The sequence below is a fragment of the Chanodichthys erythropterus genome, chromosome 10 (assembly GCF_024489055.1).
Source record: "Chanodichthys erythropterus isolate Z2021 chromosome 10, ASM2448905v1, whole genome shotgun sequence".
NCBI classification, from domain to species: Eukaryota; Metazoa; Chordata; class Actinopteri; order Cypriniformes; family Xenocyprididae; genus Chanodichthys; species Chanodichthys erythropterus.
The window spans coordinates 25,809,808-25,881,896 of NC_090230.1; the positions used below are offsets into that span (position 1 = coordinate 25,809,808).

Genomic DNA, 72,089 nt, shown 5'->3' on the forward strand with positions numbered 1-72,089 from the left:
GAGCATATACTTCAATGAGTGCTAGACATTACTTCCACTGTTAGACCGCAATCAGACATCACTGGTGTATTAGAGGTAAAAAATGATATAAATACTGTTTGGTTTCTCGCACAAACCGATCTTTTCGTGTCTTAGGACATAAATGTGCCGTCACAAGCCACAGGGTTTCATTTGAATTTGTCTATGTATATGTTTTGACTCTTATGAATTGTTTCCATTGACACCCATTATACAGCTGACAGACGGCAACGGTTGGAGTTAAAAATCATCATTTGTGTTCGACTGAAGAAAAGTCACCTACATCTTGGATGCGCTGGGGGTAAGCAGATAAACACCACATTTTCATTTTGGGGTGAATTATCCCTTTAACAGGCTAATAACATTTAATCTCCAGAATAATATTTTGTGTCACTTGAAATTTTATTTTTAGATATCAGGTGTATAACCAGTTTTAAGTTCTAGGTATTTGAGAGTTAAATCTTAGTTTCCTGATCAGTATGTAACTGATTTCTTGCAGATGTTCAGAAGATGCCCATTTGGAAAACTGCTGAGTTTGTCAAGGTACCTGAGGTTTAAATTAGAGTACGACCATCATTGTAAGTACATGAGCTTTGATAGAGTAGGAGCTTAATAAAGTATGTATCTGTACAGAGAATGAGAGTTCGGCAGAAATTAAAAAACGGAAAGGAAAAGGACAAGACGGAAAGGACAAAAGGTTTGCTGGTCAGATGCTGAAGTTACAGCTGTAATTGATCATTTTAAGGCACATATGACCAAAGGAAAATTGTGGACAAAACACAAGAGATTTTGTAAGAAATCAAGGAATTAGCTTGAAAAAAAAAGCACAAAATAAGTGATGTTGCATTGTGTCTCATTTGATGCTGTTGTATAAGGATTATTATTTTAGTTGTTGGTTATGTTAGTTTCATTCTAGAGCATGAATATACTAAGACTTCACTCTGTAAATCTCTAAAGTTTAACTGTTCTTTAAAGCAGTAGTTTGTCACAAAAACATGACAATTTAATATTCAACATTATTATTGATCTGACTGCATTGACACTATTGTATGAGAACTGAACTGAGCTGGACGATGACATGACTGTTGTCTCCAGAGCTGCTGCTGCTGCTGTATAGATGAAGTGAACTAAATTAATAACTGATGAGTTTTACAACGTAATTGAATCAACACTGAACTGACTCTGGCTGAACAATGACACAATACTCTTCTGCTGTACAGCCCAAACAATCTTTGTTGAACAATGTTCCTGTTATGAGGGCTGCTTTGAAACAATATGTAGTTTAAAAAGCGCTTTATAAATAAAGGTGACTTGACTTGACTCAACAATTCTGTTCACATTTTTTTCAAAGTTTTGAATGGTTGCCATTTCAATATGTCAAAACATTAATATTGCTGTATGCTTTCTGATTACACAGATTACACAGTTGTCCATGTGTTATTGACCTAGTTTTTTAGTTGTGGATTTCATTTTCCCCTTAAAATGCCATTCCATGATGGTATTACATGGTTAAAACCGGAAAAACTCAATGTTTATGTTGTTATTTTAAGTCATAATTAAAGTACTTCTAATACACACTGGTCCCTGTAATGTTGGAGTGTGTCAGGTGTGTATTGTGTTTAAGATCAGGTACTCATTAATCACCTCAGTCTTGCTAATACACCATATCGTCAGGTTTGTGTGTTGTGTGTGGTCATGTACCATTAAACACACTGGTCCCTGTAATGTTGGAGTGTGTCAGGTGTGTATTGTATTGAGGAACCGGTACTCATTAATCACCTCAGTCTTGCTAATACACCTTATCGTCAGGTTTGTGTGTTGTGTGTGGTCATGTACCATTAAACACACTGGTCCCTGTAATGTTGGAGTGTGTCAGGTGTGTATTGTATTGAGGAACCGGTACTCATTAATCACCTCAGTCTTGCTAATACACCATATCGTCAGGTTTGTGTGTTGTGTGTGGTCATGTACCATTAAACACACTGGTCCCTGTAATGTTGGAGTGTGTCAGTTGTGTATTGTGTTTAAGATCAGGTACTCATTAATCACCTCAGTCTTGCTAATACACCATATCGTCAGGTTTGTGTGTGTGTGTGGTCATGTACCTGTAAAACACACTAGTCCTTGTAATCCAGAGAAATGACATGTTTTGTGTATTGTACAATAGGTGTCCTCATAAATCAGGTTGTACCCAAAAATCACAATTATGTCATAGGCGGGAACATTTTTGGATGGGCGGGAATGTCCTTGTATACCACTGATATGTCATGTTGTCATATTTTCCGTTCTGTTGTGTGTAAAGAAACTTTAAAGCCAGATGTGTGATCTGCAGATCAAAACAAAATTTTTGATAGTTTTATCATCACTGTAGGGCATCGGGAAAGGTGTGTCCCCCTAAACCACAATCCTACTGGTTTGAGCATCAAAGTCCTCGTAAACCACAAAAACCAGTATGTGTGTGTGTGTGTGTGTGTGTGTGTGTGTGGGTGTGGTGGGGGGAGGCGTTGTCCTTTTGCTACTTCTTTGAGATCTTCTTTCCAGATTAAAGTTTTATTACTTTATTGCAGGACGCTTTATCTCAGTTTTTGTTTAGCAGGAAAATCAGGCCTTACACCTCTATCTGCATGACGCTCATTACTACATGATACTGAATTTGACGGCATTCATAGGCGCTGATTACGTGTGTGAATTTTGTTATAAAGGTTACACAAATCGTAGAGATCATCATTGTAACTACGTATGTAACATGTGTCATGACCCCGAATGTCACAGATTCCCTAAAAAACCGGTGCACTGTCCCGATTGCCTGCGTTTCTGTAACTCCGCTTACTGCTACGAAATGCATAAAAAATCTACCCCAGATGGAGGTAATCCTCCGTGCGATGTTATAAAAAATTGCAAACTATGCAACAGGCGATACACTGTTGCTAGAAAACCGCACGAATGTGCCCCTCATCGATGTGTACATTGTCACGAAGTTCTTCAACCTCTCGGTGTACATAACTGTTTCATACAGCCTCTTACACCCAAGCAACCCTCCACAAATTACATTTTCTACGATTTCGAAACTCGTTATGAAAATGGGAAACACGTCGCCAATTTTGTTTGTGCAATCACTTTTAACGGAAAGAGATTTGTAGCCGACGGCGTCGACTGCATCGCGAAGCTAATCACCCGATTCAGGCAACCCAGATATAAAGGGTACTGTTTCATTGCCCATTACGCGTCTAGATTCTTCTCCTTTCTAATTCTGGAGTATTTTTGCAAAGCGTGTCTTAAGCTCGACGTCATAATGCAGGGATGTAAATTAATCTTCATGTATGATGACGCTTTTGACCAGCGGTATATTGACAGCTATGCATTTATCCCAATGGCCCTCTCAAAGATGCCTTCTGCGTTAAACCTGAGCACCGTAGAAAAAGGCTACCTCCCACATCTTTTCAACAGAGTCGAAAATGAGAGTTATGTCGGCCCCTACCCTGACAAGAAGTACTACAACTACGATAACATGTCCGATAAGGATCAGGCAAAGTTTGACGCGTGGTACGGCACAACTACTGATAAAGTGTTTAACTTTAAGAACGAGTTGTACGATTACGGCGTGAATGACGTCGTTTTGCTGCGCGAAGGGTGTATGAAATACCGCGAGGCATTCATAGAGTGCACCAAGCTCGATCCATTCGGATTCACGACGTTAGCAAGCTGTAGTATGGGAGTCTTCAAAACACACTATCTCGAAAAAGATACGCTGGCTCTGACGCATAACAATGCATACGTTCAACAGAGTAAGACGTACTCGAGCGCATCGATCGAATGGTTAGAGTTTGTAAAAAAAACTCGAAACGTCGACATTCATCATGCTTTAAACCACGGCGAAGTGTCGGTCGGTCGTTATTTTTTAGACGGCTACTTTGAGCAAAATGGGACTAGGCATGGGTTGGAATACAACGGATGTTTTTACCATGGACATTCGTGTCGCTTTGAACCTCATCAGAGACACCCCCTGTCGGGTGTAACCTATGGGGTTCTCAGGAGCCAGTTTGACGACAAGGTTGAAATTCTGCAGAACGCATACGGTTTACAGATGGAAGTGATCTGGGAATGTGAATGGGACAGGATGAAAAAGACTGACCCTGCTGTGATGGAATTTATGAGCACTTATTCCGCCCCAGAGAGGTTGAAGCCGCGAGAGGCGTTGTTCGGCGGACGTACGAACGCATATAAACTCTACCACAAAACGCGTGAAACTGAGAAAATAAGTTACTTGGATTTTACCAGTTTATACCCGTTTTGTCAGGCTAGAAAAAGCTATCCGATCGGTCATCCTCAAATCATTTTCAAAGATTTTGAACCTATCGAAAATTATTACGGTTTAATAAAAGCTACCGTCTACCCTCCGCGCAAATTATTGCATCCTGTTCTCCCTTACAGATGCAACGGTAAACTGATGTTCCCGTTATGTCGCACATGCGCTTGCGATCAAAACCAAACAACAAACTGCAACCACAACAACGAGGAGAGGGCGCTCGAGGGGTGTTGGGTCAGTATCGAACTTTTAAAAGCCATCGAGAAGGGGTACGTCGTCGCGAAAATAGACGAGGTATGGCACTTTCCGCAACAATCAGACACATTGTTTAGCGAATACGTAAAGACGTTTTTGCGGTTGAAACAACAAGCATCGGGGTACCCGTCAAACGTTGTCACAGACAGTGACAAAGAGACTTACATTCAGAGTTATTTTGAAAAAGAGGGGATACAACTTGATCCTGAACATATCAATCATAACCCCGCACAGAGGTCCATCAACAAATTACTGTTAAACAGCCTTTGGGGGAGGTTCTCGATGAGGGAGGGGCTACCTCAAACCACGCTCGTGAACGATCCCGAACTTTTCACCAGAATAGTTTTTGGCGAAACCGAGACCATGACATATTTCACTTTTGTCTCGGACGACGTAGCGCTTTTCCAACATCGTCCTAAAAAGGGAGACGTTGTTGAGACTCGTGACATTAATGTATTTGTAGGTGCGTTTACAACCGCGCACGCTCGGTTGGAATTGTACCAACTCATGGACAAACTAGGCAACCGTCTCTTGTACTCCGACACAGACAGTGTCATTTTTGTGTCTAGGGACGGTGACTGGGAGCCACCTCTGGGTGATTATTTGGGGGAGCTGACAAATGAGATAGATGACGGTGATTATATCACAGAGTTTTGCTCCAACGGCCCAAAATCTTACGGTTATCGCACGGCCAAAGGTAAAGTGTGCATGAAAGCTAAGGGTATAACGTTGAACGCTAAAAATTCCCAAGCCATCTGTCTGGATAGCCTTCTGGTTGACGGTTATGTGACTTTGTCTGATGATACGCAATACATCCTGGCTCATACTGAAAACATTGTGAGGAATAAAAAGACGCTCACTTTGCATAACAAGTCAGTCATTAAAAGGTTTAAGGTGGTGTATAATAAGCGCAGACTTCTGTCCGACTTCACCACCCTTCCTTATGGCTACTGAACCTACGATGCACAGAGGGTCCCGGGATGTTTCTGATTTTGATTTCAGACTTCAGTTCCCATTCAGTTGTGTGATAAGTGGTCCTTCAAATTCAGGGAAGAGTTATTTTGTAAAAAAACTGTTGGAAAATGGCATGAATTTGATTTCTAAAAAAATTGAAAACATTGTTTTTTTGTATGATTGCTGGCAACCATTGTACGATGAATTACTTAAATTGTATGACATTAAATTTGTGGAAGGAATTCCCCCGTGTCTGGATGATGATGATTTACTACCTGTCAGTAAAACCAACCTACTCATTTTGGATGATTTGATGGGAGTGGCCTGCGGGAACAAGTCTGTCGAAAAGGCCTTTACGCAATTTGTGCACCACCGCAATCTCAGCGTTATATACATCACTCAAAACTTATTTGTCCAAGGTAAATCCAGCAGGACCATTAGCTTAAACACAAATTACTTAATTCTGTTTAAAAACCCGCGGGATGCCAATCAAGTGGCTGTGCTAGGACGGCAGATGTACCCCGGAAACGCAAAATACTTCATGGAGTGTTATCAAGATGCTACGAGTCAACCTTTCGGCTATCTAATGATAGACTATAAAGCAAAAACTCCTGAACAATTTTGCCTCAGAACGGGGTTGCTTTCCAACCACCAAGTGGTTTATCTCCAGAAAAAACGAAGGACGTGACAGTCGCTATGTCGGCCAGACTTTGTAAACATCTCCCGCTATTAAAATTGCTACTCTAACACTTGACGGGTGCTCCATTAAACCTTCGTCCTCAGTTAGGAACCTGGGTGTGCTCTTTGATACCAATCTTTCATTTGAAAGTCATGTTTCTAGTATCTGTAAAACCGCCTTCTTCCATCTAAAAAATATATCTAAATTACGACATATGCTCTCAATGACAAATGCGGAACAATTGGTTCATGCATTCATGACCTCAAGACTAGATTATTGTAACGCTCTACTGGGTGGTTGTTCTGCTCGGCTTTTAAACAAACTACAGTTGGTTCAAAATGTGGCAGCTAGAGTTCTTACTAGAACCAGAAAGTATGACCATATTAGCCCAGTTTTGTCAACATTACATTGGCTCCCTATTAAACATCGTATAGATTTTAAAATCTTGCTACTTACTTATAAAGCTCTAAATGGTTTAGCTCCCCAGTACCTAAGTGAGCTCTTAATGCATTATAGTCCTTCACGTTTATTGCGATCTCAGAATTTAGGCCAGTTGATAATACCCAGAATATCAAAATCAACTGAAAGCGGCAGATCCTTTTCCTATTTAGCACCTAAACTCTGGAACAATCTTCCTAGCATTGTTCGGGAAGCAGACACACTCTGTCAGTTTAAATCTAGACTAAAAACACATCTCTTTGCTCTTGCATACACATAACACATTATCAATACATTAACATTTTTCAAATCCGTTAAAGGATTGTTACGCTGCAATAATTAGGTCGGCCGGAACCGAGAACATTTCCTATAACACTAGATATACCTGTACATCAGAACAAGAATGGCATCTACGCTAATATCTGTCTCTCTGCTTATCCTGAGGTTTGCCGGGTGCTGGATCCAGGCCGTATCCAGGTCAGATGGAGAACCTGCGTCTGGACCTGACTACAACGTAGCCCAGGATCCCCGTATCCGCTTACATATATTTATATATAATCGATTTTTAATCTCTATATCTATCTCCATATACATTTACATATATATATCTTCCAAGGGGTTTTTTCCCTCCTAGGACTTTTTTCCCAGTGCTAGCACGCTGGGTTTTTCTCCTAGGGGGTTTTTTTCCACCCCTGGAAGTCAGCCGACATTGGCTTAATGTAGCACCATCTTGTATATGTTACATATTACCACGCTTGTTTGTACAGTTTTAACCACTTCCCTTTTTTTCTGTGCTTCTAATATGTAAAGCTGCTTTGAAACAATTACCAATTGTAAAAGCGCTATATAAATAAATTTGACTTGACTTGACTTGACATAAATCGACGCCTAAACAACGCCGTCTTATTTTACAATCGGCATCCGACGAACTCATTTTAACATTGTGCGAAGTCGCTCTTAACATACTCTATGGCACGATTCCTATCAACCGTCAGCAGTACGAAAAACTGAAGAGGAGGAAATCGGAAATTAAATTTGTTACCAATAAAAAAATTGGTATATCTGCCAAGAAGCGCATTTTCAACCAGACTGGCGGTTTTCTTTTACCTCTCCTGAGTGTCGCAGTGCCCTTTATTTCAAGCTTAATAGTGTCTAGACAGGGCTGACGATGGAATACGCCGAGAAGATGTATTTAGTGCCCCAACACCAACTGGAAAAACTGAGAAATGAAAATGTTCGTGAGAATATTCAACAGACCGTTGAGAACGATCTGGATACAACCATAAGAAGTATTCTACAGAGGTCTGATTTGAATCAATACGAAAAAGCCAAACTCTATACAAACACCCTGAGCAGGTTTTTGGCACTCGTTAAACAAGGCAATCGTGAGAGTAGCGTTTTAACCCTTTCACTACCTCATTCCGAGCCCACCCATAAAGACGACCGTGGTCCTTGCGACGATGGCCACAACGGCAATGTGGAAGATGTCGCGACCGAAGTTCTGAAGAATGTACCATCAAGGAGCGCGAAAAATACGCGCTACATATTAGACAAAATGTCTAAAGCTAAAGAGATCAGCGATTGGAACGAGTCGGGGGAGTTTGTGTTCAAGGGTAAAGTTATACCGGGGTCACACATGTTTGATTTGATAAAAAATATCACTGCTCCGCACAAGGTACGGGATGCCCAAAGACCCGTAGGATGGACCAAGTTTCTACAAGCATTTGGGGAATTAAACATTCCATTTTCTACAGTGCCGAATCATCATGTTAGACAAACGATTAATTCTTTAAAGAGTAAACCACGCACCGACGGCACTGAGTATGGCCCCCAAGCTAAAAAGCCAAAAAAGAAAAAATTCCCCCACTCATCGTCTCCGCGATCAGAGGATTCATCGTTTAAGTCGCATTCTTTCGATCGTGGACAGTGGTTAGAATTTTAAGGTTTCTTTATTTTGTTAATATTGGAATAACTAAATGCACTGTTCATGTACCGGATGTTTGCATGTAAAATAAAAGACAAGAGAAAGATCCCCGTTTAAGTGTTTTTATTCGTTTATATACTAAACAATCACATTGTTAATTTGATCAATCAACCACAGTCCGTAGAAGTATTACAAGATTGTACACATTGAATACACAGACTTAATTTTTCATTACAAACATTCGGCTTTAATCTTTTCACAAAGAGCCTGACCATTTTATCATTTTTAATATAATCGTCGCTGTAGAGCCTCAGCACATTGTCATAGTCGACACCTCTGGCCATGTGGTACAGAAAAAACACACAGTGCTGTCCGCACGCATCCGATGTAAAATCTTGGACTCGTCTGGCTGAATATATGGTGGTAGCGGAGTTGGTTGTTAGAAATGTTTTGATGGTGGGTGGAAAGAGATCACTGTCCGGAGGGTTGCCATAACTATCGAAAAAACAACTAGGTCCGTCCTCATCCAAATAAAAAGCGGTCCAGTGTTCCCCCGGCATGTGGGCCGGATCCGTATTAATTATCGTCATTGCAGGTAAGTTCGTTATCGGTACCGTAGGGAGTTGATCACATGGTAGAACACCGATAAAATGTGGTTTGCACATGATTTTTTCCATGACGGCGGTGAGTTGTACCGTGTTCATTTCAATAGTAATCGACCAGAACCTGTCTGCGGTTAGAGAGCTCCACGATGCTGTCAAAAACCGCGTAAACTATTAAATTAATAGTGCGCGGCAGTGGGTTTTTGAAACGGGCTTCGAGTCTGATGTTACCCGACTTGACGAGGGAGATGTGCTGACCGCAGTCTTCATCAGGTGTGAGGTTAAAGGCGTAAAGCGCGTATCCGTTCAGAAAATCATCGCGGTCGATAGATAACGGTTGGTTTTTAAGATTTCTACCCGTTGCCATAGCCAGCTGGTAAAATTCACGTACCGCCAGCCCCGCTGCAAAATCGGGTTGCAGCGGCTTTGCAGGGAATTGCTGTCCGTCGACGTAGACTGCCAGGTACTCCAAGTCATAATGTTTAAATGCAAAGGGGTTTTTCCCATAGTTTCCAGTGAATGAATCGTTATCAACCATAGCCAGAACTAAAGATTTTGGCAGTGTTCCTAAAAACAAATTTTCTTGATTTGAAACACGGCTGCCGGCCGGTATGGAGAAATTTTTTAGGCATACCCTGTCTATAGGGTACTTGGCCGTGGCCCCGAGTAAGGCCTGCGCGTGTCCTAGTCTAACGGATGGTGATACGGACACTTTCTTGACAAACAGTGACGCAGTCATGATTTTTAATTTGTAAGCGGGGTCACCAGTTTTCATCAGACAGAATTCATCCTTGCCTCTGATCATTTTAATGTCAACGCCGTTCAGCATTAATTTTTCTTGAAAGAAAATGTCGCTGTGAATCGGCGCAAGTAGCTCGACAGTCTTGCTTTCGCTTGTGTATCGAGCTCTTTTTGTCAAGCCGGCGTTAGCGCCCGCGGGATCCGCCACGTCCATCTGACCGGCTGTATCTTTGTAAAACAGCCCCGCGGAGAAGAGTGATTCCAGCGCATCTTTACCGCAATTAATGAGGCTCTCGATTATGGCCCGGTATGGATAGGTACTCGAACTCTGAGATATCAGCCGATCACCAAGACTGACGTCGACTTGCGAAAATATAGTTGCTCCGGGGTAATTTATTAGACCGACCTTTGCGTCGTCCGCTAGGTCGCTGCCATCAGGGGCTGTGATTTTAAGCCGTAGATACACCAAGGTGTTATTTAGGGCCAAATAATCCTCGCCGGTTCCGGCGATAAAAAACTCCAACGGAGCAGAGTCCGATATAGCCGATAATGGAGGAACTTCTAAATAGCTGTTTTTCTCAATAACAGTTTGCGTTAGCGGGACCGTGAATAGGTCCAATTCAGACTTGATGCACTCGCCTGACATGCGGTGTAGTAAGGCCATGTTAGAAAATGGTTCGCTTAACTGATACGTTACGCTTCACAGACTTCTTACGCTTTCTACTACCGACTGCTAACTTCTTGAAGGAACGGGCTGTTTTCTTCTTTTTTGTCACGGTACGACCACGCCTCCTTATACCCGGAGGTTTAGATAGACTCTTTCGTGCCATTACCATCAAGCCTGATCCACCTTGCGGTTTAGAGTCGTCGTTATTTGATCTCGACAGAGCGTTCGAGACTACGTCTGTCACTATATTTTTGGCGGCCGATTTTAGGTGAGGTTTGGCAATGCTGAACCCTCTTTTGAGAAATGGTATGGCCATCCTAAACAAACCTCTGAACAATCCACCAAGACCGGCCCCATACATAACTCCGCCCCCGGCGTATCCTGGCAGACCTCCGCCGGCCTGATTTCGGTAATAATTGACATATTCCGCAGCGTTCGTCTCACGGGGTTATAATAATTCATTTTAAAGAATAGAATGTTTCGACGGTTTAAAGTGAAGTTTTACAACAACTTTTCCATAAGAAAATGGTATTTCGCAGTTATGATCGTCCTTCAATTCCACGACAATGTCCGTGATGAGCTCCTTGTTGACCGGTACGTAATGAGGTTTGTCGTATCTAACACTAACCGTTTCCTTGTTTTCACCCGATATATGTACGCATCTCAAAAGGGGGACGTGCGAATCCCCGACGGCCTGATATTGGATAATGTCTGTGTAAACGTAGATCGTATAGAGACCCGCGTTAATATCAGCCTGATAAGGGGCGTATGTATTAACACTCGTTGTAAAATCAGCTTCAGCATGGTAGTCCTCACGTCCGAGAGGATCATCCGGCTTCACCCCTAAAATAGTGGCGAGTTTTCCATAGAACCCTACCGCTATGTTACGTATTGCCACTAGATACACCTTGTTTCTCAATTCATCATAACGCAGTTCTCCGTTCTTTGCAAGAACCTTATTTACCTCAAGGATTACATCGTAAATGGTCGCGTAGTATCCACCATTTATTTTTAATTCCTTTCTTACAGTAGCCCCCGATATCTTTCTAATCTTTTTCTTTTCCCCCGGTTTATCTCCTTCCTTTGCCGTCGGGAGTGGGGCCTTGTAAAGCGTGAAACCCCCATCCTTATCACTTAAGGTGTACCAACTTTTAGGATATTCAATTTCAGCAAGCGCAACATCCCATTTTCCTTTCAAGTTGATGGTTGTAGATAGCCTCGTTCTGTAACTAGATATACGGTTTTCAGGATAGACGTCCAAAGATGCATTGCACGGCAACGTAACATAGAAACCTTGATCTTCCATGATAGTAGCCTTTACATGAATGAACCGATCCGTAATGAGTTTACACGTTTTAAGGCTTTTGCAAATCCACCAGAGTTTTTTTGTCAATATAGCTATTAAATTTCGACGGCCATCCTAACCATTTCACTAAAACGAGCGTAGACCCCCCCCTGTTTTTTCTCCCCTAAAACCTTTTCCACCTTAAATGACTTGTTTTTGCTCACAATGATCTTTTGTAGCTCTTTTTCATAAAAAACTCCGTCGATGATCTCACCGTCGTAATCAGATCGTCTGTAGACAGGTGGTTGACGAGGAATGCATGCGGATATTGTGAAAAATTCCTCTGTGTAGTTCTGCTCATACCCTTTGGCGAATGGCCCTCTCACTTTAGAGATCCTAACAAGATCTCCGACTTTATATTTAAATAAAACCTTTTCATTCTTCTTTATATCACCGTACAAGTTTTGAAACACACTCGCCTCATTTTCTTTGTTGACGTCCAAAGGTCGCATCCTAATACTCCGGTGATAACTGCTGTTGTACCCCTCCATAATATCTTGTAAAACATCTATGTACCGGTGGGAGTTTGTGGCCGTTAAAAATCTCCACATACGACTTTTTAATGTTCGATTAAAACGCTCCACGACGCTAGCTTTCAAATCCGTAGCCGTTGCGAAATGAGTGATGTTATGCTTTTTCATTAAGTCTTGAAAACGCTTGTTAAAAAATTCCGTCCCCTGATCAGTCTGTAATTTCTGCGGTACACGTCGGTTCTGTGTAATGTGTAAGCGTCCTCACCGGCAAGCCAATCTGAAACCTCTTTATCGCTTAGACGGACGCCACTATCCTTAAAGACCGCGTCTTTTAGGCGTTTTTTCCCCCCTAATGATCCGGGTTTGGAAGGTGTATAATAAGCATCTTTCATGAGCTCTGCCATGTTATCGGCTCAACCTTTTGCAAAAGAATAAGACAAAGGCTGGTATGCGTTAAACTTTTTATTAAAAAACGTTACAGGATATATGATAGGATATATGATAATGACAACTATCTCAAAGTAATAAAACAAGAAAATATACATGATAGGATATATGATAGCTATCTCTGAGTAATAAGACAATAAAATAAGAAAGACAAGGTATTACATGCAGGGTATGAAGAGTAAAATTTTGTTAGATACACTCTAACCAGAAAAGAAATTCACGACATGTCTTTAAATCACAATCTAAGAAATGATCAACCGCTGTTTCAATAAAAGGATTTACATCGAAATCAGCATCTTTTAACACCAACTCCTCACAAACATCAGTTACAAAGGCACAGATACATGTGATGTCGGCAAAACGCAACTCTGTTTCACACACTATATCCAGAACATTTCTTAAAACAGAAAGCGGTTCATCGTTATTGGCACATTCGGTGATCATTTTACCCCATATACATATCACTCCTCGAGCATTTTTCATTACTTTCTTGAGATTCTTTACACGCTTATCTTCATCATCATCATCATCATCATCTTCTTCTTCATCATCAGAATTTGAAAATATGATCACTTCTTCCAGCAATCTCTCGAGTTCTCTTCTGTAATGTTCTTTGAACATATTTCCCATAAAATCTTTTAGGCTATATACCAGACCCATGTTGTTAGTGTCGGTGGTGCTGCTGACGGTTTCTTGGTTACTCTCCATCCGTAAGGGGTTTACCCGACCAGATATCGACCGCGTCGTAGACTGCTTTCTTGCACGATTCGTCCACAAGCTCGTCCCTGATTGCTTGCAGCCTGCTGCCGATGTACGGCTCTTCTTTTAATTCATGCAGAATAGCTCCGGTTGTTCCTTGAATCCGTTGAGGGTGCGACTTTAGTCCGCAGCGTTGTAGCGCGTGAGCGATAGCGCGGCGAAGGCTGGGTTTAAACAGCTTGCGGGTCAGTTCGTCAAAGTGAGTATCGAAGAAAAATGTCGGTGGTTCAAACAGGCAGGAGTGTTGGAGCTGGCTGGGGTGATCAATGGCACAGCCCTCACAGTCTTCCTTCAACTTGTTGCTGATGATGTGCTGCAGCAGCGCTGCGATCGTGGCTTTCACGGTCTTGAATCCGATATCGGTAAAGCAGCCGTCTGTCACGTCAAAATCCTGTTTAGTAGCGAAAGGTGTGTCGGCGTAGAGTTCCGTCAGGAAGGAGAGGTTGCGGTATCCGAGCTCTGTGCAGAATTTATCCAACCATTCTTTCGAACTGTCCGTTGCAGAAGTGTTTTCTGTTAGAACATGATCCGTAGCATTATCATCAGGATGATCGAGATCGCATTTGTATGAGTTGATGAAGCAGTGCATCTGCTGTGGAGACATGTCTCGAGCCATGGCTTATAAATGAGAAGTGTTGGTGGGTTAGACTTACCCGCTCTTTTAATGGCTGTAGTGAATGGGCGGGGCCGGCAGTTCGTACATGTCGCTGCGGGGGCATCTCTCTGGGTGGAACAGGGCCACTTTAATTTTCTTGTAACCATCATGTATGTTGCACCAATTGAACATCTTGTTTATCGCCGAGAAAAAGCCACTCAGCAGATCCAGATCACGCCATGTGAACAAAAACTGCATCTCGTACAGTTTGTCGTGTTCTTCCTTTTCCACAAGGCGTCGGGGTGGGTCACGGAGCTTTGTCTTGTCTTTGCAGCAGAAAATGTAGACATATTCGTCGTCATTCTTCATAGAATGGTCTCCGACCACACGGAACCGGGTATTCGGCACCACACCGTCAAACTCAGAGATGTACAATGGCATCCCCCGGCAGTCATTCAGATCCTTCCAGACACGGCCGTAAAACAGCACCCAGTCTTTCTCATGAAACACCACACACGGATCCCCCCGGTAAAAATCACCGAGGGTATCTGCTGTGTAGAGAGTCACGACTCTGGATGCTTTATGAAAGATGTATCCAAATACCCGCTTATTGGACATTATATTCTCCTTTTTCACGACATCCGTATTGTCATGGAGAAACTTTGTTATACTCGTATGTCTGCAATGTTTTTTTGGTGCCATTTCCAGCCCGTCATATATCGAGTCATCATCGCTATCCATTTCAGGAGTTCTAGGTGAGTTTAAATGCGCCATGTCTATGTAGCTCATAGCTCCTCTTCTCATTTTTGCAGAATGTCTGAACCTCTATTTATATAACCCTGTGACGGAATGCGACAGCCCCGAAATATCTGTTCAAACAACCGGGTCAAACGATCATTCACTCCCGGAGGTCACGGGTCAACAGCCAGATGGACAAACACAAACAACATTACATTCATCCTAATATCCGAAGGTCACAGGTCAATGACATCGGGGTCAAAGGTTGTGTTGACACAGCTGGACACTCAAGGTCATGTGGGGAGGGGGGACGACATGGGTGGTCCGGAAGGGGGTGGTACCGGAAGCAATAAATCACTTTTTGACACATGCCCCAGGGTAATAACTACTAGTGTCAGTCTCCCTTGAACACATTCACACCTCTTCAGCCATCTTATAGCTCTTATTATTCTTTTCTTTTGTCTCTATTATAATTACTGATGTTCTATTCAAGATGATTTAATCCCTCATTTCATTCACCAAACTTCTCACTTCACCTTCTTTCAAACTGTATCTAATGCCCTTCTTGGAAAAAAAGAGAAAAAAAAACCTGAGCTTTACGATTAAAAAAATATTTATTTACATTAGCTTTAGATTAGAACAGGTGCATATCTGGGCTCGTTAGCATGTTAGCTTAGCACACCATCAAAACACGACAATTTATAAGATTAAAACCACGTTTTTTTCTCCAAACTTACTAGTCGATTGTTTTAAATAACCTTCTTTGATGTGATGTGGCTTTGGATCAAAAATCAGACAGAAAATATATAATTTTAGGCTATTCTGCACAATGAGAAAAGCTATCTCGATTAGCATTGCATTATAAATATAATCTACTATTATGAACACCTGATATGGCGTGAAGAACACAGATAAACCACATATCGTCACAATCGTGTATTTATTACTTTCAAAAGTGACGTTCTGTATGTTTATATCAATGATTATAGCGATGTCTGGTAGCCTCTGTTAGTTCTGTGTATGTCACATGACTGCCTCTTGTTCATGCTGTATAATTTGTGGACTAAAGGTGCACAGAGCGCCCTCCGGCTTTGGGTATGTGTTGGACACACAGTAGTCAGTGTATACAGCGCTCATATAATAACAACAGCGCGTTTTGGGTAAAAATTGAATAAATATGACTCCTCTGTATAGAAATTTGACAAACGTATGACAGTCCATCAATATTTCTCCAAATGTGCATGCTTTTAAGCTAAAAGCCCCGAGGGATGTTATTTGTGGAGTTTTTTCATGATGATCGTACAGAGTTTTTTTCTCAATGGCTGAAGCTGACGCTCATATTTCAATGAAAAGGTAACGACTCTGTTTCTCATATTCATAACTCCCGACGCATATTAACAAATAATGGTCACTATACGATGTTGAGTGTAAAATAAAGATTAAAAATTGAAGCTTGAGTCTTAGATCTTTTTAATGATGTATAGTTTGTCAAGGTAATTATATTAAATCTAACAGTAAATTTGAGCTAATTTAAACAAAGAAGCTTCGGTGCGTCTGCGTGCCAGTGCTGGGTAACAGGTTAAGGCCCTTCTTTTCGCATACAAGGCATTGCACAATTTGGCCCCTGATTATATTTCTGATCTTGTTAAGCCATACACAGCTGTTAGGTCATTAAGATCTTGTTACTTTTATCTGTCCCTCGGTCTCATTGCAAATCAAAAGGTGATCGTGCTTTCTGTGTAGCCGCTGTAAAAAAATCAAAAGTTGAGAAAACTTAAAAGTTTAAGGCAATCGGCTGCAGGACAGTTTTGAGTTTTCTCAACTTGTTGTAAACTGAACTTGTTATACAACAACAAGTTGAGAAAACTCAAAAATCTCCTGTAGCTAGTTGCCTTAAACTTTTAAGTGTTCTCAACTTATTTTTTTACAGTCTACCTTTGTGTATCAGGGCCTCTCCATCACTGGATTTGAATTTGGACTTGAATTTATTTTTACTCTTTAGCGTTCGAGTGATGCTGCTGCAATTTTTTTCGTCTCATTTGTTAAATATGTACAGAAATGTGGTTTGATCTGTTGGGTGGATAAACAGCTTCTGCTGGATGATTGTGGGTGAAGTGGGGGGGGTTCAGGTGCGATAAGCTCTTGCACGTGTGTGCTTTAAGAGTACACGCTATCACTGCGTGATGTAGCCTATTAAAATGCAGTTAAAATTCCCCCAAACATCAAGATATGAGGATCTGTTTGACTTTTCATATCTTTTTATACTTGTGTCATATGACTGAGTTACGCAATATCATGAGCAAGAGTGCTGATTTCCTGAACATCAGCACGATTGCAAATCCGATGTTTATTAAATTATTGCATAAAATAAATAAGCAGTTAATACTGAGTTACATTTTGTACACAATGTTGTCTGTTTTTGTTATTTTCCATGAATATCATTCCAAACAAATCCACAGAAGAGCAGTCACACATCTCTGAGAAACACAGTGTTTTGTTACTGAATTATATACTGGTCAGTCCTAGAGCTCCTCCTGGTCGATTTTAGGTGAAAAAAATGAATCTATTGGAGACATCCAAGAGATTATTTAGGCACTGAGAAAAACCACAGAGAAAGACAGTCAATAAGGGCAAGAGGCAAATTAAAAAAAAAAAAAAAAAAAAAAAAAATTACATAGAACAAATATTCTGACTGAAACTCTCTGACTCTTCAGATAGGGGCATTCTCTACTTTATTGTTTATATATTAATATGTGTGTTACATGCACAACGTTTCTCCCCACAAAGAAATTCTTAGGAATAATTTGAATATTTTTGAATATTCTATATATTCTATATTATTTTTATTTTTCATGTATAAAAAAAAAAATATTGAAAAGTGATATGACAGAGGCATTGTTTTTGTTTTGGATTAATTTACAAATGACGGTACTATACTGGAATATGAAGAATTTATGACTTTGTATAATTTTCTTCCCTCAGCTAGAACTTTCAATTCTGTTTTCAAAGCTTTGTCTCCAAGTTATGTGCATTTATTTAAAACATACCTTTGCTTTAATGAGAGAAAAACAGTTATGCCTAAACTTTTATTGGATGGTGTTTGTCTTCTTAATAAAAAAAAAATGTAACAGTAGATATAAAGCGAGTATTACATTATTCAGTGTATACATCTCCTAGACGTAAAATATTCTGGAACAATTTTTTTTTGACAAAATTCATTGGAAGAAATCATGGTTACTCCCAGAAAAATGTTGCATTTCCAATAAAATAAGAAAGGCACACTTTAAGATTTTACATAATGTCTACCCAACAAACTCCCAATTTGCTTCTTTCTTTGATCTTTCTAATTTATGTTTATTCTGCAAATTTGAGGAAGAAACGTTACTTCCTTTATTCTACCATTGCAATCATCTTAAATCTCTTTGGGATGACTTAAGTTATTATTTGTCTTCCTTTATAAAATATGATTTAAAATTTTCGCTGAAAGATATATTTTTATATTTTTCTGGTTGTGACCAAGCTGTTTATTTTTTTGTCAATTTTTTTGTGTTGCATTGTAAATTTTTTATTCACAAAAACAAAATTTACCTAGATAAATTTAGATAAAAATAGTTTTCTCAACTTATTTTTTTACAGTCTACCTTTGTGTATCAGGGCCTCTCCATCACTGGATTTGAATTTGGACTTGAATTTATTTTTACTCTTTAGCGTTCGAGTGATGCTGCTGCAATTTTTTTTCGTCTCATTTGTTAAATATGTACAGAAATGTGGTTTGATCTGTTGGGTGGATAAACAGCTTCTGCTGGATGTTTGTGGGTGAAGTGTGGGGGGTTCAGGTGCAATAAGCACTTGCACGTGTGTGCTTTAAGAGTACACGCTATCACTGCGTGATGTAGCCTATTAAAATGCAGTTAAAATTCCCCCAAACATCAAGATATGAGGATCTGTTTGACTTTTCATATCTTTTTATACTTGTGTCATATGACTGAGTTACGCAATATCATGAGCAAGAGTGCTGATTTCCTGAACATCAGCACGATTGCAAATCCGATGTTTATTAAACTATTGCATAAAATAAATAAGCAGTTAATACTGAGTTCCCATTCAGTCGGTCACGTTCGACGTACGTCGGACAGACCGACGAATAGGAATCTCGCTAGAGAGGCCAATCTACTTCGAGTGTAACTAAACGAGCCAATGCACATTGGCATGCAATCATATGCATCAGCTGCTCGCCTCGCAGCGCGGGTATATAATGAGCAGCAGGTGCGTTGCATCTTCAGCTTTCCGCTTCGGAGCCAAACCTTCTATGAAGACAGCTACTGAAAGCGAGTGTGGTGAACGAGTCTCTCTTCAAGACGTCTCTTTGTTGCGAGGTGCAGGCGGACAGCGCAGCAGCGGGGCCGATTCTCCTTTTGTTTTTGTTTTTGCCTTTAATTTGATTGAGCAAAGCTGTAATCAGCGTGAAGGCCGTTCTCACGGCTGGTGAAACGGTGCGCCTAGAGCGCTAAAAAGCTGTTGTTACAGCTGGTAAGAGGAGCGCCTTCAAGGAGAGTGCACACGACAGGCTGCACATTCCCTGTCTGTGCTGCAGCGGCTATTCCCCTGCGTGCTTCAGCACCTAAAAGAGTCAGTCCTTGAAAGAGCTAACACGAGTAGTTCGCGTCTTTTTAAAGATGTCGTTCTACTTGTGTGTTTCTGGATGCGGTCGTTACCTGGCGCCTCGGGATGGTCACCAGCGCTGTATCGCGTGCTTGGGCTTAAGGCACGCTGAGGCAGCGTTTGTGGATGAGTCATGTACCCATTGTGGGAAGATGACCATCGCGGAGTTGCGGTCGAGACTCCACTTTCTGCAAAGGGGTGGAGTCCCGGTCCCGACGCCTCGCTCCAATCCTCCTCAGAGGGTTGCTGCGAGCGGCGGGGCTGGTGACTTGAGGATAACGGTGAGCGCGCTTCCTTCGGGGAACCAACCCCCTAGGAACCCTCCCCCCTCGTGCGCTCCGCAGCCAGTAGAGCTGCCCTCGGAACGTGGTGGACCACCCCAGAGGTGTGTACCATCCGTTTCCTTCGGAGCTCCCCCAGACGACCGGATGTCGATCGCTGCATCGGAGGGTGAGCCTGATACTTCTGGGGAGGATGAGTCGGCGCAGTTGCCTCCTTCGGGGGTGACAACTGTGCCCGACACGGACCCGGAAATGATGGTTTCCCGGGCCGCCAACAGGGTCGGGCTCGTGTGGAATCCTCCACCGTGTCCCGAACCCTCGAGGTTGGATGACTGGTATCTCGGGGTGGCCAGGGCTGGTTCTCAGCCCCCCACCCCAGTGCCCTTCTTCCCGGAGGTGCATGAAGAGCTCACGGGCACGTGGACGGCACCTTTTACTGCCCGAAACCGTGTCGGTGGGTCCTCCTCCCTCACCACCCTTGATGGCGGGGCAGCGAAGGGTTACACGCGCATACCCCCTGTGGAACGGGCTGTTGCTATGCAACTGTGCCCTAACTCCACCTGGCGGGGGGAGCCGTCTCTCCCTTCCCGGGCCTGTAAGTACTCGTCGGATCTTACCGGCAAGGCTTATCAGGCCTGTGGGGAAGCTGCCTCTGCCTTACACGCTATGGCGTTGTTGCAGGTCCATCAGGCCAAGGCACTGAGGGACCTGCACGAGGGTGGTCATGATCCACAAGTTCTCCAGGAACTTCGTGCCGCGACGGACCTCGCGCTTCGAGCGACGAAGGTTACGGCGCGGTCAGTGGGTCGTGCGATGTCCACTATGGTGGTCCAGGAACGCCATCTCTGGCTGTGTCTTGCGGACATGAGGGATACCGACAAGGTCAGGTTTCTTAATTCCCCCGTGTCCCAGACCGGCCTTTTCGGCGACGCGGTCGAGAACTTTGCCCAACAGTTCTCGGCTGTACAAAGGCAGTCTGAGGCCATCAGTCACATCCTGCCGAGGCGGTCAGCTGCTGCACCTCCACCGCCGGCGGCACCTCAGACTACCCGTCGCCGAGGGCGCCCCCTGCAGCCGCCCCCGCTCCCGCGCCCCAGCAGCAGCAGCCTCCATCCAAGCGGCGCCGTGGAGCCGGTCGCGGGCGGGGCGCCCAGCCCGTCCAGCCACCCCCCAAGAAGAAGGGTGGCAAGGCCAAGTCCAAGCGGCCCTAGGACGGGCGACCCGGAGATGGAGGGGACTGCTCTTCAGGAGGTGGTGAATGCACCACTCCTTCCCCCGGAGGAGGGCCGGGTGGAGAATCTTTTGTTGTTTCCTTTTGTTCCGCCGCTGGCTCAACGGCCAGCGGTACCCAAATTTTCAAGAAAAGAGCAGTTTCCTTTATCTCCGGGTCCGAAGAGGGCTCGGAGAGCAGTGGGAGGGCTAGAACCTCACCACTCTCATCCACCTCTTCTGTCGCCAGCGGACAGCAGCGAGCAGCAGGTAAGCAAATCCTCGACTGCTCCCTCTGTCCACCCGTGGAGGCAGGTAAGTGTTGCACAGCACACTGTGACCCCGCTTCGGGCCGCCTCACACAGAGAGCCTCCCGGGCCGCGTCCCTGCGTTCCACCTCGCTGCCCCGCGGCGGGTACGCCGGTGGTCCCCTTGGTGCCGCTGGTGCGGTCTCTGGGAGCCTGGCTAGCGCTCCCCAGTCCGTCTCGCTGGCTCCTCCGGACCATCAGGCTCGGCTATGCGATTCAGTTCGCCCGGCGTCCCCCCAAGTTCAGGGGCGTCCTCTTCACTTCAGTGAAAGATGTCGATGCCCCTGTTCTGCGTGCGGAGATTGCAGTCCTACTGGCGAAGGACGCGATAGAGCCGGTCCCTCCAGCCGATTTGAGGTCAGGGTTCTACAGCCCCTACTTCATTGTACCCAAGAAAAGCGGCGGGTTACGACCGATCTTGGACCTGCGAGTTTTGAATCGGAGCCTTCACAAGCTACCGTTCAAAATGCTTACGCAGAAACGCATTTTCGAGTGCATCCGTCCCCGAGATTGGTTTGCAGCGATCGACCTGAAGGACGCGTACTTTCATGTTTCGATTCTTCCGCGACACAGGCCATTCCTGAGATTCGCGTTCGAAGGTCGAGCATATCAGTACAGAGTCTTACCCTTCGGGCTGGCCCTGTCTCCCCGCGTCTTCACGAAAGTCGTGGAGGGAGCCCTTGTTCCCATGAGAGAACAGGGTGTTCGCATTCTCAACTACCTGGACGACTGGCTCATTCTAGCACAGTCTCGGGATCAGTTGTGCGAACACAGGGACTTAGTGCTCAGGCACCTCAGCCAGTTGGGGCTTCAGGTCAACTGGGAGAAGAGCAAACTCGCCCCAGTGCAGAGGATCTCTTTTCTCGGTATGGAGTTGGATTCGGTCGAACGGGTAGCACGCCTCACAGAGGAACGTGCTCGGTCGGTGTTGAACTGCCTGAATACGTTCAATGGCAGGACAGCGGTCCCACTGAAGTTTTTTCAGAGGCTCCTGGGGCATATGGCGGCTGCAGCGGCTGTAACACCGCTCGGGCTGCTTCATATGAGACCGCTTCAGCACTGGCTTCACGGCCGAGTCCCGAGATGGGCGTGGCAACGCGGCACGTTCCGGGTGCCAATCACTCAGGAGTGCCGCCGAACCTTCAGTCCGTGGTCGGACCCTTTGTTTCTCCGGGCAGGAGTGCCCCTAGAACAGGTGTCCCGGCATGCTGTGGTTTTCACAGATGCTTCTGCCACCGGCTGGGGTGCCACGTACAACGGGCATGCAGTCTCAGGGGTTTGGACGGGACCCCATCTGCATTGGCACATCAATTGCCTCGAGTTGCTGGCAGTACGCCTTGCGCTGAGCCGCCTCAAAGGCCTGCTTCGCGACAAGCATGTACTGGTCCGTACGGACAACACTGCGACCGTTGCGTACATCAACCGCCAAGGTGGTCTACGCTCCCGTCGCATGTCGCAACTCGCCCGCCATCTCCTCCTGTGGAGTCGGAAGCATCTGAGGTCGCTTCGCGCCATTCATGTCCCCGGTGTGCTCAACCGTGTGGCCGACGAGCTATCACGAGCTGCGCTGCCCGGAGAGTGGCGACTCCACCCCCAGGTGGTTCAGCTGATCTGGAGAGAGTTCGGAGAGGCTCAGGTAGACCTGTTTGCCTCACCAGAAACCTCCCACTGCCAGTTGTTTTACTCTCTGACCGAGGGAACACTCGGGACAGACGCACTGGCTCACAGCTGGCCCCGGGGCCTGCGCAAATATGCGTTTCCCCCAGTGAGCCTACTTGCACAGACCCTGTGCAAAGTCAGGGAGGACGAGGAGCAGGTCTTGTTAGTTGCGCCTTACTGGCCCAACCGGACCTGGTTCCCAGAACTCTCACTCCTCGCGACAGCCCCTCCCTGGCCCATCCCTCTGAGGAAGGACCTCCTCTCTCAGAGACGGGGCACTCTTTGGCACCCGCGTCCAGACCTCTGGAAACTCCATGTCTGGTCCCTGGACGGGACGCGGAGGTTCTAGGTGACTTACCCCCCGAGGTACTTAACACCATCACTTCGGCACGTGCACTGTCTACGAGACGTGCTTACGCCTCGAAGTGGAACCTGTTCGTCGAGTGGTGCTCTTCTCGCCGAGAAGACCCCCGAAGATGCTCGATCGGTGTCGTGCTTTCCTTCTTGCAGCAAGGGTTGGAGCGTAGGCTGTCCCCCTCCACCCTCAAAGTCCATTCTGCTGCTATCTCCGCTTACCACGACCACATAGATGGCAAATCTGTTGGTCAGCACGACCTGGTCGTCAGGTTCCTTAGGGGGCGAGACGGTTAAATCCTCCTCGTCCCCCTCCATACCCTCTTGGGACCTTACTCTGGTGCTCAGAGCACTCCAGATTGCTCCCTTTGAGCCTTTGCTGTCAGCAGACTTAAAGATTCTCTCTATGAAAACTTTGCTGCTGGTGGCATTGGCCTCCATCAAGAGGGTAGGGGACCTGCAGTCATTTTCGGTCGACGAATCGTGCCTAGAGTTCGGGCCGGGTGACAGCCACGTGGTACTGAGACCCCGGCCTGGCTATGTGCCCAAGGTTCCTACCACTCCCTTCAGGGATCAGGTGGTGAGCCTGCAAGCGCTGCCCTCGGAGGAGGCAGACCCAGCCCTGGCTTTGCTCTGTCCAGTTCGCGCCTTGCGACTGTACATAGACAGAACTCGAAGCTTTAGGACCTCAGACCAGCTCTTCGTCTGTTACGGAGGCCAGCAGAAGGGAAAGGCTGTCTCCAAGCAGAGGATGGCCCACTGGATAGTGGATGCCATCGCCCTGGCTTACCAAGCTCAGGGCGTGCCCTGCCCGCTCAGGTTGCATGCCCACTCCACGAGAGGTGTGGCATCCTCCTGGGCGCTGGCTCGTGGCGCCTCGCTAACAGACATTTGTAGAGCTGCGGGCTGGGCGACACCTAACACGTTCGCTAGATACTATAGCCTTCGTGTCGAGCCGGTCTCCTCCCGTGTTCTCGCCTCAGGTCAGAGGCACGGAGAGGCCCCGGCTTAGTGTCGGCTTGCTGCGCTACATGCGCATTCTATTCTCCAGAGAGTCCCTACGGGCAGACCCTGTTGAGTCCTCCGGTTACCCTTCGGCAGCCGACGTGGCGGAGCGTCTGGCGCCAGGCCTATACTCCGTTGTATCCTTGAGAACCGGATTTAGGCTGGGTTCCATATGTGTGACCCTACGGGGATCCCATATGGCTTTTTCCACGGCTGCTCCTAAACGAAGCCCGTGTCTTTCCCTCTGGGAGAACCCATCTCTCACCGAGTGGAGTCACCCCAGTTCTTCCATATGTTGTACAACCTACAAGGTTAGTCCATATGTACTTATCCATATAACTCCTTCGGGGAAGGATATGGCTTCCGCAGCGTTCCTTATCGCATGTAAGGCTACGCTTTCCCAGCGTTATCCAATTGTCGCACTGAGTGGGTTTTGGGAACAACAGTGATCGACCCTCTCTGCGTGAGCCTGGTCCCACCGTCCTTAGGCAAGGGGGTTCAGGTGGCTCACGTCAGAGCGCTGGAAGAGGGCAGCCCCTGTGGCGCTTTGGTAGGGATTCCTATTCGTCGGTCTGTCTGACGTACGTCGAACGTGACCGACTGAATGGGAACGTCTCGGTTACATAGGTAACCCTCGTTCCCTGAAGGAGGGAACGGAGACGTACGTCCCGTCGCCACAGGCGTTGTCCTGCTGATGCTGCCGCCTGCTGGGTTCGGCTCCTCAGCGAAAACCTGAAGATGCAACGCACCTGCTGCTCATTATATACCCGCGCTGCGAGGCGAGCAGCTGATGCATATGATTGCATGCCAATGTGCATTGGCTCGTTTAGTTACACTCGAAGTAGATTGGCCTCTCTAGCGAGATTCCTATTCGTCGGTCTGTCCGACGTACGTCTCCGTTCCCTCCTTCAGGGAACGAGGGTTACCTATGTAACCGAGACGTTACATTTTCTACACAATGTTGTCTGTTTTTGTTATTTTCCATGAATATCATTCCAAACAAATCCACAGAAGAGCAGTCACACATCTCTGAGAAACACAGTGTTTTTTTACTGAATTAATTTACATTTTACAAAATATTAAAGTTGGAGTGGGGAGGGATCCATGATGGCTGATATTCTGTGGTGACTAATGTGGGACGTTAGTAATCCATTGTAGTCGGGGACTACAGAGAGTAGTGGGTTTGAGTGAACCCGAGATTTAACTGAGTGCGGACTGAGGGCAGTCCTAGAGCTCTATCCAGCTGATTTTAGGTGAAAAATCGGATCAGTTGGAGATGTCAAACAGATTATTTAGGCACCGAAATAACCACAGACAACAATGGGGAAGTCTGAGAGTAAGAGACAAATTAAAAATTACAAAGAAAAGTATTCTAATGATTTGGAAAAAATTGATAACCACACTGGTTTACCACAGAGCTGTCTCAACCATTATGGTTTAAGAAATTTCTTTGAAAAACAAAACTGGAACCACGCGGTGAGAGTAGTGGGTTTGAGTGAACCCGAAGTCGAGGACCAAATTAGGTCAGGGCGGACTGGAAGGTCAGTCCTAGAGCTCCTCCTGGTCGATTTTAGGTGAAAAATTGAATCTATTGGAGACATCCAACAGATTATTTAGGCACTGAGAAAAAACACAGAGAAAGACAGTCAATAAGGGGAAGAGGCAAATAAAAATAAAATTAAAAAAAATACATAGAACAAATATTCTGACTGAAACTCTCTGACTCTTCAGATAGGGGCATTCTCTACTTTATTGTTACATTTATTTCCTATGCATTCCATTTTTCTTCTTATGTATTTGCTTCCTTTTCATTCCATTTATATTCGTATGTATTTTTTTCCTTTTCATGTAAAGCGCTTTGAATTACTATTGTGTATGAAATGTGCTATATAAATAATCTTGCCTTAACTTGCCTTATAAGACACATCAATAAATTCAGCCACTTGCTTTGTTCCTGAATCAGTCAGCCCTTTTGAACAAATTGGTTGAATGAATGATTCTGTAATTCAGTCATTGAGATGGTGACTGCATCCGAAATACTCTCTGAGTAGGTACTTATTTTGAATAAGTTTTTACTTTGCAACAGCTAAAAAAGTATGTTCTATATATAGTATGAATGTGTGTAGTATGAATGTAATCTGGATGTACTTCATTTGCCATTCTGTCATTATCACGTGACCTACCAGCAACAGTTGAGTCACTTTACTGCCATTCACAAATCCTCTCCCATGGCCTCATAGGGACAGTAAAGTGTTCATTGTATGCACACTTCAGAATCTCACCTCTCCCCCTACTTTTTTATGAGTACTGTGAATTCAGACATACTACTTTTATCACATATCACATTCATACAACTGTATAGTAGGGAAGTATGCGATTTCAGATGCAGCCGATGATTCGCTGCCATACACTGCCAGCTTTATTTTCCGGTTTTAGTTTCCTTCATTGTCTTTGTCAATAAAGTTATCTGCATTAGTGTGTAAATACATTTAAATATCACTTCAGATGCAGCTTCTGTGCCACTTCTGCAGTGCAAAGATGGAGTTTGTAAAAACTGATTTCATTTAATTGATAACAGTCCTATAGTGTCTTCAGAATCAGATTCACCTTCATTGCTAAGTATCGTGGGTTTGCATGTACAAGGAATTTGTGTTGGTGTACTGGTTATTATTAATAACAGTAAAATACATGAAAAAATTAATAAGATAAACATTGTGAGGTAAGATAAATAATCTCTGAGTCAGATTTACCTCATTGATTACAACTCTGAATATTAGAAAACAAGCTACTAAAAAGTCACATAAAAACAGCAAAATATAAAATAGTAATAAAGGAAATTACTCACAATTTATTCATGCAGCAATGCATGATGGGAGCCATGGATGGATTTTGATTGATGGCACCCAGAATGCACTGCAACATGCTTTTTTGATGGTCACCACTGTTGAGATTCATATGCTGATTCTTGATGTGTGTGTCTTTTAAAAAAAATGTTGTTTTCTTTTCAATGATTCAGGTCAGATAATGATTATGTGAAAACATAACCAACACCACTTGATCAACTTGTATGGCTGTTACAACTCAGTTACAGCAGCCAAACATAATGTAATATTAAAAAAGTCAAGTGTCAAGAGACCAACTAAAGCAAACACTGATCCCCATGTCGGTGACTTAAATGTGTGAAATTCCCCAAAAAATGTCCCATATTGGAAAAGTTCATTTCTGTCACTGCTGTAAACTAACCACGCTAACCAGCGAAATCTAAACAAAACTCAAAATATTTTTTTGTCAATATGATCAAATATGATTGACAGGTCACAACACTAATAACACACCAGTAGATACAGATATCTAATCCAATATTTCACTCTTCTGCTATTAGTTTTCATACAGGCACATTAAAAATTTAATATCAGCAAAAGCTTGTTGATTCTCATGATGTTAAAGGAGATGGATGTGTGAACGGAAACTAACTGAGGTCACAACCAGATAAATATCACAGTTCAGTCATGTTTCAGATCAATCTTAATGTTTACAGACATTTAAGAGTTACTATCATGAGCTTTACAGTGAACCGATGAAGAAAATGTTTCTCAAATTAGTTTTGCTCTGTTTGTGTTTGTGGCGTCTGGATGGTGAGTTTAAAATGTTTTTATGGCTTCAGTTGTTTCTGTTCTGGAACCATGTGATAAATTACTGGTTAAATTATTCTCATATAGAAATAATTGAACTATGATTTGACTGTGAGATCAAGTTTGAATTTAGGTCTGTACTCAGTTATTAGTGATTAATTAAAATAAATATGAAGCTCAAATACCCAACTGCATTAGTTTTAGTGTGAAAGTCTTTCTTATGAATTTAGTTACTGGTCTATATAAAAATGTCTTTTTAACTATTTCTCCTTTTATTTGGTATATTTAGTGTTCATAGTGTTGGAAAATATTATTGACTTCACATGTAAATTATTAAAAGTGTTTTAGTGAAGCTTCATCAAACCAACATCAAGTGACTTTAAAGCTTTAATCTGTGAAAAACTTCCTTCAGGTGTGTTTGGTGCTACATCACTGGCACCAGTCACAGTAATGGAGGGAGATTCAGTCACTCTAAACTCTGATCTTACTGAGATGAAGTATGTTGATGTGATTCAGTGGACTTTTGAAGGCACTTTAATAGTTGAAATCAATGTAACGGCCGACAGCTTCACTGTATATGATGATGTTCTTGATGGGAGATTCAGAGACAGACTGAAACTGGACAATCACACTGGATCTCTGACCATTACAGACATCACAACTGAACATGCTGGAGATTATTCAGTAAGATATATACTGGCCAACTACCCAATGATGAAAACCTTTATTCTCACTGTCTATGGTGGGTTTAATATTTTATGTCTTATTTACCAGATATAAAATGAATGAATTGTTTCATATTTTTGTGTCTGTTACATTTTTTTAAGATATTTATTTTTATGTTAAATTTTAAACTATTTACTTTGTAAAAATGTATAGTCTTAATCTGTGACACCCAATGTCTGTGTTCTTGGTATTACAGGAGTGGAGTCAGTGTCAGTGATTGAGGGAGATTCAGTCACTCTAAACTCTGATCTTACTGAAATGAAGGATGATGATGTGATTCTGTGGACGTTTGGATATGAAAACACTTTAATAGCTGGAATCAATAAACAGTTTGACAGATTCACTGTATATGATGATGTTCTTGATGGGAGATTCAGAGACAGACTGAAACTGGACAATCAAACTGGATCTCTGACCATCACAAACATCACAACTGAACATGCTGGAGATTATTCAGTAAGATATATACTGGCCAACTACCCAATGATGAAAACCTTTATTCTCACTGTCTATGGTGGGTTTAATATTTTATGTCTTATTTACCAGATATAAAATGAATGAATTGTTTCATATTTTTGTGTCTGTTACATTTTTTTAAGATATTTATTTTTATGTTAAATTTTAAACTATTTACTTTGTAAAAATGTATAGTCTTAATCTGTGACACCCAATGTCTGTGTTCTTGGTATTACAGGAGTGGAGTCAGTGTCAGTGATTGAGGGAGATTCAGTCACTCTAAACTCTGATCTTACTGAAATGAAGGATGATGATGTGATTCTGTGGACGTTTGGAAATGAAGAAACTTTAATAGCTGGAATCAATAAACAGTTTGACAGATTCACTGTATATGATGATGATCTTGATGGGAGATTCAGAGACAGACTGAAACTGGACAATCAAACTGGATCTCTGACCATCACTAACTTCACAACTGAACATGCTGGAGAATATAAACTACCTTTTAAACTCAAGATTTTCAATATCACTGTCTACGGTGAGTTTAATATTGGTTTCACTTATTTTATTTATTACAGCATTAAAGTAAATCTAGAAGAGTATCATGACTAAATACTTAAAATGACTAATTAGCTTATTTTTCTCTAGGTTCATATTTAACTTTCTATATCATATTGTGTTCTACTTTTGATCATCTTGGTTCCTCTCAAAGTTTCTTCCTCATCTGCTTGAATATCTTCATTCATCTTCATTTCTCTTTATTCTCTGATGTTTTTCAGCTCGTCTGCCTGTTCCTGTCATCAGCAGAAACTCTTCACAATGTTCTTCATCATCATCATCATCATGTTCATTGGTGTGTTCAGCTGTGAATGTGGGTCATGTGACTCTCTCCTGGTACAAAGGAAACAGTTTATTGTCCAGCATCAGTGTGTCTGATCTCAGCATCAGTCTCTCTCTACCTCTGGAGGTGGAATATCAGGATAAAAACACCTACAGCTGTGTGCTGAACAATCCCATCAGCAACCAGACTCAACATCTGGACATCACTCACCTCTGTCACACATGTGCAGGTACGGCAGTGCTGATATTAGTTGATGTCAGCGCTGATATTAGTGTTTATTGGCTGATCTGATCTCAGTTTGATGTTTTTATTCCTCAGACTCTGTCCACTGTTGTCGTCCTACTGAAGCTGTGATCCGATTGGTCGTCTCTGCTCTGGTGGGCGTGGCTACTGTCATTATTCTGGTTTATGACATCAGATCCAGAAGAGCTGAACAAGATCAAGCTCATATTCACACATCAGGTACATGATTGATGATGTCATTTCTCACACACTGATTTTGCATATATTAATATTTGTGAGATTTATTAATTAATGTCTTTATATGTTCATCTTTTTCAGGAAGTATTGAAATCTAAAGCAGAACGCTGAACGTTAAAAAGTGTTTTTTGTTCTAGTGTTTTTGTCATAATAAATACTGATTATTTGAGCTTCTCTCTCTTTCAGTGATAAAAATCTTATTTGTAAGGCTTTATTGTTTATATTTCTCTCTGATACAAACACATTAATAAAGAGACACACAGATCTCACTTTACTAATACTGCTGTTCATCTGTCATATGTATTTGCTTGACTTTATCAATAAAGTTTTCTCACTCTGAGCTTCAAGAGTCTCTCCATGTTTTATTACTTTTATTATGTTGAGCGCCCCCTGGAGGAATACAAACTTTATGTACATTTGAACTATTTCAGCCGTGTGCCACATACAAGCTTTACATTTTTACAAATATTATTTAAAACATTATTTATTATTGTTTACATTATTATTAAATTCATTAATTTTCTTTTAGTTTGTCTATCCACAATAATAAATAACTTCCCCCAGCTTCTCCTTTGATCTGAGAAAATACTCATTTGGGACACATTATAATATACATTGAGATCACAGTGAAACACATAAACAACATATCAGTGCTCCATTTCATCCCTCAGGCAACAATAAAGTCTTTAAATGTGATTTGTCTCTATGATCTCATCTGAGGAGCAACACCTCCATCTAGTGTCTCACGCTGAATCATGATATCAGGAGTGATTTTCTTAGTATCTGTAATGATATATGATAGATGAAACTGACCTGAGCGATACATTCTTCTTCAGCATGGTGACCTGTGAAACAGCTGGAATCTGAGAACATCCACAGTGGACAGTTATCAGTTAATGTGAGAGTCAAGAGGATGCTGTCAAAAACGCAAATGGGAAGCAGCAGATCAATGGAGCGCTGGTCACTCAAGTTGGACACTCACAGCTAACAGAATTTTGTTATAAGAAAATTCTCTAAATATTCAGTGTTGGATTCTTGACGTTACAGGAACGTTTTTATAAGGTATAATGTTCCTCAAACGTTCTTTCAAATGTATGTTGATTTAAATTCAACATTCTAGGAACGTTGAACATTCCAGATTTGTAACATTCCAAGAACATGAAAAATGTCCAGTTTCCTTAATGTTAGTAGAATGTTATTTAAAGGTTAGTTTGATGTTCCTGAAACATTCTTTCAATCATTCAAACACCTGCTGTGAACAAACACTGAAAGGAAGAGAAATAAAAACACAAACTACAGCTTTCTTCAGCCACAGCCTTAGATGAACTGAAGATAAAAGACATGAAATCTCTGAAGATCTGATTAAACAACTCCACAAACAGCATTACCAGCTTCACTTATTACTAACCAGACTGACTTTATTTCTGTCACACGTCTACAGAAGATCTGGATGTCTTATTGAAAATGTTTTGTTTGAAGTCATCATCATGGAGATCAGTGTTTGCTTTAGTTGAGCTCTTGACCCTTACGCTTTGTTGAGTTGCTTCTTTTTCAGAAATTGCAGGTGTTTTCAGAAACATTTCTTCATTGATTAAAAAAGATCAATATGTTCACTGCTTGTGTGTTTTTCCTTGCTTCAGACAACCTGTTTGCTGATCAACTGAACTTTGCATGTTCCTGTTTTTGTTCAGGGCCACAATTCATTTGAACATGTAAGATCAGCAAAAGCTTGTTGATTTTCATGATGTAAAAGCGGATTGAGGTGTAAACTGTGATGGAGGTCAGGGGAGTTTTCACACACAGCCAGATAAATATCACAGTTCAGTCGTGTTGTAGATCAGTCTGATCAGATATTTTAAGAGTTACTATCGTGGGCTTTTTTGAACTGAAGAAGGAAATGTTTCTCAGATTAGTTTTGATCTGTTTGTGTTTTCAGCGTCTGGTTGGTGAGTTTTAAATGTTTTTATGGCTTCAGTTGTTTCTGTTCAAATACATTTTAATAATACATGTAAATGTAATTTAACTGTAATCAGTCATTTAACTGGTTAAATTAGTCAGAGAGGATTAAAATTCACTGTTATTCTCATATAGAAATAATTTCATTTTATTTTGATGGTCCATTTCACACATTCTGTTGATTATAAGTAACATTTCACCTACATGTTTTCTGACTCTCATTAGAGCGATAGTAAAGTATTAGTAGACTGGTAGAGTTAGGGTTAGAATAAGCTGACTTGTACTTACAATAAAGTGTTAGCTGATGTTAATCAGACAGTCTACTAATACTCTAATGACAGTTAGTTGAGATGTAGTTGTAAATTTACTTATAGTTAACAAAATGTTCAAAGGGACCATCAAAATAAAGTGTTACCAAATAGCTGAACTGTGAGATAACACTCTCACTTGAGGTTAAAGTCTCTTTTTAATATAGTTATTGATCTATATTAATATGTTTAACTATTTCTCCTTTTATTCAGCATATTTTGTCTTTGTACTGCTGCAAAACATAATTCACTTTACATTTTAATGATTCAAAGAATTTTATTGAAGCTTCATCAAACCAATATCAAGTTATTTTAAAGTTCATATTAATATGTGGAAAAATTCTGTTCTTCAGGTGGGTGTGCTCATTATGAATATTCGCCAATGCCAATGCCAATGTTGGTGCTAGTGAAGGAGGGAGATTCAGTCACTCTAAACTCTGATCTTACTGAAATGAAGGATGATGATGTGATTCAGTGGAGGTTTAATAACACTTTAATAGCTGAAATCAATAAACAGGCCAACAGATTCACTGTATATGATGATGTTCTTGATGGGAGATTCAGAGACAGACTGAAGCTGGACAATCAAACTGGATCTCTGACCATCACAGACATCACAACTGAACATGATGGACCTTTTCTACTACAGATTATTGGAGAAAAAAAGTCAATCAAATCTTTCAGAATTGTTGTCATTGGTGAGTAGAGATAAATTGCACTGATCTTACAATATTCTTGTTTTCAATGTGTAATGATGTTTTATTACCAAAGTTCAGGAGGAGCTCCCAAAATGAATTCAATTAATTATGTCTCTGTTTGTCATTACCGATTAAAGAGTATCTGGCGTCACCGCACAGTTAAAATAAAAACGACACATTTGCCGAGTACATTGGTAATGACTGCAACCACCCAGGGGTGTCGCTATACTGCAAACATTCAAATAGCAATCGTGTTTTTCTTTGTTTTGTTTTTTTCTATCAGATGTTTAGAATAACAACTAGCAATGCCAGATTCGAGAATTAATCATTCTTGGTCAAAAGGCTTTTAAAAACTGTTCATGATTCAGTTTTGGGGATGGTGACAGAAGTGTGATGCAGTCATGAAACAAGCAACAGCCGGCATTTTTCCATTATTGAAGATGCTGATGTTAACAAGCAGAATCACCAAAGGAAAAAATCATAAGTCATTTTAAGTCACCATCACAGAGATCAGGATTTGTTTAATTTGAGCTCTTGACCCTTGACTTTTTAATATTAGATTTTGTTTGGGCTATTGTGACTAAGTTGTAACAGCCAGACAAGCAAAGTGAAAAGATGATCAGGTGTTTGTTATGTTTTCACATACTCATTATTTGATCTGAATCACTGAACTCCTTTAGAGCCCAATCTCTGAGTTAGATTTACATTATTGATTACAGCTGACATGTTTTGTCCCATTTATACACTCACAGACATTCGGCATATGAAACACAACAATGGTGACATGCTTTATGCCAGCATACAAAACATATTCATGGCTCCCAGCATGCATTGCGGCAGTGCTGATGTTTAAGTATGTTTCAACTTTCAAATAGTTTTGGACAATATTACACAAATCACTTCAGTGTTCATCAAATGTTTATCAACCCAGTTGAGTTTATTATTTTCTTAAAAAAAAATAAAAATGCTTCAATTCCAAAAGTAAGCAAAACTACAGAAAAACTAGTTAATACTGCTGAATCATTTGACCATTAAAGCTGTCATCTTGATCTTTATTAATGCAGAAATGTTTTCTGAAAACTCTTGTAACTGCTGAAAAAAGGTAACTTAACAAAAGTCAAGGGTCAAGAGTACAACTAAAGCAAACAATGATCTCCATAACGGTGACGAAACATTTTTAACCAAACATCAACATTTAAACTTCTGTTAATAATCAATAAGATCAGCTGTAGATCTCTTACATAAATAAAGTCAGTCTGGTTAGTATTAAGTGAAGCTGTTATAGCAGGTGATCTGTTCCTACTCCATAAAGTCATTAGAGAAACTCTGAAATCAGTCTGAGATGACAAACAATTGAGACATTTGATAAGAAATGAACAACAAATGAGCTGAAGACAGTTACAGGAGAGAGCAGAGACAAACACTCACAGCTCTCACAACTCTGATGAATGAATTAGTGCTCAGTTGAAGGTGGTAGTTCACTATTAACTAATCAGTAACTACTGTTTTTTCATTCGCAGAGAACTACTAAGAACTACTATATAAGGGTCCATAATTAACATTAAAAAAAAAATAAATAAATAAAAAAAATAAAAAAAAAACTTGAGAAAATGAGATCCAGGCTGATGATGTTGAAGGAAAAATTATTTATTAATTTAAATTAAATTTAGCCTCACATGAAAACTTCAATCGATAATGAAAGTATTGTCGAATCCAGAGTATTGTATCTAATAGAAGAAGATCAAAAAGAACGATAATTAAGACATTTGCAGATAAGAGAGCAGAAGCCAAGGAGAGCAAAGGAAGGAAAAGTCAAACTATCAATGGCTCAGTCAGCTTTATACCATAAGCATATAGGGAAATTTACATCCCACTCAAACTGATGTTTTTGTTCTAATAAGAAAAGTTTAAATGGTTTTACCCATTACGTCATAGACCCGAGCCCGAGCCTCTTGGGGGCTAAGCAGCATTTGATTTGGGGGCCCCCCTCCCACCACGTGAAGTCACCTGTGGTTGAAGATTATTGACACAAATGTCACACTATAATGTTACATTATAAATGAATACAGTGAGGTTATGTATTAATACAAAATAAATAATAAAAAAATACTTAAAATACTTTATTCTTAAACTTCTGTATACAAACTGTCACAAAACATGAAATAAATAATTAGCAAATGCAAATGTGCATTAAATGTGCAATCTTTTAAATAAAACCAAAATAGGCAAACATTAATATAATCAAACATATAATGTTACAAAAAAATAGATAAATTAGAAACATAAGAATAGCAAGGGTTCAACAATGGCAATTGTACAACAATGACCTCAAAATTAGGGATGGGCGATATATCGAATGCTTTTGTTATGCGCATTTCGTCACTAAAGCCGGTTCCCTTCACTGATAAGCCACGCAATATCGCTTTCAATATCGATATGAATCACCGTCAATATTGAACGCGATATTGCGTGGCTTATCAGTGAACTATGGCTCTGTCTATTAAATGCCACTTCATTTGAAAGCAGGTGATGGCGATTTAGCGGCAATCAGGGAACCGGCTTTACTGACGAAATGCGCATGACAAAAGCATTCGATATATCGCCCAGCCCTACTCAAAATCATTTCTTCCTAGCTTGTCACTGATGACATCATTGTATGGTATTGCTTGGCCAACTTTGTTATTAATACTAATAACTGCAAGTCCACTTAGTCTTTCCTGGGCCATTGATGATCTCAAGTATGTTTTAATCAATTTGAGCTTGGAAAAGCTCCTCTCTGCTGAGGCAACTGTCACAGGCAGAGTGTAGGCTATCCTGAGAGCTACCCAAAGATTTGGGTAAAGCTCACACATCTCATTTTGTGAGAGGTATGTGAGAAGCTCAAGGGCGGTCATCATAGTTTGGGGAAGTTCAGAAAAACTCTCAATCACTACAGCCAGTGCGCTACCATCAATATCAGCCTCCTCTCCACAAGAGAGTTTTTCCCCAAGAAGCTCACATTGTTCCCTCCGGACCTTCCGATCTAGCTCCCTAAAATTGAGCAGCACTCCAAAGTTTTCTTTAACCTCACTTAGAGACTTAAATCTATCCTCCAATGACTGAATGCTACAGTCCACTACAGCATTAAAAAAGGACACTTCTAGCCTCTTCATAGCATCAACTATTGGCTCATCTGCAGCCTCATAGTCAAAGTGACTTTTTGTAGAACGCAATCGCTTTTCTTTCAGCACTGCTTCTGTGTTCATCTGCTCACAAATTTCTTTTGCAGATGTCTGTGCATCACAGAAGCCTGTTTTTTTGGTAACTGATGAGTTCGGCTTTGTTCTTTTGTACAAGGTTAACAGCTACATCAAGCTGCATGTTGGTTGACTGTAGAAGCTTGCTAGTGATGTTAATTTTAGACAAAAAGTCATACCAGACAACAGAACAAATCTGAAATCTAAATGAACCTATTTCTTCCGCAAGGGAGTTGGCCTCAACAGCCACTACAGGGTCAGTCGCTTTATTTCTAACTTCTAGCAGGGCTTCCCTCACCTTCTCTGACTGGTAGCGCAGAGCTTCAATGCTTTTTATCCGGCTTTCCCAGCGTGTCTCACTCCAGGACTTGAGGGTGAGGTCAACAAACTTCCATAAGATGGCCCACCTTTGAGTGGACCCAGCGAACAAATTGTACACCTTCTCCACATTTCCAAAAAAAACAAGAAGCATCCGTTGATGCTTTAGCTGCATCTGACACGGTCAGATTTAGAGTATGAGAACTGCAAGGCATATAAAAAGCTCTTGGATTTTTAACCAATAGCCTAGCCTGCACACCTTTGTTTTTTCCCTTCATATTAGCCCCATTGTCATAGGACTGCCCCCGACAATCCTGAAAAGGGATGTTCAATTCCTCAAGCCTGTTAAGAATTAGACTGGACAAACCCAGGCCAGTGGATTCTGGAGCTATCAGAAATCCTAAAAAGTGCTCTTTTATTTCTGTTGTTTTGCCCAGAGTGACTGTGCGCACCACAACAGACATTTGTTCATGGTGACTAACATCAGGTGTACAGTCTAAAATAATTGAATAATATTTGCAATAATATTTCTGCCACCATTACCTCAATTATTTTGTCACTGACACACTCGATCAGCTCATTCTGGATAGTCTTACCTAGGTACATGTTGTGCTGCATTCCACTATCAATTCGTCTGATATGGTCCTTTAACACAGGGTCAAATTTTGCTATCAGTTCCACCTCTTTAAGGAAGTTCCCATTGTTGGCCTGATGCAAAGTATCGACAGACCCCCTGAGTGCAAGATTCCTCTCTGCCAAAGACTGAATGATACTAATCAAACGGATGAGAACATCTCTCCAACGATTTTTTTCTGCCTCCAAAAGGGCCATTTCTGTTGCATCAATAGTCTTCTGCTTAGAAAGATGGAGGGCAAAGTCTTTCCACTTCACCATATTATTGCAATGATCTGGACTATTCTCATGCTGTTTCAGCAAAGCACCTACATTTACCCAATCACGCTGTCCCTCTGTTGACAGTTTTGTGGACTTCTTCGAGAATAATTTGCAACAGAAGCAGTAAACCGCATCTTTTTTTGAATAAATTAACCAGCTTCGCTTGATTTTTTCCCCATTAACTAATTGTCTGTATGTATAGTGGTAGTGAAAGCTTCGTCCATCTGATTTCTTGGGGAAGGTGAAGGTGTCACTTATTGGCACTGGCCCTCTTTTTACCAGATCAGTCCTTTCTGAGTCTGACAGGAATTCTGACCATTCAACTGGGTCAACAGAAACTGTGGCGACGGGACGTCCTCCTTCAGGGAACGAGGGTTACATACGTAACCGAGACGTTCCCTTTCAGTCGGTCACGTTCGACGTACGTCAGTAGTGACCGACGAATTGGGATCCCAAGTAAAGCGCCACAGTTACGAAACCCCTTCCAGTGCTCAACGCGAGCTCTAACCGCCCATAGCACCGGAGGACTGGAGAAGGGGGCGAGCTCACGCCAAGGAGTTTACTGCTGTTTCACCTCATACCCACTAAGTAAACTAGACTACACTGGGGAAGAGAACCCGAAGGGGACGCTGCGGAGGCCACTACCTACCCAATGGGCAGGGGCGCAACTATCCGGTGTTAGAGGGGTATGCAGCAAAAAATGTAGTCGCTCTTTAGTTTCTACTAAATTGTAACATGACGTGCCTTTTCACTTGCCAATTTATCTAGTATTGCATCGAATGAAATGGTTCGTGCCACACTGTTTTCAATTGAAATGACTGCTAATTGGTTTAAGCGATCATTACTCATGTTGGAACGAAGGTATGTCTTTATCAGCTTTAGCTTGCTGAATGATCTCTCCGCAGAGGCAACTGTCAAAGGCATTGTCAGGAAAACTCTCAGGGCTACTGTTACATTTGGAAAAACCAAATCAAGGTTCTCCTGTAGGAGGAAATTTAATTTATCCAGAGCCTTTTCATGACCCCTAAGTAGACGGCTCGCTGGGTAAATTTCCTGAATGATATCCCTTGAAACATCATTGGTAGCTAGGGCATGCCTTGTCACGGATTCCTCCAACTCAGCTTTTGTCATGTGTTCCATTTTAAAAATGAACTTAAACTTTTCGGACACAAGCTGAAGATTGCAAAATCTGTCAGACAACTCCTGAATTACTGTGTCAACAATTGCATTGAAAACCATGCACCTAAAATGGGTCTCAGGTTCCTGTTCATAATGGCCACTGCTGGAATCATCACCATGAAATCTCTTTTGCTTTCTGAAACGTCTCTCTCTAAACTCAGGGGAAGCATCCATCTCAATGGCTATTCGACGTGCAATGTCAAGGGATTTTTGAAAGCCCTCCACTCTATACTTAAGCAAGAATTCTTTAAGAGAGTCTATCATTCTAATGGCAGTGTCCATCGAGATGTTCACTGCTTGCATTGCCTTGCTGACATAGGTGATTTCTGACAACAGATCATACCAAACCAGGAGGCACATGAGGAACTCCACGCTGACAATCTCGCTAGACAGCGACTTTGCCTCTGAGACAGTTTTGCTGTCTTTTTCCACTTCCTCAAGCTTTTCCAAAGCATCAAGAATCCCCCCAAACTGGAAATGTACAGCTTTGAAGGAGTCTATTTTTGCTTCCCACCTGGTATCACTCAGAGGCTTCAGTGTTATGCCCACCTCTTCACTGAAGCCGAAAAAATGGTGTACAGTCTTTGGAGAGTGCCAAAAAAGGTTAAACACATTCTGTTTGAAGACACAGCATCACATAACAGAAGGTTCAGAATGTGGCTACAGCAGGGGATAAATAGTGCCTCTGGACACTTCTGCTGCACCAATGCTTGCACACCCTTGTGTATACCCCTCATATTTGAGCCATTGTCATAGCTCTGCCCCCTACAGTTAGCCAACTCCAACCCCAGGTTATCCAGCACCCCAGTCAGTGTTTCTGTGAGGCCTTTACCAGTTGTGTCTTTCACGACTGTGAAGCCAACAAATGACCCATTGATGGTGGCATTCTTATTGTCATCTGTATGAACATACCGGATTATTACGGAGGCCTGCTCCTGCTTTGAAATGTCAGATGTGCAATCCAACTCCACTGCAAAGTACTTGGAGGCTTTGACCTGGGCACAAATTCGAACAAGTTCACATTCTGAAATTGAATCTAAAAATTCATTTTGAGTGCACCAGGAAAGATATCCTGTGGTTTCTTTAGAATCTACCTTCTTAAGATGCTCTGCTAGTGTGACATCATATCGTGCTATGACCTCAAGGACACCCAGGAAATTTCAATTTTTAGGATCTCCTAACTTAGCATTCTTCCCCCTTAGTGGCAAGTTTCTTTCTGCAAGGAATAGTATGCAGTCAATCACTCTTGTTAACACACTTCTCCAGTGTGCCTTTTCAGCATCTATGGCTCTTTGCAATGTTCTGTCAATAGTTTTACCAAGGCGTAAGCGTGATGCTAATTCTTTCCACAACAGATAAGCATTTATGTGATCACCACTGGTTTCATGGTGCTGCAGCATTTTTGAAAGACACTGCCAGTTATTGTACCCTACCACAAAGCGTGTGTCAACAACTCTAGCTCCACCAAAAAGCTTACATGCAAAACAATACACTTTATTTGTGCTTTTGGAGTACAGTAACCAATCCCGCTGCACTTTTTCTCCATTGGACATTGAACGAAAACAGTATGCTTTGGAAAAACACCTCCTACTCTTGTCTGACCTTGGATATGGTCCATCAGGACATTTCTGTGGGCCATTCTCAACCATACACTGCCTAAATGAGTCCCCAATCTGGTGTGGTGGTGGCCAGTCAGATGGATCTTCTGAGTAATGCCTTGTCTCAGCCCTCTCCTCTTCACCTCTTTGTTACACATTCTCTTCCACCTCATCTTCACCTCCCTTTTCCACATTCTTCTCCAATTCCTCCTCAGTGGTGAGTGGCTTTCCATCTCTGTCTGCACTAATTTTTACCCAAAAAGGACACAGTGAATAGGTTTGTAAGCAGAACTTAGTTTGGTGTGGTCTAACTAATATAACTCCTACCTGATATCATCACTGGTCTCATCTTTACTTGATGCCATCGCCGACATCATGTCTGTCTCTTTTACCCCTTGCCTGTGTTCTTCTCCACTAAGACATTGTCAAACAAACATTATGTAATATATGTTCCATATTACTTTCCATATTAATAATATTAATAAATGAACCTGTTGGTATCAAGTGGCTCCCTCTACACTACCACCTACTGTTAGACCTACCTGTTGCCTTCCGCTGTCTTTCCTGATCCACCATCCTCACACATGAATGAAATAAACTCACTGTTAAATATAGCAGCCTAAATTACATTTTTAAATCAGCCTAGTGCTGGCATCAGATAAGACAACTATTACACAGTAAGGTTATGATGCTGTTGAAATTACATTAACATTTTGGATTATAAAAAGTACAAATATGGCGCGCGCACACACACACACACACATATATAGATATGCAATTACAGGGTCACATCTCTATCTCTCTTTAAAGGTCTGTGCTATATATATATTATATATATATATATATATATATATATATATATATATATATATATATATATATATATATATTATATATATATATTATATATACACACACATCTATTTGTTTCCATGATAAACCAGCCTTATTGCATAAATAATGTTTTCCAGTTCTAGTCATTTATTGTGCATGCTACCTTATATTTACCAGTTTACATTTTACTTTAATAAAATTGAGATATGTCATGCATGGGATTGGTACCAAAGGGTTTAACCAAAATCTAAATGTAGATATCAGCAACATTATTTTGCAGTAAGTTAGTACACACTTGTCAGTCAATATTAAAGTTTGGTAGCAAATAAATGCATGATTCCACGGTAAACCAGAGATATTAAAGTTGTTTTCCTGATTCTTGTCATTTATTGTACATTTTTCAGTTTTCAGCTCAGCAACCTCGGTTTTGCATATTCTAAGCTAGCTACATATTCTGTCTGCTACATTCCCAGTGTCAGCAAACGCTAGCTAGTCTGTTAACATGAATAACGTATTTGCAAGCCTCCAAGCATAGACGTCACATTTTAAATCCTACCTGTTGCCTTTCACCATCCACTTATTTAGCTGCTGTCGCATCCCTTGACATGCCATCTCCTTTTCCCTCTTTCTTTATCTGTTTTTAGCACCCGATAGCTTTTTTGCCTTATCCATCTTTTTCGAGTTTACGTTACTGCTGCTCACTCAGCGCTGCGCCCCGGCCATTCGCGATATTACCCTTCTATGTCTAAATTCTATGATGGAATCTTATGAGGGCACCGGCGCCTAATCTAGCCTGTTAGTCCTCTAAATTTTATATAACTTTTTTTTATGTATAACTTTTATATAAATTTAAATAACTTTTATTATTTAAAAAAAAAAAAAAACATCGCTTTGGCGCCCCCCATGGTGCGGCGCCCCTATGCGCCGTATATAGCGCATACCCACTTTTTGCGCCACTGCCAATGGGGGAGGAGTGTACGTGGAGAATACACATATGGACTGGCCCGGGGGCAGTACGCATATGGAGTCCCTGGGATGGCTCCACTCTGACAGGTGACAGCAGAGCTGGCTCTGCTAAGGGAAAGACACAGACTCGCCATAGGGAGTTTAGACCCGTTGACAATTACACATATGGGACCGCTCACGTAGAGCGCCCAGGAAGAGGCCACTCCTCTGGTGCAGTGGGCTCTCAACCCAAGCGGGCAAGGCACGCCTTGGGAGTCGTACGCCAAGGCGATGGCATTCACTATCCAGTGGGCCATCCTCTGCTTGGAGACAGCCTTTCCCTTCTGCTGGCCTCTATAACAGACGAAGAGCTGATCTGAGGTCCTGAAGCTTCGCGTTCTGTCCACGTACACACGCAGAGCACGGACGGGACAGAGCAGAGCTAGGGCTGGGTCTGCCTCCTCCGAGGGCAGCGCTTGCAGGTTCACTACCTGATCTCTGAAGGGAGTGGTAGGAACCTTGAGCACATATCCAGGCCGGGGTCTCAGGATGACGTGAGAACCACCGGGCCCGAATTCTAGGCATGCTTCGTCGACTGAAAATGCATGCAGATCCCCTACCCTCTTAAGGGAAGCCAATGCAACCAGAATAACCGTTTTAAGAGACATTAGTTTCAGGTCGACTGATTGCAAAGGCTCAAAGGGATGACCCTGGAGAGCTGTGAGAACCAGGGTCAGATCCCAAGAGGGTACGGAGGAAGGGTGAGTAGGATTCAGTCTCCTTGCCCCCCTCAGGAACCTGACGATCAGATCGTGTTTCCCCAGGGACTTACCCTCAACTGCGTGGTGATGTGCAGTGATAGCGGCAACATACACCTTCAGGGTGGAGGGACACAGCCTTCGCTCCAACCCTTATTGCAGGAAAGGAAGCACGGATCTGACCGAGCATAATCGGGGGTCCCCTCGGCGAGAGGCGCACCATTCAACTAATAGGTTCCACCTCAGCGCATAGAGGCTCCGAGTAGAGGGAGCTCTAGCGGAAGTGATGGTGTCTACGACCGCTTGCGGGAGATCACTCAGAACCTCCGCATCCCGTCCAGGGACCACAGGTGGAGGTTCCACAGATCGGGACGTGGGTGCCATAGGGTGCCCCGTCTCTGTGTCAGGAGGTCCTTCCTCAGAGGAATCGGCCAGGGAGGGGCTGTCGCGAGGAGTGTGGGGTCCGAGAACCAGGTCCGAGTGGGCCAGTACGGCGCCACTAACAAGATCTGCTCCCCGTCCTCCCTGACCTTGCACAAGAGTTGTGCGAGAAGGCTCACTGGGGGAAACGCATATTTGCGCAGACCCTGGGGCCAGCTGTGTGTCAGGGCATCCATGCCGAGCGGAATAGAACCACTGGCAATGGGCAGTTTCTGGGGAGGCAAACAGGTCTACCTGGGCCTCGCCGAAATGCTGCCAAATCAGCTGAACCGCCGGGGGGTGGAGCCGCCACTCGCCCGCAAGTGGAGGCTGCCGTGACAGCTCGTTGGCTGCACGGTTGAGCACACCTGGGACATGAGTGGCCCGAAGGGACCTCAGATGCTTCTGACTCCACAACAAGAGTTGGCGGGCGAGTTGCAACATGCGACGGGAGCGTAGACCACCTTGATGGTTGATGTACGCAACGGCCGCAGTGCTGTCCGAGCGGACCAGTACGTGCTTGTCTGACAGCAGCTCCTTGAAGCGGCCCAGTGCAAGACGTACTGCTAGCAACTCCAGGCAATTGATATGCCAATGCAGCTGAGGCCCCGTCCAAAGACCCGACACTGCATGCCCGTTGTACGTGGCCCCCCATCCCGTGGCAGAGGCATCTGTGGAGACCACAGCATGCCTGGACACTTGTTCGAGGGGTACTCCGGCCCGCAGGAACGAAGGATCTGACCACCGGATGAGGGTGTTACGGCACGCTCGGTGTCACGGGGACACGGAGCGTGCCGCGCTGCCACGCCCATCTCGGGACCCGGCCGCAGAGCCAGTGTTGAAGCGGCCTCATATGGAGCAATCCGAGCGGCGTGACCGCAGCTGCAGATGCCATATGCCCCAGGAGCCTCTGAAAAACTTTCAGTGGGGTCGCTGTCCTGCGCTTGAGTGAGCTCAGGCAGTTCAACACCGACTGGACGCGCGTCTCGGTGAGACGCACAGTCCGTGCGACCGAGTCTTCTGTGCAGCGGAGAACTGTTGGGCAAAGCTCTCCACTGCGTCTCCGAAAAGGCCAACCGGAGACACGGGGGAGTCCAGGAACCGATGTTTGTCGGTTTCCCTCATGTCTGCCAAGGTCAGCCAGAGGTGGCATTGCTGGACTACCAAAGTAGACATTGTGTGACCAACAGAACGCGCTGTCACCTTCGTTGCCCGGAGGGCAAGGTCAGTGGCAGTGCGCAGCTCCCCGAGCAGCTGTTGGTCAGGACCTTCCTGGGGCATTTCCGACAGCGCCTTTGCCTGGTAGACCTGCAAAAGGGCCATCGCATGCAGGGCGGAGGCAGCCTGCCCACAGGCTCTGTAAGCCTTCTCAGTCAGACCGGCTGAGAACTTACAGGCCCGGGACGGGAGGCACGGCTCACCACGCCAGCTAGTGGCCGTTGGACACAGCTGCATCGCAACAGACCGCTCGACTGGCGAGATCCTCGCGTATCCCCTGGCTTCCCCGCCGTCCAGGGAGGTGAAGGCAGACGAGGGACCAGGCCTTGCACGAACACTATACGGTGTTTGCCAAGACCTGGTCACCTCATCGTGCACTTCCGGGAAGAAGGGCATTGGGGCGGGACGCTGGGTTTGACCAACGCAACAAATCGCAACACACACAAATCGCAACACACACACACACTTTTAGTAGTGTTTCTGTTAGAACAGCAGTTGAGAGCTTACAGCTCGGCTCCCCGGAACTCGCGACCTCGCTGGAGTGCCTTTTCACCAACACAGACAGCTCGCTATTAATCCTCTTCTGAGGCAGTTTTAATTGAAGAAAAAGAGTCTTCTGAAGCAGGACACCAGTGTATGGCTCCAAATCGAAAGACAGAGTGCGATTGCATCTGCTTCCTATTTATATACACCTGTCAGAGGCGGTGCGCATTATGCAAATATCGCACGCCAATTCCATTGGCTTGTTTTAGTTCACACGAAGCTGATAGGGCTCTCTAAGCAATATCCCAATTCGTCGGTCACTACTGACGTACGTCGAACGTGACCGACTGAAAGGGAACTATAGTAGTGGGTGCAGATGTAGAAGGACCTGTAGGGACATTAGATTTAAAAAATAAAATTATAACATAACACAGGACATTTTACAGTAAAGCTAACACAAAACAAAAACTGTTAGATTAACTGACCTGTCATGCCGGCTGAGGTTGAAACTGATGTATCAGTGAATGTAAGTGCTTGTAACTGCTCATCACTTTCAGGTGGTTGTAACTCTGCAGTGGATGAACCTGCAATGATAAAATAAACAAACAAACAAATAAATAAAAAGCTATGTTAAATGTGTCATGTCATATTAACAGGCTATGTAACCATTTGCCTCAATGAAAAACCAGAAAAACCTCACCTGCTGTATCATCAGCTGTGGAGGCACTGACACTTGAAACATCAGGGGCGGGTAGAGTTGGTTGTGCTCCAAAGTACTTAAACAGTGTTCCTGAAAAAAAAAAAAAAAAAAAAAAAAAAAAAAAAAATCGCATTGCATAATTGATCGAGCAGAATGAGTTTGTTTTGTCATCATTACTTACACAACAAGCAATTCCACACCAGTGACCACACCTAACAATTCATATTCTATTGGCAAATGAGGCATAATTGCAGTATGGTGAAAAACTTAACATGGTGATCTACTGCAGCCTATAAATGTGAGGATAGGGTAACACTTTAGAATAATGGTCCGTCATTAATAAGTAACTATGCAGGAAGTAATGCAGGACTAATGAGTAGATCTACATTAACACTTCAGCTACTACTATTAACTACTATAGAATCAAGTTTAACTAATCAGTAAGTAATATCAAATTTAGAAGATAGTTCCTTATTAACTAATCAGTAATTACAAAATGATATTACCATCATTAATAAATATTAACTAATGGACAAATTGTAAAGAACATTAGCATGTGTCTGAGATGTAATCAGTCATAATTTTTACTTTGAATATAATAAAATGCATCATTAATTACTCAAGTGTTAACTAGTCACTATGCAGGAACTGCTACTGATCACGAACCATTATTTTAAAGTGAAAAACATGTTTTTCACTTTAAAATAATGGTCCTGATCACTAGTAGTTCCTGCATAGTGACTAGGTAACACTTGAGTAATTAAAGACAATTGTTCACATCTCAAACACTTTAATGTTGTGATTAGTAATTAATTAGTAATTCTTTATAATTTCTCATAGTTACCTATTAGTTATTATTGATGCCAAAGTCATTCTCTAATTATTGATTAGCTAATAAGGAACTATCTTTGTCCTAAATTTGATATTACTTACTGATTAGTTAAGCTTGTTTCTATATTAGTTAATAATAGTAGCTCAAGTGTTAATGTAGATCTACTCATTAGTCCTGCATTACTTCCTGCATAGTTACTTATTAATGACGGACCATTATTCTAAAGTGTTACCGAGGATAGCACTGCTACATCACTCGCCACCATATTAATAAATAAATAATAAAGAAATAAAGAAATATGGCATCCCTTTCAACTTAAACTGATATCTATAATCAATACGTGAAATGCACCTAGATAAATGTATATTAATAATGCGATTTAACTTTAGCTCTGGCTTATATAAGATCATGAGTCATAACTAGCTGCTACCTCAAGTGACATGAGCACAATTTGTGCTGCTCCACAAAACATTCTGTAAATAATTATGCAAACATACCTTTATCTTGCTCTTTTTTTCTCCTCCTCTGTCTTTTTCTTCTTTCTGTTTTCGGCACCAGAGGGATACATCCTTTTTTGTGACATGGCTTATCATTTATAACATGGCCTATTGGCCAGGGGGCCCCAAGCAGCCGCTTAGTTCGCTTATGTCTCGGGCCGGCCCTGCTGAAAAACATCACTTCTGCAGTATCTTCTTCCAATATCTAACCACAAACGTGTCAGCATGATCTGTCACACTGAAACACTTGAATATATAAGCATACATAACAATTGAATATATAAGCATACATAAAGAATAATGACCATAAGAGTACAATAAAGTGTAAATACTTGAAAATATGAGAATTAATATAAAGTAGAAGTACATAAATATATGAAATCAAAAGTAAAATTGATAAATCATAAGCCATAAACGATTAACATAAATTTGAATAAAATGCATGAATATGAATATCGACCATCTTGGATCCACCAACAGTTAGTTGACATGTAGTTGCAAATTTACTTATAGTCAACAGAATGTTCAAAAGGGACCATCAAAATTAAGTGTTACCAAATAACTGAACTGTGAGATAACACTCTTACTTGAGTTTAAAGTCTCTTTTTAATATAGTTATTGATCTATATTAATATCTGTTTAACTCCCTCGGGTCGGCAGTCACGCCGGCGATACCACCTCGGTTTTTTTCTTACCAGTGTGAAAGAGACTCAAAATACTCTGTCAATGTTGCACAAACAATTAAGAGTTATACACCATTTTAATCTGTGGAATATCTTCTGGAAGCTTTTGTTAGTTCCTGGAATATCCTGTTCTTCTTTAGATTAATTTGTGGACTAAAGGTGCACAGAGCGCCCTCCGGCTGCAAGTATGAATTGAAAACACAGTATCCAGTGCTCATAGTGATGACAATAAATATTAAATAAATATTACTCCTCTGTATAGAAAATTGACAAACATGAGAATCCATCAATATTTCTCCAAATGTGCATGCTTTTAAGCTAAAAGGATTTATGAAATGCCACAGAGGTAACATAATTGTTCAGACACTTTGCATCACAGAAATACATCATATTTTAAAGTATATGATAGAATACCATAATTTTAAATTGTAATAATATTTCACAGTATTGCTGTTTATTCGGTATGTTTGATATACACCATAATGAGCTTGAGACGTGATAACAGAGGATTTTTTCACAGCCTACCTGACTGAAAGGCCTCATTAATATGCAGGTCATTACAGGTCATTATTATGCAGATCTCTTGTCTTCTCAGTTGAGAATCATCCATTATTCATGATTATTCACGCCTCCACGCATACTGTGTTTCTTGACATAAGTGTCTTACAAAGACTAAATCAATATATTGTTATAAATGAAAAAACTCTAGTCTACATCCTCCAATACCCAGAAGTCTTGTGAACAAAGATTTAATATATATATTTTTTGGCTTTATTTCAGTGACTAAAGTTTTGTTTTTTCAATAACTACGCATAAACATTATTCCTTCAAAAACACAAACATGTACATATATGTTCCTCACATATTATTGTAGCCTAGTTTGTGTTGAATACAGTGTAATGACACTTTTGTCATTTATATATTTATGAACAACTGAAAAAGCACAAATGTCGGGGCATGTCAAAACTTCTCCAGGGCCCCGAAAATCCTCAGACCCCAGAGGATTTCTCCTTTTATTCAGCATATTTTGTCTTTGTACTGCTGCAAAACATAATTCACTTTACATTTTAATGATTCACAGAATTTTACTGAAGCTTCATCAAACCAACATCAAGTGATTTTAAAGTTCATATTAATATGTGGAAAAATTCTGTTCTTCAGATGTGTTTGGTCATTATGGATATTTGCCAATGTTGGTGGTAGTGACGGAGGGAGATTCAGTCACTCTAAACTCTGATCTTACTGAAATGAAGGATGATGATGAGATTCAGTGGAGGTTTAATAAAACTTTAATAGCTGAAATCAATAAACGGGCCAACAGATTCACTGTATATGATGATGTTCTTGATGGGAGATTCAGAGACAGACTGAAGCTGGACAATCAAACTGGATCTCTGACCATCACAGACACCACAACTGAACATGATGGACCTTTTCTACTAAAGATTATTGGAGGGAAAAAGTCAATCAAATCTTTCAGAATTTCTGTCAATGGTGAGTAGAGATAAAATGCACTGATCTTAAAATAGTCTTGTTTTTCATGTGTAATGATGTTTTATTACTAAAGTTCAGGAGGAGCTCCCAAAATGAATTCAATGGGTCATCTTGTTAATTCTATAAATTAATTATGTCTCCGTTTGTCATTACCGATTAAAGAGTATCTGGCGTCATGGCACGGTTCAAATAAAAACAACACATTTGCCGAGTAAATTGGTATTGACTGCAACCACCCAGGGGTGTCGCTATACTGCAAACATTCAAATAGCAATCGTGTTATGTTTTTTTTTTGTTTGTTTTTTTTGTTTTTCTATCAGATGTTTAAAAATAAAAACTAACAATGCCAGATTCGAGAATTAATCATTCTTGGTCAAACAACTTTTAAAAACTGTTCATGATTCAGTTTTGGGGATGGTGACAGAAGTTTGATGCTGTCATGAATCAAGCAACAGCCGGCAATTTTCCACCTCCCTACCTCATCTTCTTAATCTCCTCATGTAAATTACTACATTTCAATGGTTTACGCTTCTTCCCCACCGGAGAAACCACCACAGGTTATTCAATGCCATCAAAATTATTCATTTTTCTGTTTTTGTTGATCACAAAGTACAAAGTCGATAAACTAGGATGCCAGGTGTATTCAGAGCGCCGCCATTACTGTCTACAGTGTGTGGAATGGTGCACTGTGATTGGTTGAGTGGATATGTCACATTCTGCAGAGAAAAGAGACTGGCAATTATCATGGTTTGGAAAAAAGAGGCATTCTGGTTCAAAAGAACAAATCGTCTCCTCGTCCAGACCCCTCAGAAAACAAGTGTTCAAAATTGCATCCGCTCAGCTCACCTTACTAGAAAGCTCTGCGAATTCCTCCACATACTTCTCCAGCGGGCGGCCGTCCTGTCTGGCAGTCCAGAGGTGGTCCTCCGCCGAGAGCTTGCGTCCACTTTTCTTTGGGGGCACAGGAACAAGGAAAATCCCCATATTAGCTTGTGGATGTCCAGCGGTTTGGTCCGTTCTTTTGTTACGTGTAGGTGTAGTAGAGACGAGGCATATACGGAAATCCACAACATAAGGGTTTTTAATCAACGAAGGAGCAAGAAACACAACCATACACATTTAGAATAACATTAAGAACAGACAGGGGGTGCTAGGAGTGAGTCCAACTTAAAGGGAGTGCTAATGACAATAAACAGGTGCAGGGAATCCAGGAGAAGCAGGAAGGCAGATGAGGGAAATTAGTTCGGGTGTGCAAACAAGGAGGATCATGGGAACTGGAGTCCAGGACAGGTGTTGTGTAACACACTGTTATTCTCATATAGAAATAATTTCATTTTATTTTGATGGTCCATTTAACACATTCTGTTGACTATAAGTAACATTTCACCTACATGTTTTCTGACTCTCATTAGAGCGATAGTAAAGTATTAGTAGACTGGTAGAGTTAGGGTTAGAATAAGCTGACTTGTACTTACAATAAAGTGTTAGCTGATGTTAATCAGACAGTCTACTAATACTCTAATGACAGTTAGTTGAGATGTAGCTGCAAATTTACTTATAATCAACAGAATGTTCAAAGGGACCATCAAAATAAAGTGTTACCAAATAACTGAACTGTGAGATAACACTCTTACTTGAGGTTAAAGTCTCTTTTTAATATAGTTATTGATCTATATTAATATCTGTTTAACTATTTCTCCTTTTATTCAGCATATTTTGTCTTTGTACTGCTGCAAAACATAATTCACTTTACATTTTAATGATTCAAAGAATTTTATTGAAGCTTCATCAAACCAACATCAAGTGATTTTAAAGTTCATATTAATATGTGGAAAAATTCTGTTCTTCAGATGTGTTTGGTCATTATGGATATTTGCCAATGTTGGTGGTAGTGACGGAGGGAGATTCAGTCACTCTAAACTCTGATCTTACTGAAATGAAGGATGATGATGAGATTCAGTGGAGATTTAATAAAACTTTAATAGCTGAAATCAATAAACGGGCCAACAGATTCACTGTATATGATGATGTTCTTGATGGGAGACTCAGAGACAGACTGAAGCTGGACAATCAAACTGGATCTCTGACCATCGCAGACATCACAACTGAAAATGCTGGACCTTTTCTACTAAAGATTATAGGAGAAAAAAAGTCAATAAATTCTTTCAGAATTGTTGTCATTGGTGAGTAGAGATAAATTGCACTGATCTTACAATATTCTTGTTTTCAATGTGTAATGATGTTTTATTACCAAAGTTCAGGAGGAGCTCCCAAAATGAATTCAATTAATTATGTCTCCGTTTGTCATTACCGATTAAAGAGTATCTGGCATCACCGCACGGTTCAAATAAAAACGACACATTTGCCGAGTACATTGGTATTGACTGCAACCACCCAGGGGTGTCGCTATACTGCAAACATTCAAATAGCAATCGTGTTTTTTTTTTGTTTGTTTTGTTGTTTTCTATCAGATGTTTAGAATAAAAACTAGCAATGCCAGATTCGAGAATTAATCATTCTTGGTCAAACGGCTTTTAAAAACTGTTCATGATTCAGTTTTGGGGATGGTGACAGAAGTGTGATGCAGTCATGAAACAAGCAACAGCCGTCATTTTTCCTCCTCCCTACCTCATCTTCTTAATTTCCTCATATAAATTATTACTTTTCAATGGCTTACATTTCTTCCCCACCGCAGAAACCACAACATGTTATTCAATGCCGTCATTTAATACAATTGCCATCTTTACTGGTTTCAAGGACTGTGAAACCTATTTAAAGCTGCGCCTGCCTACATTCATACAATCTGTTTTTTCACATACTCATTGTTTATTTTGTTTCAATATCCATTGCTGGTTTATTGCCTATATATTTTTGTTTGTTTGTGGGTTGGTTTTCTTATATAAAATTGCAAAAACACATGTTCCTTGCCTGACTGTTCTATGTGATTTATACCTGGTTTAGATTAGGTCTATGTAAGTTGGCGGTTCCCTTCCTTAAAAATCAGACCTATAGCAGTTTTGCACTTAAAGTGGTTGAGGCTGTTATAATACTAACCTTTAAATAACATATTTGGAGAACGTTCTTATAACAAAATTCTGTTAGTTGGGTAACCCCCTCCCTATCAGCTTCGTTCTCTGCATGTTTTGGAGGGTTATCAACCTCATTGTCAGGCTGCTGTCCCACATTAGTTTACAACTTTTTCTGGGAAGTACTCTGGATTCAAGCTAAATACCGAACTCTCGAGCCCTCTCCTCGGACAGCACACCAAACACACATACCATTTATTCTATCTAACTTATTTGTAAGTGCGAACTTGTGAATAATTTGTTGAATTGTTTTATAGTTTGAGATGATAGATCATATAAACACTGACTCAGTGCGCTGCTTGAACCAAATATAAGATTAATTTGTTCACATTTCTCTTTATTCTCTGATGTTTTTCAGCTCGTCTGCCTGTTCCTGTCATCAGCAGTAACTCTTCACAATGTTCTTCATCATCATCATCATGTTCATTGGTGTGTTCAGCTGTGAATGTGAGTCATGTGACTCTCTCCTGGTACAAAGGAAACAGTTTATTGTCCAGCATCAGTGTGTCTGATCTCAGCATCAGTCTCTCTCTACCTCTGGAGGTGGAATATCAGGATAAAAACACCTACAGCTGTGTGCTGAACAATCCCATCAGCAACCAGACTCAACATCTGGACATCACTCACCTCTGTCACACATGTTCAGGTACGGCAGCGCTGATATTAATGTTTATTACCCAACTTTCTGGAATACTTGATTCTGATTGGTCAGTTGCTACATATTTTCTGATATACATCATTGTCTATAGCTGTATTTATGTCCACACATTCAGGTTAGGCATGACTTTCATGTCTCTCATATATTACGCTCTCTTGATTCACATGTGCCAACCTACAGACCTTATTGACATCAACACCATCTGTGATTTTTAACAGGAATGAAAGCGAGGAATAGACATACATCTCTTAAATGGGTTGTATTATTACACTCTTAGAAAGGATTGTTAAAACGGACTCAAACTGTGTTAAATGCTTTCACATCAGTGTGTGAGTTTAGGGACAACTCTTGTTGTGTTAATTCTGACACATTCATTGAGTCAATGATTTTACCACAGTAAATGTGTCAGGAAGGTTAACCAGAGGTGTAGTCACGACCAGACCCTCCAAGACCTAGACCATTCAAGAGGGAGGTTAATGAGATAATTAAGACATTAATCAAGCAGAAGTGATTAACACTTACTGTTAACTGGCAGAATCATTGAAGATCAATGAACATGAAGATCACATTTGCAATGGTCTCTTTGTCAAGTCCAGTCAAAAAACTTCACTTACACATCAGTGCTTGTGTTTTGGGACAATGCTTGTGTTAATTTTGACACAGTAACTGTGTCAGGAAGGTGATCTGTTAATGAGCAGAATCACCAATGGGGAAAATCATTTTTAATCACCATCATGGCCATCAGTGTTTTCTTTAGTTGTTTTATTGACCCTTGACGTTTTAATATTAGATTTTGTTTGGGCTGCTGTAACTGAGTAATAACAGCCAGACAAGCAAATAGAAAAGATGATCAGGTGGTGTTGGTCACAACAGTCCATACAAAATCTAATATTAAAAAGTCAAGGGTCAAGAGCCCAACTAAAGCAGACAGTGATCTCCATTGGGGTGACTTAAATTGACTCATCACCAATGTTCAATAATCACACGATTAATGAATTATCTTTCATTGAATGGTCTTGTTTCGGTCTTGAAAGTTCTGGTCTCGACCACAACTCTGGACTTGAATGGTGTTGGTTTTGGAGGTCTGGTCTTCACCTCCGAAATGAACACAAAGATGTGTAAATGTGTAATATTAACACAATACAGCTGTTCTTGGCTGCACAGATTGTGTTGATGCTGTGAACAAATACACAATTAATTTTAAAAATACACATAATATGTGTAAAACAATTTAATTCTTCCAACACATTTTTATGCAATATTGACACAAAATATTTAAATTAGAGTGTTACACGTGTGTCATTTTTCTACACAATTTGTCTTAGAGTTTATAATGTATTTATTTTATTTCTTTTTTTATTGTTCTGCTGACAAAATACTGCAAAAATATCTTTCTAAAAAGTTTCAGTAGACAAAGACTCCAGATGAAAAATTATAAGTAATTAGGGAACTTTATACTACTTTTTACAGCTTCACAGCCTCACTTTCATCCCTGTCATGGCGCTGCTCTGAATAAGGTCTGTAGGGGTTGTGGTTCAGTTATTTGGAGAATCTTTCAGCAGGCATGAAGAATCTTCTAGACGGGGTCTTATCGTGTATGATGACACAGATAGCAAGCAATGATCGAAACTAGGAATATACACTTTTGGTCAGGAGTACAATTAGTAAATGATTTTGCTTTATGATGATGACAATCTCCTGATCATCTTTGTTTCCGTTTTTTTCAACAAATTATGTGTTTTGGTAAACACTGTTACAAAGAGCACAAACTCACACAAAAAGCCAAGAGTCAAACTCCCCAACTACATGAAATACTGATCACCAAAATGGTGACCAAACACTTCAATAAAACATCAACATCTAAACCTCTGTTAATTCTCAAAAAAGAGCTTCTTTTGTCTTCTTTTATCTTCAGTTGATTTCAGGCTATGTGGCTTTAAGTCAGTTGTAGTTGTATTTCATTTTCTGGGAGTGCAAACATGATGTTAAGGGCTGTCTCAAATTGCAAAATCCTTCCCATGAGTGACGGGCGCTTTCGAAACACGCTTTGTGAAGCTTTGAAATCTTTTGCTTTGAACCAATGATTTGGAGCGCATATGAAACTTTCAAAGTCATGTGATTTCAGTAAATCTACATTTTCCTGACATTCTTCAACATTTCAATGGTTCACCAAAGGACCATTTCATGAACTCATGAATGAGCAGCATCCATATATGACTTTTATGACCATATATGACCTGATTTCTGATCAATTTCATTATTTTTGTACAGTTCTTTCTGCATCAGATTCACTGTTTGTTTTTCTAAATGTTGGCTCTATAACAACACTGAAGATCAAACAGCAGCTGCATTAGTTTCAGTCTGATGTGATTCTGTGTTTGATGTTGTGTGGAGCTCAAATCATTTTATTGATTTATTCAAAATTACCACAAATATGCAAATGTTAATTCCAAACTCCATTTTGCATCTGATTTGTCTACTTTGTTGTATTGATATTGTTCATTTTAAATTTCAGACTATTTCCTTACTTATTTAAAAGTCTTACTCTTGTTGTGTTTGTTCTTCATGTGTGTTTGGTGATGATGCAGTGAAGTCAGTGTCGGTGATGGAGGGTGATTCAGTCACTCTAGAATCTGGTACTGAAATACAGAAAGGTGATATGATCGAGTGGAGGTTTCCTCAGAAATCACCCAGTGAATTCACTCCACATGATGTTTTTGAGGAGTTAAAAAGAGATTCTATGAAGGTGGATCCTCAAACTAGATCTCTGACCCTCATAAACGTCAGAACTGAAGACTCTGGACTTTATACATTACAAATCACCAGAAACAGCAGAGAGATCACATACAGATACAATGTTACTGTCTATGGTGAGTCACGATTACACAATAGTGATTGTTTCTTAAATATTAATGTATATAAATTTAATTTAAAAACATAATTATTGAAGCACTTTCTCACACATTATTGTTTTTAAATAGTCTTGGTCATTCTCCTCTCTGACAGTGTAAATTTGTGTATTGATCTGATCTCTGTCTTTTGCTGTAGATCAGACTGACTCATTCACTCTGATTTCTGTCTCTTTTTAGCCTCTACAACATCAGACTCACAGATTCCTTCAGGTCCTTCTGCAGGTTCTCCTTCAGGTTCTGCTCTCTAACTCACAAACTTGCTGAACATATTTGGCAGTGTGCAGTATATCGAGTTGTTGAACATGTATTATGGTTTCCACAGTCACTCTTGTTGGTCTTGTGTTTTAGAATTCTGAAATAAAAGTAAAAGACCCAAAAATCTCTCCATTTTTTTGTTTCATTTTTATGTTGAGCGCCCCCTTGAGGAATACTATATAAATATATTTTAGCAATTTCAGCAGCATATAAAGCTCATCATATTTAACAGATTATTTGTAAAGGTTTGCATTATAATTAAGCTCATTGGTTTTCTTTTTGTTTGTCTATCCACAATAATAAATAAGCATCTTCCCCCAGCTTCTCATGACACATTATAATGTACTTTGAGAACACAGTGAAACACATAAACAACATATCCGTGCTCCATTTCCTCCATCAGGCAACAATAAAGTCTTTAAATGTGATTTGTCTCTGCCTGCGTCTCAATGTGCATACTATCCATCCATCATAGTATGTGACATTAGTAATATTCAATACTATTTAGGGCGGATAGGGTGGATAGTATGCACATTGGGATGCAGGGTTTGTGTATCATCTGAGGATCAACAGCTCCATCTAGTCTCACCCTCTATCATGTTATCAGGAGTGATTTGCTCAGTATCTTCTGTCACTGACGCCACTAGTTCTGCTGTTCAACTGGGGTGTCGTTTGCTTTCTCGCGAAAGAATTTCTTCACAAATGTAGTGTTACTTTTATATTGTGTTCCTCCACTGGACTCATCTAGTCTCTGATCAAGTGTCTCTTGGTTTCAGAGGTCTCGTTAGACTTTTGCACTGTCCGTCATTATGACTGACAGGATAGTAAAAATTCAGTCATAATCAATTATTACCCGTCATATTAATTTTTTAGATTTTAATGATAAGACGTTTAATAGTTTATTTTTTGTCCACGTTTAAATTTTTATTCACGAGCTTACAGGATAAGCAAACGGGCCTAGGCCAGTTTATTTATTTATTTATTTATTTATTTTTATTTATTTATTTTATGAAAAGAAAGCCGAACAATGACTGTGCGTCACTTTTCAGATTTCATCTTGAACAGCTGTCTCGGATTGTGAATTAACTCGATCATCCCTTCCTCTTTACTACTTTACAGAACGAAATAAACATGAATGAACATCAGAAAATATTTTGAAAGATACAGTTTACCGAAATCCGTATCACGTCTTAATCAGGTCTTAATCAGTTATATAGCTACCTCAGAAAAGCCATTCGTTGACCATAAACTTGATAGTCAGAAAAAAAAATAACAAAACAAACCATTCAAAACAAAAAGAACTGGATTAGAAACTTAATTATGCAAAAATTGACTTAAATTGGTCGTTAGCCTGTGTGTAATCAAACGCATCGTTTTCATTTTACTCTGAAATTACTCAGAGAATTAAAATGGCCCGTCTAATGAGACTGCTTTGGTTTAATGGGGATTTAAAAAAAAAAAAAAAAAAAGAGTGGTTGGATTTTATCATTGTAGGGTGGTTGTGTTCACACACTGTGTGATGAAGACGAGTCCACCAGCTCGCCTTCTGGGGGTAAGTGTAAGTCCGTGAGGGGATGTAAAAATGATGGCTCACTCACAGAAGCACTTTTCGTGCAAAGTGTAATTATTTACAGTGCCAAAAGTGAGTCCACAAAAATCCAAAGTACCAAAGAAACAAGAAAAAGGGAAAAATAAACCAGAAAATAATCCAACAACGTTATATACAGGTATCCACAGGTATCCACAGGTATCCACAATATACCCACCACACACACACACACACACACACAAAAAGTAGCACTCTTGCATCAAGTAGTGTCTGTAGGTTTGGCCTGGCTTTTATAGGCCAAACCCTGCCCCTTTTTTGGCCACCCCATCTTTGGGTACAAATAACATAATTAACATAATACACATACAAAATACTTCAACTATTTGATATTCAATATGATAAAACAATAATTAATTCCTAAATATATATATTAATAATAAACACATAATCCATTCACACATAATACACTTAACACATAATCTTGACATATAAATACATACTCAAACACCCATTCATATTAGACAATGGTTTCATCAGCTTCCGGTTGCGTTGCGCCTGCGCGACCAGGCCGTGACGTCATAAGCGGCCGCCGCTCGCTCGTTCGGTTTGGGTTTGGCCCATAGACAGTAAAAGAAATGGACACAGCGACCCCATTGGAACTCATTTGAGACAAGTGAAGCCCATTTTTAGCGATTTTTAGCACTTCCGTTTCTGACGCGCAGACTCACACTAAGCTTGATGACGTCCGCAACCTGTCTGACAGATGTAAATCTTCTAGTAGCTGTGCGTGAAAACTGCCAACGTTAATCTTGCAGAGACGGCGAGCTTGAGCGGGGAGTTCTTTGGCGTGAGTGAGCAGGAGTAAGTATTCTGATTAATTATTTTGTATAGTATTTTAAAATGTAACGCCAGTACGCCATATTAAGATAATCTCCCCGATTGCCTGCGAGCTTCTCCTCCTGTCTGTACGGTAATTTCTCTACTCTACGACAGAGAGTCGAGTGGTTATGACGCAATCGTTAGCTTATTTTTACAAAAACTGTTTCTACGGGGCCATAATGTAACATAGAAGGTAATGGAGCCCTTTATACATTGTCGTGTATCTTTAGAAATAAATAATGGACAAATGGAGTCTTTAAACGCCTCAGATGTAAAGTTATTCACTGTCAAAGTGACGCCAAAATGAATGGGAGTCAATGGGATGCTAACGAAAGTGAAGTTCTGCTACAAGATGGCGGCACCCGGCCGACTTCAACTTCCGGTCGACTTCCTTGGGCACTGGTTTGGCCAGCGCAGCGTTTCCCACCAGAAGAGTGACTACGCCCACATCGACAAACAGCACAGAGACGAAACAAGTGCAGTGTATGTGTATGAAATGACCGGGGAAGGGATATTGAATAGATGGCGGGAGGAGAGTGGAGAAATGGGAGAATGTCCATGTGCTATCGTGATTGCGTGTGCACCCGCTACTACGATAGCGGCAACGGCCGTGAGGAACGATACAGAGAATGAATGAGGTTGTGTGTGTGTGTGTGTGTGTGTGTGTGTGTGTGTGTGTGTGTGTGTGTGTGTGTGTGTGCGTGTGCGCGCGCGCCAGTGCTGCTTCCCCAGTGGTGGCAGATAATGTGACTTTATCACACACTGCAAACACACATTTATATCCAAACACCTTGTTAAAGTGGATTTAGCATAATAGGTGACCTTTAAAACATTATTTGTAAACTGTTACGTTACAGAGGGGTCGGACACAGAGATTCAAAGGTAAGTGATGTTTATTAAAACCAGTGAGCATAAACTTGGGTAAAGTTGGTTTTATATTCGCACATTCGGACATCCGTATTCAATAGCTTGTTAATCACACTACATTGGACATTCAGTGGACATTCACAAGTAAATATGCCATTAAAACAATACTTGCCTATTTTGATCGACTGTGAAGAATGTTGTAAGTTGACAATCGTTGGTTGTCAATATCATGTCGCTGCTTAAAATTTGCAAACATTAATTTATTGCACATTTATTGGAAAGTCGGAATTCGTCAGAAGTCCGAATGTGTGAACATAAAACCAACTTTACCCAAGTCAAGCATAAACTGAAGTGCAGGAGTGAAGAGATGGTAATTTGGAAGAATGTTGAGATGGATAGAGATAGTTCCAGTCCTTTCTGTTTTCAGATGAATGTGTCTTTGGAATAGCTGGAGCTGGGGATCGCTGGAGACAAAGGAGCACTCACAAATGGACGGAAGAACACACTGGGAGAACTGGCCACACTGGAGACAGACTTGGGTAAAGTTGGTTTTATATTCGCACATTCGGACTTCTGATAAATTCAGACTTTCCAATAAATGTGCAATAAATTAATGTTTGCGAATTTCAAGCAGCGACATGATATTGACAACCAACGATTGTCAACTTACAACATTTTTCACAGTCGATCAAAATAGGAAAGTATTGTTTTAATGGCATATTTACTTGTGAATGTCCACTGAATGTCCAATGTAGTGTGATTAACAAGACTATTGAATACGATGTTCGAATGTGCCAATATAAAACCAACTTTACCGAAGTGAATTACAGTTGTTGTGTTGACATGAGACGTGTTGAGGTATACTTTTGCAAAATTATTTGCAACAACTTGTGTGCCTATAGATTTAAGAGGCAAATGATGTTCATGTTGTGTAGTTAACTGAAAATCAAACATGGAGATGAAAAATTACATTGCTAATCATTCTTTGGTAGTCTTGATAAGAAGTTTTAAGTTAAAAAGACCGCCTGTACTCATTAGATGAACAAAAGTTTTTAAGTAGTAATGGTGAAATGAAGCTTTGCGAAGCACTGAGGCTTTCCCCTCGTACAAAGATTCTTTACTCGAAGCTTTTCAAAACGGTGCTCACTAACGACATCTTGTGGTCAAACGGTGGAAAAAGTTGCCTTTGCACCCCAGACAACCCAGCCATTTTTTTACTGTTTCATGTAATAAATCAGTTTAAAAGCGTATAAAACAATGAAAATAATTAGTCTATATAAAAAAAATATGTAATTTGAATAAATGAGAATAAATTAATTAACGAAGGTCTTATGGCTGTGGAACGGCATGAGGGTGAGTAATTAATGACAGAATTTTCATTTTTGGGTGAACTAACCCTTTAAAATAAACAAAGATTTTCAGTTGAAGTACTTATGAACTGGTAATAAATAGAAACTCAACATGCACAAAACTACACATATAAATATGTATTCATATTATGATTTTTTTATCGAAAACAGCGGATGACACTTGACACCTGCACAGAATACGAAGCAGTCACATGGTTGAGTGCGAAAATGAAGCTTCGGACATCACAGATTATTATGGCAAAACAATTCAAGCTCTTTCAAGTTTTTTTGAAACAAGCTTCGAAGCTTTGGTGTCAAATGTCACATCACTATTTTTAAGTTGACTTTAACTGGGGAGAATTAGTTGAGTTAACTTAAAAAGTTGAGTGCAATATGTTGCCTTATTTTGTACAAGCTGGCTCGACATGTTTTATTTTAGTTATCTTGACAAAGTTTTAAGTTCAAATATTACCTGGTTCTCATTAGATTAACAAAAGTATTTAAGTTGATTTAAACTGGAGCGATGTAGTTGAGTTAACTTAAAAAGTTGAATCCAAGAAGTTGCCTTATTTTTTACAATTTATACAGTGTTACAGGGTAACTGTATGCTTCATTAACTCGCATTTATGAACTTTGCTTGAACACAAGCAAAAATATGAAATAAATGTAAATAATTGTTTTGTTTTTTTTAACATCTGTGTGTCTGGTTTGATCTGAATGAAGAAAATGTTTCTCAAATTAGCTTTGACCTGTTTCTGTCTGTGGCATCTGGATGGTGAGTTGGAAATGTGTTTTATGGCTTCAGTTGTTTCTGTTCTGCTACTATGTGATAAATTACTGGTTAAATTAGTCAGAGAGGATCACTGTTATTCTCATATGGAAATAATTCAACTGTGATTTTACTGTCAGATCAAGTTTGCATTCAGGTCTAAACTCAGTTATTATGGATTGATTACATAAAATAATAAATATGAAGCTCAAATTCTCAAAAGCATTAGTTTTAGTGTGACAGTAAACATTAAAGCAAAAGTGTCTTTTGTTTAGTTATTGTTACATATAAAATGTATTTCTCTTTTCATTGATCATCTTTCATCTTTGTACTGCAGCAAAATACTCTTAATTTCACATTTAATATTCCTGTCATCAGCAGTAACTCTTCACAATGTTCTTCATCATCATCATCATCATCATGTTCATTGGTGTGTTCAGCTGTGAATGTGAGTCATGTGACTCTCTCCTGGTACAAAGGAAACAGTTTATTGTCCAGCATCAGTGCGTCTGATCTCAGCATCAGTCTCTCTCTACCTCTGGAGGTGGAATATCAGGATAAAAACACCTACAGCTGTGTGCTGAACAATCCCATCAGCAACCAGACTCAACATCTGGACATCACTCACCTCTGTCACACATGTTCAGGTACGGCAGTGCTGATATTAGTTGATGTCAGCGCTGATATTAGTGTTTATTGACTGATCTGATCTCAGTTTGATGTTTTTATTCCTCAGACTCTATCCACTGTTGTGGTCCTACTGAAGCTGTGATCCGATTGGTCCTCTCTGCTCAGGTGGGCGTGGCTACTGTCATTCTTCTGGTTTATGACATCAGATCCAGAAGAGCTGAACGAGATCAAGCTCAGATTCACACATCAGGTACATGATTGATGATGACATTTCTCACACACTGATTTTGTATATAGTAATATTTGTGAGATTTAATAATTATTGGCTTTATGTGTTCATCTTTTTCAGGAAGTATTGAAATCTAAAGCAGAACGCTGAAAGATTCTTCAAGTGTGTTTTTTATTTTTCTAGTGTTTTTGTCATAATAAACACTGATGATTATTTGAGCTTCTCTCTCTTTCAGAGTCTGATAAAAATCTTATTTGTAAGGCTTTATTGTTTATATTTCTCTCTCATACAAACACATTAATAAAGAGACACAGATCTCACTTTACTAATTCTGCTGTTCATCTGTCATATGTATTTGCTTGACTTTATCAATAAAGTTTTCTCACTCTGAGCTTCAAGAGTCTCTCCATGTTTTATTACATTTATTATGTCGAGCGCCCCCTGGAGGAATACAAACTTTATGTATATTTTAATTTTTTCAGCACTGTGCCACGTATTTATATATTTAAAATATTATGTAAAACATTATTTGTAAATGTTTACATTATTATTAAGTTTATTAATTTTCTTTGTGTTTGTCTATCCACAATAATAAATAACTTCCCCCAGCTTCTCCTTTAATCTGAGAAAACACTGATTCGGGACACATTATAATATACTTTGAGAACACAGTGAAACACATAAACAACATATCAGTGCTCCATTTCCTCCAACATGCAATAATAAAGTCTTTAAAACTCTAGTGTGATTTGTCTCTTTGTCTCATTGGCGGAGCAACACCTCCATCTAGAGGCTCACCCTGAATTGACATGTTATCAGGGGTTATTTGCTCAGTTTTTTTTCTATCACTGACTCCACTAGATCTGTTTGATTGGCAGTGGTGGAAAGAGTACTTAAAAATTGTACTTAAGTAAAAGTATTGCTACTTAAGATATGATTTACTTGAGTACATGTAGAAGTACTGAAAAATAATATGACTCAAGTAAGAGTAAATAAGTAGTTTGCTGAAAAACTACTCAAATTACATTACAAAGTAATTTAGTATTATTTTTACCCAAAACAAGGCGATGCTAGCAATATGGAGCGCTAAACATGCATGTTTCATTCATACTGGAAGCCAGAGGGCGCCATCGTGCAGAAAGTCCACAAGTGAAAATCATAGAAGTATTAAACAGGAAATCCCTTATATGGACATCAGATATCTACAGATCTCGAGAAAACAACTTTTATCTTGAGATAATGAGAAAATTAAGTCATGAAAAAAAAAAAATCCATGGCCATTTAGGGCTTCTGTAGATATCTCTACAGCTGAATAACATGCAGATAGAGCCGATTTGACTGATGAAACATGAAGACAATAAACAGACGATTGTGAGGAAATATCTGTGTTCTTCAAGCCATCTCAGGTATTGTCATATAAGTAAATGGTTAAATTAGTGGTTAAATTGGTGGTAAATGGTTAAAAAAAATAATATATATCTACAGGTGCTGGTCATATAATTAGAATATCATCAAAAAATTGATTTATTTCACTAATTCCATTCAAAAAGTGAAACTTGTATATTATATTCATTCATTACACACAGACTGATATATTTCAAATGTTTATTTCTTTTAATTTTTGATGATTATAACTGACAACTAAGGAAAATCCCAAATTCAGTATCTCACAAAATTAGAATATTACTTTAGACCAAAACAAAGAACGGATTTTTAGAAATCTTGGCCAACTGAAAAGTATGAACATGAAAAGTATGAGCATGTACAGTACTCAATACTTAGTTGGGGCTCCTTTTGCCTGAATTACTGCAGCAATGCGGCGTGGCATGGAGTCGATCAGTCTGTGGCACTGCTCAGGTTTTATGAGAGCCCAGGTTGCTCTGATAGTGGCCTTCAGCTCTTCTGCATTGTTGGGTCTGGCATATCGCACCTTCCTCTTCACAATACCCCATAGATTTTCTATGGGTTAAGGTCAGGGGAGTTCGCTGGCCAATTAAGAACAGGAATACCATGGTCCTTAAACAAGATACTGGTAGCTTTGGCACTGTGTGCAGGTGCCAAGTCCTGTTGGAAAATGAAATCTGCATCTCCATAAAGTTGGTCAGCAGCAGGAAGCATGAAGTGCTCAAAAACTTCCTGGTATACGGCTGCGTTGACCTTGGGCCTCAGAAAACACAGTGGACCAACACCAGCAGATGACATGGCACCCCAAACCATCACTGACTGTGGAAACTTTACAATGGACCTCAAGCAACGTGGATTGTGTGCCTCTCCTCTCTTCCTCCAGACTCTGGGACCCTGATTTCCAAAGGAAATGAAAAATTTACTTTCATCAGAGAACATAACTTTGGACCACTCAGCAGCAGTCCAGTCCTTTTTGTCTTTAGCCCAGGCGAGACGCTTCTGACGCTGTCTGTTGTTCAAGAGTGGCTTGACACAAGGAATGCGACAGCTGAAACCCATGTCTTGCGTACGTCTGTGCGTAGTGGTTCTTGAAGCACTGACTCCAGCTGCAGTCCACTCTTTGTGAATCTCCCACACATTTTTGAATGGGTTTTGTTTCACAATCCTCTCCAGGGTGCGGTTATCCCTATTGCTTGTACACTTTTTTCTACCACATCTTTTCCTTCCCTTCTCCTCTCTATTAATGTGCTTGGACACAGCGCTCTGTGAACAGCCAGCCTCTTTTGCAATGACCTTTTGTGTCTTGCCCTCCTTGTGCAAGGTGTCAATGGTCGTCTTTTGGACAACTGTCAAGTCAGCAGTCTTCCCCATGATTGTGTAGCCTACAGAACTAGACTGAGAGACCATTTAAAGGCCTTTGCAGGTGTTTTGAGTTAACACTCTGAGGTCTGACGGTATCGCCGGCGATACCACCGTGGTTTTTTTCTTATCAGTATGAAAGAGACTCAAAATACTCCGTCAATGTTGCACATACAATTAAGAGTTATACACCATTTTAATCTGTGGAATATCTTCTTTCATTTGTGTACACTCAGAGTAAAAACTGAATGTTGTGCTTTTTGTAAAATAAAGAAAACTAACATGATGCGTGATTTCTCCTCTCCCTCTGAACGAACTCCAATCTGATAGTTCTCAGAAAATGAACTGTAACTTAGTGAATACTAATGACAAAAAAATTACACTTATGTCTAAAAAAACGTTAAGATGTCAGGTTTTAAATCATGTAAATCAAATCGAAAACAAACCTTATTTGTTTATGTAATCTGTATGAAAAGAGAGCCATGTCAGAAATCCGTGATTCAGCTCATTATCTGCTAATGCGGCCACGCCCACGGAGCCAGCGCTATTCAGACGCTAATTCAGTCAATACATGCATTCATTATCTCAATCGTGTATTTATTGTCTTGAAAAGTGTTTATCTGGATGTAAAAGTCATGGTTAGCGATCTCTAGAAGACATGCAGTTACTTCCTGTTTACTTGTCTTCTACAGATGAAGTTTAGATGAGTTTTTGTTTCTTTAGCGCCCTCCGGCTGCTGTATGTATTGGAAACTCCATTCATGGAATAGCCTCTTCTTCTTTTAGATGAATTTGTGGACTAAAATGCACAGAGCGCCCTCCGACTTCAAGGATGAATTGAAAACACCAGCGCTCATAGTAATGACAATGAATATTAAGTTAATATAACTCCTCTGTATAGAAAATTGACATAAGCATATGAGAATCCAATATTTCTCCAAATGTGCATGCTTTTAAACTAAAAGCCTATATTCAGACTCTTTGCATCACAGAAATACATTATATTTTAAAGTATAATATAAAACCATTACTTTATATTGTAATAATATTTTTCTGTATGTTTCATATATCATAATGAGCTTGAGACATCACAGAAGGTTTTTTTTCACAGCCTACCTGACTGAAATGCCTCATTAATATGCAAGTCATTTCAGCTCATTACTATCCAATTCTTTTGTCTTCTCAGGTGAGAATGGCCCATTTTCAGTGGTGATTCACGCCTCCTCGCATACTGTGTTTCTTGGCAAAAAGTGTCTTACAAAAACTAAATCAATATATTGTTTTATATGAAGGAGTAGGCAGCATAATTTTTACATAATTTTGAAGCAAAAACTCTAGTCTACAACCTCCAATACCCAGAAGTCTTATGAACACAGATTTATTATACTTTTTTTGGCCTTATTTCAGTGACTTAAGTTTTTTGTTTTTTCAACAACCACGCATAAATGTTATTCCTTCAAAAACACAAACATGTACATACATGTTCCTCACATATTATTGTAGCCTAGTTTGTGCTGAATACAGTGTAATGAAACTTTTTCCATTAATATGTTTATAAACAACTGAAAAAAGCACAAATGTCAGGGCATGTCAAAAGTTCTCCAGGCCCCAAATCAGCCTCAGACTCCAGAGGGTTAATTAGCTGATTAGAGTATGGCACCAGGTGTCTTCAATATTGAACCTTTTCACAATATTCTAATTTTCTGAGATACTGATATTCTGAGTTGTCAGTTATAATCATCAAAATTAAAAGAAATAAACATTTGAAATATATCAGTATGTGTTTAATGAATGAATATAATTTACAAGTTTCACTTTTTGAATGGAATTGGTGAAATAAATCAACTTTTGATGATATTCTAATTATATGACCAGCACCTGTATAAAGCAACACTAATTGACATAGTCTGTATCATAAAATTTTATAACCATATATTTTCTGTCTTTCACTCTCATGTTAAGAAGCAACACGAGACCACAGAAGTTATTTCAAACACAACTGATGTGTACAATACATTATATATAGTGATTTTGGAGCAAAACATTATATTAATCTCATAAATTGTTATGTTTAACACTATGCAAACATACTTACGTTAACCAATCCCTGTTGCACAGTAAAATCCCTATAGAGTTAAATCAACTCTGCTCAGAGTACATATGGTCCCTCTCTATATAGCAGGGGTCGTCAACTCTGGACGTCGAGATCCACTTTCATGCAGAGTTTAGCTCCAACCCTAAAAATTAACGAGATAATTAAGCAATTAATTGATTGAACATTAATGATGAACGCCTGCTGTTAACAAGCAGAATCACTGAAGAAAAGAGAAACACAAGAACTACAACTGACTTCAGGCACAGCCTTAGATGAAATCAACTGAAGATAAAAGACATTAAATCTCTAAAGATCTGATTAAACAACTCCACAAACAGCATTACCAGCTTCACTTATTACTTACCAGACTGACTTTATTTCTGTCACACGTCTACAGAAGATCTTATTGAAAATTAACAGAGGTTTAGATGCTGATGTTTTATTGGTCAAAAAAATGTTGCCTCCATCATGGTGTTCAGGGTTTTTTTTAGTTGGGCTCTTGACCCTTTTCTGTCTTTAAAGTAATTTGCATTTGAGCAATTGTAATAGTGTTTCAAAGCAAACACTTGTACATTGTTGAGTCAAAAGACTGAAGGAGCAGACCAGCTTGAATTATCTGCTTGAAAACCATTTTGAATGAACATCACAAAGAGGTCTCTTTCTCTTTGTTTTCTTAACCAAGATTCAGCTATTACAAAACTGCAAAAAAATAAATAAATAAATGCTGAAAATGAAAAACTATTACCACTCAGGCTTATACATGAAAATGCAGCATACAATCCTCAACAGTGGTGACAATGATTATTTATTCTGCAGTGCATGATGGGAGTTTTGTACTATGGTGACACCCAGCATCCTTTTTTTTTTTTTTCTTTTTTTTTCATCACCATTGTTGAGATTTATATGCTGATTCTTGATGTCTGTGTGTGTTTAAATGACACAGTAGTTCAAACACCTTTATGCACTATGTGGCTTTTAAATCGTTCAAGATAACTGTTTGCTGCAAACACTTTCTTCTCATGCTGTAGATTCACAGGGTTAATAATGCAAAACCTAAACATATAAATGAACAACTATATGATTAGTTGCTTTAGGCGCAATCAGGGCATCTCACGATTATTATATCACCAAATAAAAACTGTAAGGTTCAGCTCACAGTAAAGCACTGATCTCACTGTTTTCAGCATATACATTGTTGCAGAGAAAAATCTAACATAGAAAGTCAAGGGTCAAGAGCCCAACTACAGCAAACACTGATCTGTATGATGGTGGCATCGTTTTTTTCTATTCTTTTCTTTTCTTTTCTTGACAAATAGAACAACATCTAAATCTCTGTTAATTGTCAATAAGGACTTCTGGAGACATCTGACAGAAATAAAGTCAGTCTGGGCCCATATTTATCAAGTTTCTCAAAGTGCCATTTTCTTTTGCAATCTATGGTGGCTGATTATATCATAAAATCTAGGCTACATATAGACAGGTTAGTTAACAGCACACCGGATTAAAATGTGCAATTAAGACATGTTGGAAAACATGTTTATCTTTCATTTTTAATGTGTATATCATAATGTATTCACTTGAAAATTCTTGAAAATTGAATGTAAACTCCTTGTAAGAATTTCACCATTCAATGTGAATTTATCTGAGAATATTCTTAAATAAGGAAATCTATTCAGTGATTGGTCCATCCCTATGTTGTCATCCAAAATCCTGTTTGTGGGACCACAATGTGTCATGAATCATCTCTAAGCAGTGTTAGCAGTGTTCTTGTAAGTAATTCTCAGAGGCTTGATAAATATGGGCCCAGATATTGAGAGATTTGATGTCTTTTATGTTCAGTTGATTGAAGGCTGTGGCTGAAGTCAGTTGTAGTTCTTGTGTTTCTCTTTTCTTCAGTGATTCTGCTTGTTAACAGCAGGTGTTCATCAATAATGTTCAATCATCACTTAATTAATTGCTTAATTATCTCATTAACTTTAACTCTGCTTCAGTGTTACTTTAACAGTATATAGAGAGGAACCATATGTACTAGTTGATTTAACTCTAGGGATTTTGCTGTGTATAGCTTGCAAAAATCACTAGAAGGAGTGGCGTCTGTTAATAGATCCTACAGCAGAGCAAGATCCTACAGCAAAACATGATCTGCATATTCGATCATACATGGTATGATGATTTTGAGTGTGACCTGGGTACCAGATAATCTCAGCGAGCTTTTATTTCATTTTACACATGCTATAATTTTAGCATTTTCAGATTTCAGATTCAAACTTGAAAACACTAGTGTGGACAGAGACACATTACCAGGCCTGTTTATTTCTGCTTGATTTACACAGGCTTTGACCTAAACTTTGTTCACTGCTTGTGTGTTTTACCTTGCTTCAGACAACCTTTTTGCTGATCTCCTGAACTTTGTTCCTGTTTTCATTCAGTGCCAGAATTCATTTGAAAATGTAAGATCAGCAAAAGCTTGTTGATTTTCATGATGTAAAAGAGTCAGATAAATATCACAGTTCAGTTGTGTTGTAGATCAGTCTGATCAGATATTTTAAGAGTTACTATCCTGAGCTTTTTTGAACCGAAGAAGAAAATGTTTCTCAAATTAGTTTTGATCTGTTTGTGTTTGCAGCATCTGGTTGGTGAGTTTTAAATGTTTTTATGGCTTCAGTTGTTTCTGTTCAAATCTATTTTAATAATACATGTAACTGTAATTTAACTGTAATCAGTCATTTAAATGGTTAAATTAGTCAGAGAGGATTAAAATTCACTGTTATTCTCATATAGAAATAATTTCATTTTATTTTGATGGTCCATTTAACACATTCTGTTGACTATAAGTAACATTTCACCTACATGTTTTCTGACTCTCATTAGAGCGATAGTAAAGTATTAGTAGACTGGTAGAGTTAGGGTTAGAATAAGCTGACTTGTACTTGCAAAGTTACTTATAGTCAGTTTAATGTCTGTTGGGAGACGATCACAATAAAGTGTTAGCTGATGTTAATCAGACAGTCTACTAATACTCTAATGACAGTTAGTTGAGATGTAGCTGCAAATTTACTTATAGTTAACAACATTTTCAAAACTCTTACTTGAGGTTAAAGTCTCTTTTTAATATAGTTATTGATCTATATTAATATCTGTTTAACTATTTGTCCTTTTATTCAGCATATTTTGTCTTTGTACTGCTGCAAAACATAATTCACTTTACATTTTAATGATTCAAATAATTTTATTCAAGCTTCATTAAACCAACATCAAGTGATTTTAAAGCTTTAATCTGTGAAAAACTCTGTTCTTTAGGTGTGTTTGGTAGTGATCCTGTTTGGTCAGTGTCAGTAAACAAAGGAGAGTCAGTCACTCTAAACTCTGATCTTACTGAAATGAAGAATGATGATGTGATTCAGTGGAGGTTTGGATATGAAAACACTTTAATAGCTGAAATCAATGTAACGGCCGACAGATTCACTGTATATGATGATGTTCTTGATGGGAGATTCAGAGACAGACTGAAACTGGACAATCAAACTGGATCTCTGACCATCACAAACACCACATTGAAACATGAAGGACATTATAAACTAAAGATCAAAAGTCACAGAAAGAATTTCCATCTCACTGTCATTGGCGAGTTCAATATCAGTTTCACCTGTTTTATATTTTAATCAGCACAAAGATTCAATTATTAATCCAAACTCCATTTTGCTTCAGTTGTTTAATGATGATATTAATTTCAAATTTACATTTCAAAACCATTTTCTTTTGTAAATGACTGTTTCAATCTGTGTTGAACCTGTTTCTGTTTGTTCTCCATGTGTGTGTTTGATACAGTTAAAATATCAGTGAAGGAGGGAGATTCAGTCACTCTAAACTCTGATCTTACTGAAATAAAGGATGATGATCTGATTCAGTGGAGGTTTATGAATGAACACACTTTAATAGCTGGAATCAATAAACAGGTCGACAGATTCACTGTATATGATGATGTTCTTGATGGGAGATTCAGAGACAGACTGAAGCTGGACAATCAAACTGGATCTCTGACCATCACAAACATCACAACTGAACATGATGGAGAATATGAACTTGAGATCAACAGTACGAGGATTTATTTCTTTCTCACTGTCATTGGTGAGTTTAAAAATGTTTACATCTGTTTTTAAGGAGAAAATTGAAATAAATCATACACCATTTTGTTAACTATTTAATTCAATAAAGCATAATCTGTTTATATGTGACAAACCCTGTTTCTGTTTGTTCTGTGTGTGATTCAGTATCAGTGACGGAGGGAGATTCAGTCACTCTAAACTCTCGACTTACTGAAGTGAAGGATGATGATCTGATTCAGTGGAGGTTTGAATACACTTTAATAGCTGAAATCAATAAACAGGACGACAGATTCACTGTATATGATGATGTTCTTGATGGGAGATTCAGAGACAGACTG

General features: G+C 40.3%; 4 protein-coding genes across 4 annotated transcripts in view; 3 read left to right on the forward strand and 1 right to left on the reverse strand.

The window, feature by feature from the left end:
* Positions 1-9,279: 9,279 nt before the first annotated feature.
* On the reverse strand, positions 9,280-10,581 carry LOC137028222 (uncharacterized protein F54H12.2-like). Its single transcript, XM_067396994.1, has one exon. The coding sequence runs from the start codon at positions 10,579-10,581 to the stop codon at positions 9,280-9,282; it is 1,302 nt and encodes a 433-aa protein (XP_067253095.1).
* A 15,158-nt stretch (positions 10,582-25,739) lies between these two features.
* On the forward strand, positions 25,740-59,725 carry LOC137028223 (carcinoembryonic antigen-related cell adhesion molecule 5-like). The gene is made up of 9 exons (XM_067396995.1): positions 25,740-25,755; positions 28,464-28,793; positions 28,977-29,291; positions 33,226-33,516; positions 49,273-49,605; positions 51,456-51,788; positions 53,050-53,337; positions 55,938-56,219; positions 56,439-59,725. The coding sequence occupies exons 1-9, from the start codon at positions 25,740-25,742 to the stop codon at positions 56,507-56,509; spliced, it is 2,259 nt and encodes a 752-aa protein (XP_067253096.1). The 3' UTR covers positions 56,510-59,725.
* On the forward strand, positions 29,421-30,652 carry LOC137029358 (SLAM family member 5-like). The gene is made up of 5 exons (XM_067398949.1): positions 29,421-29,427; positions 29,472-29,771; positions 30,013-30,303; positions 30,393-30,536; positions 30,636-30,652. The coding sequence occupies exons 1-5, from the start codon at positions 29,421-29,423 to the stop codon at positions 30,650-30,652; spliced, it is 759 nt and encodes a 252-aa protein (XP_067255050.1).
* A 10,419-nt stretch (positions 59,726-70,144) lies between the features above and the next one.
* The window catches only part of LOC137028063 (carcinoembryonic antigen-related cell adhesion molecule 5-like), a 2,880-nt gene continuing 935 nt past the window's right edge, over positions 70,145-72,089 (forward strand). Inside the window, exons 1-4 of the mRNA XM_067396780.1 lie at positions 70,145-70,281; positions 70,946-71,269; positions 71,474-71,773; positions 71,917-72,089. The exon at positions 71,917-72,089 is cut by the window's right edge and continues 121 nt beyond it. Of these exons, the coding sequence (XP_067252881.1) occupies positions 70,233-70,281; positions 70,946-71,269; positions 71,474-71,773; positions 71,917-72,089 (846 nt within the window). The 5' untranslated portion in view covers positions 70,145-70,232. The remainder of the gene's footprint in view (positions 70,282-70,945; positions 71,270-71,473; positions 71,774-71,916) is intronic.

Bases quoted from the DNA above. Each gene is read 5' to 3' on its own strand.
- LOC137028222 (XM_067396994.1), bottom strand. From the start codon at position 10,581: ATGGCCTTACTACACCGCATGTCAGGCGAGTGCATCAAGTCTGAATTG.
- LOC137028223 (XM_067396995.1), top strand. The intron at 29,292-33,225 runs GTGGGTTTAATA...TGTTGGTGCTAG, and splicing joins CTTTATTCTCACTGTCTATG to TGAAGGAGGGAGATTCAGTC. The intron at 53,338-55,937 runs GTACGGCAGCGC...GTGATGATGCAG, and splicing joins CCTCTGTCACACATGTTCAG to TGAAGTCAGTGTCGGTGATG.
- LOC137029358 (XM_067398949.1), top strand. The intron at 29,772-30,012 runs GTGAGTTTAATA...GATGTTTTTCAG, and splicing joins TTTCAATATCACTGTCTACG to CTCGTCTGCCTGTTCCTGTC. The intron at 30,304-30,392 runs GTACGGCAGTGC...TTTATTCCTCAG, and splicing joins CCTCTGTCACACATGTGCAG to ACTCTGTCCACTGTTGTCGT.